The sequence below is a fragment of the Castor canadensis genome, chromosome 3 (assembly GCF_047511655.1).
Source record: "Castor canadensis chromosome 3, mCasCan1.hap1v2, whole genome shotgun sequence".
Lineage (NCBI taxonomy): Eukaryota > Metazoa > Chordata > Mammalia > Rodentia > Castoridae > Castor > Castor canadensis.
In genome coordinates, this window is record NC_133388.1 from 117,085,005 (window position 1) to 117,157,093 (window position 72,089).

Genomic DNA, 72,089 nt, shown 5'->3' on the forward strand with positions numbered 1-72,089 from the left:
GTCAGGGGTCTGCAGTGTAGGAGGGTCCAAGGCAGTGACCAGAGAGTGCTCTTAGGTCCCCCAGGTAACTAGAACTCTGTGAAGGAGCCCATGAACCATTGCCTTGAAAGCTGCACATAAGCGCCCAGGGAGAGCTGCCCCACCCCCACCCTCAGTGGGTGGATGGGGTTGGGGCAGGGGCTGCACCTGCTCTCATTGTGACCCTGCCCACCCCTCACAAGACTTTCTCCTTCATCTTACTCACCCACCATGGCATGGGATGATTTAGGCCCCACCCACCTTCCACATTTCCTGCTGCCATCATCCCCCTTCATCTGCTTCTTCTGGCTCACACCGCTGTGAGCAGTTGGAGTAGGAGGTCAAGGAGATGGTGTGGTGAGTGGTGTGGTGAGTGTTGGATATTGTAGTGATTGTGGTGTGTGTTAGAGGAAGACTGTGGTGTGTGTTGGAAGAAAAAGATCATCGTGATTGTTGGAGAAAGATTGTGGTAAGAGTTGGAGAAAGATTGTACTGAGTGTTGGTGGAGGAAGATTGTAGCATGTGTTGGACAAACATCTTGACGAGTGTTGGAGGTGAAAGAGTCAGTTGATTGCTGGGTCATGTGGATTCCCCACCTTCCTCGTCCCAGCCCTGAGATGGGGAAAGAAATCAGACTTTAAAAATCGGCAGCAGCCAAGAAAATGCTGAGAACATTCCAGCATAGGAACAGCCCTGGTATTTCTGCAGGGGCAAAAACACCAGAAAATGATTAAACATGGTGGTAATCCTGAGTCAGCCACCATTACTGATGCTGGACCCAACACCGCAATGCTCCTGCACCAACTGGTTGTGAAGCTGTGTTACCTGCCAGTGTCTCTTCAGCAGACACTGGCATCCATAGTATCAAAAGCCTTAAATATGAGGATTTTCCCTTTATGAACTGGGAATTGATAACATCCACAGCTCAGCATGGAGGAGCTGCAGAGGAAGCTGGAGATAACCGAGGCCCAGATGCTGCAGTCCTCCAGCCAGATGCGGCAGACCTTGGCACAATGCGCGTCCTCAGAAAGGATAAGGAGCGCAGCGCCCAAGAAGTTCGCCAGCCGAAGACCACCCTGGAGGAGCTGAGAGCCAGCTGGAAGAGCTGTCAGTGCCACATCCACATGCTGGGTCAACGGAGGCAGAACAGCGGCTGGAGGAGGCCCAGCAACTGAGGTTGCAGCTGCAGAGCCTGGCGGGACAGCTACAGGCCCAGGTGCTGGAGAAAGAGAGGGTGAGTCGCCTCAAAGGGGAGCTGGAGGAGCTGCTGCTGGCGCTGGGACAGGCAGCCAGAATCCCGGGGAGCAGGCGAAGAATGACAAAGAGGTGAAGAGCACAAAGGACCATACAGTAAGCCAGGAGACCCTGAGGGACCTGACCCAGTGCTCAAGGGGCAGCTGACCCAGCTGCAGGATGACAACATGAAACTGCAGGCAGAGCAGAATGTTAAGCAGGAGCTGGCCAACAAGCTGGGCCAGCTGCAGGAAAACCTGGCTGAGCTCAAGACTTTCATGCTGCTGAATAGCCAGGAGGCTCCCGGCCTGCAGGAGGAGGGAGACCAGGCCTGTCCTACCAACAGGAGGCCCCAGGCTCCCAGAGCCAGACAGCAGTGTGTCTGCTGAGAGCTGCTCCCTGGAGCTCATGGCAGAAGATCGGGAGCCCGAAGGAGGCCTACACCTCTACACACAGCTCTCCAGAAGGATGGGCGCCACTGAAGAGTGCATTGCTCTCCATGAATCCCAGAGGGCAGTGCTGAAGGAGACTGAAGAGGAGAAGGTGGAGACCATCAGCAGGCTGGCCAGAGACAAGATGGAGGTAATGTGGGATCTTCAGGATCTGAAGCTCCATCTTGAGGATCAGTGCAGAAAGTGGCAAGGCAAGTTCCCGGTAGCCACCAACAACTGTGCTGCTGAGCCCACTTCAGCCCCAGGGCCCCCAGGAGGAACGGTTTCTTGTTTTGAAATTGTATATTATATATATATCTATATATCTATATATATAGATATATATATATATAAAATTGGTGTGTCCTGGGCACTCATTGTGACATTTACAAAAGTTCTTAGAAAAGTTAAATTCACCCCCTCCATCATTATCCTTACCCCCTCCCCCATTGTGAAATGGTTTCAACAGGTCTCATTTTTCCATTTTCGTACATGACTGCAATATTTCCACCACATTCCCTCTCCTTCACCCTTTCCTAATAACCTCCCCTTCCCACTGGTGCCAACCCACCAGACAGGACCTGCTTTACCTTCCTGTTCTCTGTGTTTGAAAAAAAGACATTTTTGTTTGCTTAAGTTATCTATACAGGGAATTTCATTGTTGCATTTCTGTGTATATGTATATTATAACACAAATTGGTTCATCCCCTCTATTTTTCTCTTTCTACCTTAGTCCCTTTCTTATGGGGATTTCGACAGGTTTCAAAATTCTATATTCACTCTTGTATAGAAGGTATACCATTCCCCTTAACTTCCTTCTTGTAGCCTCCCTCTCCTGCTAGTGACCTCGCCCCTAGGTGTGACCTGTTTTTCATAATATTGCTTGTATTTGTCTTGGATCTATTTTCCACATATGAGAGAAAACATGAGGCCTTTGGCTTTCCAAACCTGGCTAATTTCACTTACGATGTTCTCCAGTTCCCCATGATGAACGTAAAGATGCGTGTGATGAATGGAAGTTTGAAGATGTCAGCCTCACTGGTCAAGTGCAGCGTGGAGAGGGTGGAGTGGCTTCACTGCTCCAAATGCAGCAGAACCTGCATCTGAGTTGTAACATCCAAAACCAGCAAGATGGTGCAGAATTTGACAGCCTCTGCCTCCCCTTTTCTTACCAAGGTGATGAAAATGGTGAAGTGACCATCATCCTTGCTTAAAGTGGGGTCAGGGCTCTGCCCCACCCCAGTCCCTACTAGCACTGTCCCTGCCACTCCTTCCCAGTCACCTTTTTATCTTTAGTAAGATTTGACCCATCTTTTAATGGGGTCGCAAAAATGTGCAGAGACTTTGCAGTCTTGGCAAGGGCAGATCAGAAGGTAGAAGAGAGAACCAAATGTAAGAAATAGGAATATTTTATTAAAGCTGAAAACTTGATAAATTCAATGTACTCTTCTTTCCACCAATGTTCCAAAATGCTAGAGCTGACCACCATGGTGATAAAGAGGATATAAGGAGATGTATATGTGATGTGAATCTACAAGAAAGAACATTTCTGTCTGCAAGACACAAATTAGCCTACATGTAGGATGCCTACACGACTGATCATTTACCAAGCTTATATTTTTACATAAACTGCAAGTATTATTTGAGTAGCCAATATAAATTGAACTTTTCTTCCTAGCAATATTTAAGAGGGCAGCTTAATGTGTAGAAGAGATATTAATAGATTAGAGTTTTAGATTCATCTAACTTTTTTTTAATTATAGTTGTATCGGGGTACATTGACATTTACACAACTTCTTACAATATATCATAGTTTGATTCACCCCCTCTATCAATCTCCTCTATCCCTCTTCCTCCATTCCTGGAACAGTTTCAGCACGTCTCATTTTTCCACTTTCTTACATGAGTACACAATATTTCACCATGTTGACTCTCACACACCCTTTCCTTATATTCTTCCTCTCCCACAGATACCAACCCCCCAGACACAACCTGTTTTGCCTTCCTGTTCTTCATTTTTGTAAAAACGAACAGACATTTTTGTTTGTTTAAGATGGCTGTACAGGGTGTTTCATTATGACATTTTCATGTATGTACATATTGTAATCTGAATTGGTTCATCTCTTTCTACCTTTGTCCCCTTTTTATGGCAATTTCAACAGGTTTAAAAATTCTATATTCATTCTTGTTATATCTGGTTTTTTCTAAGCATAAAAGATACCTTTGATGTGGAAGACCCTGTGTTCAACCCCAAGCATCCTAAAATCAAACCAAAGGGAGATAGGCCAGGACTGAGCCCTGTAGCTGGATACTTTCTAGTGTCCCAGGCTGTCTTTGAAAACCCCATGAGGTGCATCTGTCAGTGAATTCTTCCCAGTGCTGCCACACTCAACTCTGTCATCCAACTTGCTGGAAGGCTGAGGGGGCTGCTTCTGAGTTGAAATTCCTAAGCCTGAGTTTATGGAAAGGGCAATTTAAAAGCTAAGAAATAGCTTTCGGGCTGATTGGGAATCAAGTCAGGCTGTTCCAATCATTTTTTCTAGTCTATTGAATCAAAGTGATCTTCTAGACAAATTAAGACTCTGGAAATTGAAAGACTTTTTGAAGATGAAAGGTCACATTCTATTTGAAAGACACATTTAAATGTCCTAAGTTTTTCATGTCATACTTTAATGGGCAAATATGAAAAGATCTTGTCCTCAGCAATCAGTAACTAGATATTTAAACATGGCTGAAAATATCAAAGGATTAGATAGACAATCTATTAAACTATTTTATATTTAGGTTGAAGCACTGTCCCCCAGAAGATGGTACATATCCATCTAGACACCCATTATTTTATTCCAAAAGCATTTATTAAGCCTCTTTGCTGTGCCAGATTCCAGGAGTTCTCTGGAGGGGAATTGATGATCCAAAGACTGAAAATGGCTCAGGGAGAGCCCAAGGAGAAATGTGGAATGTCAGGGGACAGGAGGTAGATGTATGAGTGACAAGACGAAGTGAAGGAACGTTCTTAGTGGAACTGACTAGGCAGATTCCAGTAAGTTCTTGAAACTAGAAGGCATTTTAGAACTAGGGCTGTGGTGTGAAGGCATTGGATTTTGAACAGGCTAGCATTAAGACTGGTTGGTACCTGGATGAATTTAAGATTTTTCTTTATGCATATGCTGAAGATTGAACCCTCTGCCTCCCATATGCTGTGTGTTCACTCTGCCTCTGAACTACACCCTAGCTCCTTGGAAGAATTTAAGGGGAAGCAGTCAGGAGGCAGAAAGTCCGTTAGAAACTATTATAATTATTCGGAAAATAGTTACTGAGGTTTGAATTATGGTAGTGAAAAAGGAATTGAGAAGAGAGGATAGAATTGAGAAGGAGTGCAGTGGTAAAGTCAGCAGCATAGGTAATTGAGAAGTTGCTAGAATAAATGGAGGGAAGGGTACATGTGACCTTGATTCATTTTACTGTTCACAGAATGACAGTCATGCCACTGAATGAGAAAGAGACACTAGTAAGTGTACCTTGAACATGTGTTTGAAAGCACAGACTTTTTGTTTAGCAGGCTGTCACAGAGCCCCGAAGTTCTTAGATTGGGAACAACTTATAAAGAATGTTTTCTTCTCCCTATTTGTTAGGGAGCACATTTGCTGAAGCATGTGCAGCGTGAGCATATGCATGTGTGTACCAGTGATGATGCTGTGTTTCATAGCAGAGGACACAGGATTTACTTCTTAATTGGGTAAAAAGAATAGAGATGGAAATATTTTAAGGTCAGATCTGTGGGTCTGCCATTTTGTAGATCACCAAAACATCTGATGAAAATGAGATGTTTTTACTGAATCCTTCTGAGTCCAAGTCAGTGATGAGGAGAAGATGAGGGAGTAAGAGTATGAGGAAGGGGTGTCTGTCCCTAAGAGAGGATGGTGGGACCCGGAATTGCACAGCTTCTTTGCTGTGTAGCCATTCATTTGATGGTCAGGGGACAGGCAGGTTCTCTGACACTTTTGTCCCAGAGCTGATGACATGCAGTGGTGTCCTTTCCATCCTCACCTCCCTTCTTCATGGCATAACTTTTCCTGGGAGCCACTACTTTCAAACATTGGGAGTTCTGCATGCTTCCAAGAATGTTACAGAAGGTTTCACAAAGTTAAGTTATGTGTGTGTGGTGGGGTCACAGACATTCCTTCACAGCACAAATGCAGCTTGCACATTTGAATGAGCCCCTTAACTGGGACAGAACCTGGCTGCAGTGAAAATATTCATAGATAGAGGGAGAGGCTTTGCATCAAGTGTAATATGTATCCCCGGTTTGCACATGGTGGAGAGTTCTGTGGTGTAGCAGAAATACACGGGAAGAGGGGCTGGGGTGTGGCTCACTGGTAGAGTTCATGCTTAGCATCGTGACACGCAGGGTTCAATCCCCTAAAAAATGGAAAGTACGTGATGGAATATTCTTTCTCCATTTTGAGGAGCAGTGACCTGGAGTCAGGCATTTAGCCTTCCTGAATCTGGTTTAGCCCCTAAAGAAATGGAAATACAAACAATACTGCCAGAGGGTTACCAGGAGACTCAAATTAGTCTTTGCACAGTGTACTTGCTACAAATGGTGTTATTGACACTCAAAGCTCAACTTCCTCAATTTTTTGACAGTTTTGGGATTTGAACTCTGGCCTCACACTTGCTAAGTAGGTACTCTTATCACTTCAGCCATTCTGGCAGCCCTGTCTTGTGTTTGGTATTTTCAGAGTAGGGTCTGTGAATTATTTGTCTGGGCTGGCTTCACAACATAATGTTCCTGATCTGTGCCTCCAGAGTAGCTAGGATTACAGGTGAGCCACTGGCACCGGAATAAAATCCATTCTTGATTCCAACCTCGATGAGTTCATGGTTCCATGAGGGAGAGATTTAAGTGATTGTTCTTATTGGCTTAAACAGACCATTTCTGCTTTTTTTTAAATTACTGTAAAAATACCACTATCTACAATAGGCTCTTGAAAATACAGGAATTAGACACCTGTTTTTTTTTTAATCTTCTGTTTTCAGTAACTTTCCATAATGTTTGTAAATAATAGCCACATCACTTAGAAATCCTCATTGCCCATTTGTCTCTCTAGGCCATGGCACCCTAGCAGTCACTCTCTATTGACAATGGTCCACAAATAGCTTGCAGAGCTGTCAAGAGATCCACCTCCTGTGCCTCAGAGAGCTAGGCAGGGCTAGGATGCCAGAGTTCCTGCTCATCCCAGTGTGCGTTGTATCATCACTGTTCTTCATTTCTCTGTGTGCCATGACACCCAACATTAGAGAACCATGGGCTGGACTGATCAGCTACCAAATAATGTCCATTCATGGTGGCTACACATCAGTCACATTGAATAAAGTATTTGGCTTGTGGATTTAGATGTTTTCCTTCGAAACTGCTCTAGTTTATCAGTGATCACTGGATTTTAGTAATTGCTGCAGAATTAGGTTCACAAGTTAATAATAGTATGTTGGTTGCATAAACATTTGAGTGCAAAAATGCCAATTTGAGGTATGACAGAAATATGCAAACAAATTGTTTTTTAAAATTCTTTTTTGGGGGTGTGTGTACTGGGGTTTAAACTTAGGCATCCATGCTTGCTAGGTAGGCACTCCACCACTTGAAACACCTGATCAGCCCTAAAATTCTTAAAAAGTAGAAAAACCTTGAATTTTAGGAGTTTTAATAAAAGCAATCCAATTCAAATAAAGGCAGAATTCCTATTTTTACCTGAAATTAATTCTTATTTGGAAGACTGAGAAATGAAAAGAGAATGTCTACAGGAGAAAAAGATAGGGTTTACTGAATTTACTTGTTTTTTTCTTTTTTGGTAGTGGGGATGGAACCCACAATTTCACACATGCTAGGCAAGCCCTCTACCACTGACTACATCCCAGCCTGGGGTTTTTGTTTTTTTTTTTCTGTTGTTGTTGTTGTTTTTTGAGACAGGATCTTCCTGTGTAGCCCAGGCTGGCTTCAAACTCACACTCCTCCTGTCTCAGCCTGTCAAGTGCTGACAAGTTTTTCTTATAAATAAACATTCCTGAGCAAGAGTTGTTTTTGTTATGTCTTTGAATTCAACATTAAAGCGTTTCATTTAGATAAGAAAATAGACTAGCCTGTCAATATCAATATTTTCTGAAAATATCAAATATTTCAGAACCTTCAGATTGACGGAATTTTCATATCTTTGGATGTGAAACATGAAATGTTACCATTTAACCAAGGACACTGGCCCTATCTCCACCTCCATCCAGATGTTTTGGATTTTTTTGGTAGAGTTTTCCAGGTCTTTTAGGGAACCTAGCTTATTTTTTAACTTTAAAAGAGAATATATTAAAAGTTGAAGTAAATATTTTGTTGCTTGTTGGTTTACATCACAGACCACTGAAAGATTACTTCAACAACTTAATTTCTCTCGGGGGATGAACCTCAAGATTTTGTTTGTTTCTGTTTCTGTATTTGGTTTTCTTAGACAGGGTCTTGTATCCCAAGCTGACCTTAACCTTGAGATCCTCCTGCCTCACCCTTCTTAATGCTGGGATTACAGGTGTGAACCACTATGCTCAGAGGACTTAAATTTTCAGGTAGCATTGAAATTGTTATGTCACAGTGTTTAATTATATTTCTCTTGTGATTTTGAAATCTTTGATAATAAATACTTCCTACATAGAGGTTCAGACTTACCTTTCACCAATTATTATTCTATTTCTTATTTTTCTTTTTGATCTCTGTGTGTCTGCTTTGTACTTACAGAGTTTTTGAACTACCTGGCTTCGGACAGTACAGTTACGTGCCTGGGAAATCTCGGAGCTCCAAACCTTCATTTGGAAAGCAAAAAATAGAATTAGAAGTTGTAATAAATTCAGTAATATTTCTGCCATCTCATGGAACTTGGATTAGTCTGTGCCATACAAATTGTTAAGTCATCGTGGTTGAAGAGTTTGGGGAACTGTGTTAACAAGCACCAAATTCTTCCAAGCTTCCAAGGACTTGCCTTTTCCATCTTTCCATCTACTCCAGTGATTTGCATTCCTGCCTCAGGCTGAGCTCAAGAGCCCCAGTGACACTCTCCAGGCTGCCTCCTTTGCTTTCTATCTTTGGAAATTTCCTCCTCCACCCCTCCTTCCAGCTTGTCTCATTGAATTCACATTCTAAACTCACTGCCACTTTCAAGAAGGAAAGATCTGGAACTCAGAAGTGGTCTGCTGTCCATAACTGCCAAGACCAAGGAAAGCATCTCAGGATTTGGCTCCTGAGAGGCCCGTGCTCGTTCCTCCTGTGTGGCTGAAGAGGGTTGCATGGGAAGTTGCCAATAGTGAATGTATCCAACGAATGTTCGTTTCATACGTGTCCTATGTAGTTCATGAACAATTATAAAATTTACATATTGAAGACAAAACATTTTAAATTGCTTTAAATTAAGAAATCACTCTGTAAAGAAATGTTACCTCGTAATCCTCTCGAGGTTGTAGGTACACACCTAATGGAAGCTACTCGCTACGCCATCCAGTGTCCAGCGTGGTTACGGATGCCAACCTGCCTGGTGACTACGTGGCTTAGAGTAGAAGGGGCTGGAAGTGCCCGCTGGCCCAGGGGAGCAGACACAATGACCAAGGGACGTCCTGCTGCAGGAGTGCTGTCGCACAGTGCTGCTTCTTAGATGATCACTGGCCGTTTGCAACGTCCTCTGCAGGGTCAGGGTGGCCGCGGTGTTCTATCGCAACGTTCTATATATCATCACTGTTTGTGATTTCTCTGTGTGCCGTGACATGCACACTAAGAACCATGGTCTAGCCTAATCAGAGTTACCAAATGATTTCCGTTCATGGTGGCTACACATCAGTCACATTGAATAAAGTATTTGGCTTGTGGATTCAGATGTTTTTCCTTCTAAACTTCACTAGTTTATCAGTGATTACTTTATGATAGTAATTGCTATAGAGTCAGGTTCGAACATCTAAGAATTGAATATTGGTTGCATATTCAAGTTTAGAAGTCCTAATTTGCTCTATGACAGATACATGCAAAACAAATCATTTTTTTAAATTCCTTTTTTTGGTGGTACTGGGGTTTGAACTCAGGGCTTTATGCTTGCTAGGTGGGCATGCTAAAACTTGAGCCACCCCACCAGCCCTAAAATTCTTAAAAGGTAGAAAAACCTTGAATTTTTGGAGTTTTAATTTAAAAAAAAATCCTTCCAATTCAAATAAAGGCAGAATTTCCTTTTTCAACTGAAATCGATTCAAATTTGCAAGAGCAAGAAAGGAAAAAGAGAATGTTTATAGGAGAAAACAATAAGGTGGGTTTTTTGCACTTAATTGTTTCTTTTGGCTTTTCTTTTTTGGAACCCAAGTCTTCACACATGCTAGGCAAGCCCTCACCACTGAGTTACTTCCCAGCCTGGGTTTTTTTTTGTTTTGTTTTTGTTGTTGTTGTTTTTTGAGACAGGATCTTCCTATGTAGCCCAGGCTGTCTTCAAACTCACACTCCTCCTGTCTCAGCCTTTCAAGTGCTGATAAGTTTTTCTTGCAAATAAATATGTGCTAACATTCCCATGCAAGAGTTGTTTTTGTTTTTGTTTTTAATGTGTGCATTCTTTTTTTTTTCTCTTTTATTAATATGTGCATGCAATGTTTGGGTCATTACTCCCCCGTCTCCCCTGCTCCCTCCTTTTTCCCCCACCCCCTCCTTTCCATCCCCACCCCCTCTCTTCCAAGCAGAAGAGTATAAGCATTAATAAGGAGAACGAAGGGTTTTTGCTAGTTGAGGTAAGGATAGCTACACAGGGAGATTCCTAGCATTGCTTCCATGTACATATGTTTTACATTCTAAGTTGATTTTTCTCAAACTGACCTTTTCTCTAGTTCCTAGTCCCCTTCTCCTATTAGCCTCTGTCGCTTTAAAGTTTCTGCATTAGTTCCTTTGCATTGAGGGCAACAAATGCTATCTAGTTTTTTCAGTGTCTTACCTATCCTCATACCTCCCTTGTGTGCTCTCTCTTTATCATGTGATCAAAGTCCAATCCCCTTATTGTGTTTGCTCTTGATCTAAAGTTTGCATATGAGGGAGAACATACAATTTTTGGTCTTCTGGGCCTGGCTAACCTTGCTCAGAATGATGTTCTCCAGTTCCATCCATTTACTTGCAAATGATAAGATTTTATTCTTCTTCATGGCTGCATAAAATTCCATTGTGTATAGATACCACATTTTCTTAATCAATTCATTGTAGTGGGGCATCTTGGCTGTTACCATAACTTGGCTATTGTGAATAGTGCTGCAGTAAACATGGGTGTGCAGGTGCCTCTGGAGTAACCTGTGTCACATTCCTTTGGGTATATCCCAAAAGTGGTATTTCTGGATTATATGGCAGGTCTATGTTTAGATTTTTAAGAATCATGCAAATTTTTTCCAGAGTGGTTGCACTAGTTTGCATTCCCACCAGCAGTATATAGGGTAACTTTTTACCCACATCCTTGCCAACACCTCTTGTTGGTGGTGTTTCTAATGATGGCTATTCTAACAGGGGTGAGGTGGAATCTTAGTGTAGTTTTGATTTGCATTTCTTTTATTGCTAGAGATGGTGAGCATCTTTTCATGTGTTTTCTTAGCCATTTGAATTTCTTCTTTTGAGAAAGTTCTGCTTAGTTCACTTGCCCATTTCTTTATTGGTTCATTAATTTTAGGGGAGTTTAGTTTTTTGAGTTCTCTGTATATTCTGGTTACCAGTCCTTTGTCTGATGTGTAGCTGGCAAATATTTCCTCTCTCTCTGTGGGTGGTCTCTTCAATTTAGAGACCATTTCTTTTGTTGAGCACAAGCTTTTCAATTTTATGAAGTCCCATTTGTCTATACTTTCTCTTAGTTGCTGAGCTGCTGGGGTTCCATTGAGGAAGTCCTTGCCTATACCTATTACTTCCAAAGTATTTCCTACTCTTTCCTGTACCAACTTTAGAGTTTGGGGTCTGATATTAAGGTCCTTGATCCACTTTGAGTTAATAATAGTACAAGGTGATAAACATATATCTAGTTTCAGTTTTTTGCAGGCTGATAAACAGTTTTCCCAGCAGTTTTTGTTAAAGAGGCTGTCTTTTCTCCATCATGTATTGTTAGTGACTTTGTCAAATATAAGTTGGGTATAGTTGTGTGGAATCATATCCGGGTCCTCTATTCTGTTCCACTGGTCTTCATGTTTGTTTTTGTGCCTGTACCATGCTGTTTTTATTGCTATTGCTTTGTAATATAGTTTGAAGTCGGGTATTGTGATACCTCCAGCATTGTTCTTTTTGCTAAGTATTGCCTTGGCTATTCGTGGTCTCTTGTGTTTCCAAATGAATTTTAGGGTAGATTTTTCAATCTCTTTGATGAATGTCATTGGGCTTTTCATGAGAATTGCATTAAACATGTAGATTGCTTTTGGGAGTATAGACATTTTTACTATGTTGATTCTGTCTATCCATGAACATGGAAGATCTCTCCACCTTCTGTAGTCTTTGCCAATCTCTTTCTTCAGGGGTTTATAGTTTTCCTTGTAGATGTCATTCACATCCTTTGTTAAGTTTACTCCTAGATATTTGATTTTTTTGAGGCTATTCTAAATGGAATTGTTTTCATATATTCTTTCTCATTTTGTTCTTTATTAGTGTATAGAAAAGCTAATGATTTTTCTATGTTGATTTTATATACTGTTACCTTGCTATAGCTATTGATGGTGTCTAGGAGTTTTTGGGTAGAGTTTTTTGGGTCTTTAAGGTTTAGGATCATATCGTCTGCATATAGGGATATTTTACAGTTTCTTTACCTATTTGCATTCTTTTTATTCCTTCTTCTTGCCTTTTTGCTCTGGCTAGGAATTCCAGTACTATGTTGAATAGGAGTGGAGATAGTGGGCATCCTTGTCTTGTTCCTGATTTTAGAGGGAATGCTTTCAGTTTTTCACCATTAAGTATAATGTTGGCTGTAGGTTTGTCATATATAGCTTTTATAATGTTGAGGTACTTTCCTTCTATTCCTAGTTTTCTTAGAGCTTTTATCATGAAATGGTGTTGGATCTTATCAAAGGCTTTTTCTGCATCTATTGAGATGATCAAGTGGTTTTTGTCTTTGCTTCTGTTAATGTGCTGTATTACATTTATTGATTTGCATATGTTGAACCACCCCTGCATTCCTGGGATGAAGTCGACTTGGTTGTGGTGAATGATCTTTTTGATGTGTTGTTGAATTTGGCTTGCCATTATTTTATTGAGTATTTTTGCATCACTGTTCATTAAGGAGATTGGCCTATAGTTCTCCTTTTTGGAGGTGTCTTTGCCTGGTTTGGGGATGAGTGTAATACTGGCCTCATAAAATGTGTTAGGCAGTTTTCCTTCCCTTTCTATTTTGTGGAACAGTTTAAGGAATATTAATTCTTCTTTAAAGGTCTGATAGAATTCAGCAGAGAATCCATCAGGTCCTGGACTTTTCTTTTTGGGGAGGCTCTTGATTGCTGCTTCAATTTCATTTTGTGTTATAGATCTATTCAGGTGATTAATTTCCTCTTGGTTCAGTTTTGGATGATCATATGTATCTAGAAATCTGTCCATTTCTTTAAGATTTTCAAATTTATTTGAATATAAGTTCTCAAAGTAGTCTCTGATGATTTCCTGGACTTTCATGGTGTTTGTTGTTATCTCCCCTTTTGCATTTCTGATTTTACTGATTTGAGTTTTTTCTCTTGTTATTTTAGTCAGATTTGCTAGGGATCTGTCAATCTTGTTTATCTTTTCAAAGAACCAACCTTTTGTTTCATTAATATTTTGTATGGTTTTTTTGTTTGTATTTCATTGATTTCAGCTCTTATTTTTATTATTTCTCTCCTTCTATTTGTTTTGGGATTTCCTTGTTCTTGTTTTTCTAGGAGTTTGAGATGTAACATTAGATCATTGGTTTGAGATCTTTCTGTCTTTTTAATATATGCATTCATGGCTATAAACTTTCCTCTAAGAACTGCCTTTGCTGTGTCCCATAGGTTCTGGTAGGTTGTGTTTTCATTTTCATCAACTTCCAGGATGCTTTTAATTTCCTCTTTTATTTCATTGATGACCCATTGGTCATTGAGCAATGTGTTGTTCAGTTTCCAGCTGCTTGCCTGTTTTTTGTTATTATTTTTGTTGTTGAGTCTAGTTTTAATGCATTATGATCAGATAGAATGCATGGTATTATTTCTATTTTCTTATATTTGTTGAGGCTTGCTTTGTGCCCTTGGATATGATCAATTTTGGAGATGGTTCCATGGGCTGCTGAGAAAATGTATATTGTGTAGAAGTTGGATGAAATGTTCTGTAGACATCAACTAGGTCCATTTGCTCTATATTATGTTTAAGATCTAGGATTTCTTTATTGATGTATTGTTTGGATGACCTATCTATTGGTGATAAGGGGGTATTAAAGTCTCCCACTACCCCTGTGTTGGAGTTTATATATGGTTTTAGGTCCTTCAGGGTATGTTTGATGAAATTGGGTGCATTGACATTGGGTGCATATAGATTGATAATGATTATTTCCTTTTGGTGTATTTCCCCTTTTATTAGTATGGAATGTCCTTCTTTATGTCGTTTGATCAATGTAGGTTTGAAGTCTACTTTGTCAGAGATAACTATTGCTATTCCTGCCTGTTTTTGGGGGCCATTGGCTTGGTAAATCTTCTTCCAGCCTTTCACCCTAAGCCTATGCTTATTTCTATCATTGAGATGGGTCTCGTGTAAGCAACAAATTGTTGGATCTTCCTTTTTAATCCAGTTTGTCAAATGGTGTCTTTTGATGGTGTAATTGAGTCCATTAACATTGGGTGTTAGTATTGATAGGTATGTGGTGATTCCTGTCATTTTGTTGTCTCAGTTGTTTAACAGTTTGATTGTGTGTAGCTAAATCAATGTTACTCTCTACTCTCTTGCCTTTTCTTCTCCCGTGGTTTGGTACTGCCTGCCCTTTCATGGTTATGTTGGGTTTCACTTTCTGTGGGCCAAATCCCTTGAAGAATCTTTTGTAGAGGTGGCTTTGTGGTCATATATTGTTTTAGTTTCTGCTTATCATGGAAGACTTTTATTGCTCCATCTATTTTGAATGATAGTTTTGCTGGGAAGAGTATCCTGGGGTTGAAGTTATTTTCATCCAGTGCCTGGAAGTCCTCACCCCATGCTCTTCTTGCTTTTAATGTTTCTGTTGAGAAATCTGTGATTTTGATGAGTTTACCCTTATAAGTTACTTGTTTTTTCTCTCTTACAGCATTCAATATTCTTTCTCTATACTCTGTGCTTGTTGTTTTAATGATAATATGTTGTGGGGTAGTTCTATTTTGGTGATGTCTATTTGGTGTCCTGGAGGCTTCCTGTGCCTGAATGGGCATAGTTTTCTCTAGATTTGGGAAATTCTCTGTTATTATTTTGTTAAATATATTACAAATTCCTTTTGTTTGTACCTCTACTCTTTCTTCAATGCCCATGATTCTCAGATTTGGTCTTTTGATAGAATCTTTGAATTCTTGCATGTTCCTTTCACAGGTTTTGAGTTGTCTTACTAGTAGTTCTTCAGTTTTTCCTTTAATTGCCATTTCATCTTCAAGTTCCGAGATTCTGTCTTCTGCTTATTCTAGTCTGTTGGACCTCCCATTTTGTTTTGCATTTCTGTTTCATTTTTTTTCTAAAGTTTTCCATATCATGGGTCACTTTAATATTGTCTATTTTCTTCCTGAGTTCATTTATCTCTCTATTTATGGTGTTCTGTGTTTCACTTTGGTGTTTATACAGTGCTTCTATAGTTTCTTTTATTCATTCTTGTGCTTTCTCAAATTCTCTATTTTTGTTGTCTTGGAATTTCTTGAGTGTCTCCTGTACATTTTGATTGACCATATCCAGTATCATCTCTATAAAGTTCTCATTGATTATTTGCAAGATTTCTTATTTCAGGTCGTTCTTGTGGGCTTTGTCATAGTTTATCTTTGTTTTGTTGGCGTCTGGATCTGGGCTTCTGTTTTCTTCATTTCCCTCTGGTTCCTGTACTAATTTATTATTGGAGGGAAAATGGTTTCTATCTTTTTTCTGTCTTCCCATCATTCCACTTGTTGCTGTTATGGTCCTTGTACTGTGTGTAATTTAGTATTGTCTAGCTGATAATAGTAAAAATGATGGTGTCTAGAATGGAAGGGGAAGAGGAGACAGAAAGCAAAAAGGTAAAGAAAAAAGAAAGGAAAAGGAAAAAAAAAATACAGATCCAAAGAAATAAATAGGGAGAGATAGTGTACTAATCAACAGGGAGCTAAACAGGCATTAGAGAGACAGAGAAAGAAGAAAAAATCCAGGTTCAAATGCAGTAAAGTTTCGATCTTAATAGTTCTGTTTCTGGTGTTACTTCTTTAGCCTCCAGTCCTGGTATTGGTGTTTGAGAAGTAGTTCTGTTGTTGTCACATCAAAGGAAAAACAAAAAGATCATAATAAAAAAGGGGAAAAAAGTAAAGAAAAAATAGTTTAAAAAATAGAAAAGGTATATAAAACTATAAAAGAATAAAAGTTTTAGGTCCAAAAACCATGCCGTTTCTGTCTTAGTAGTTGTGGTGTTGCTCCTTCAGCGTCCAGTCCCGGTGTTGGTATTTAATCAGTAGCCCTGTGGTTATCTTGCCAGATGGTTGGATCTGGAGACAGCTTAGTGAGACTTTATCTGCTCTGTTTGAGCCTGTGGCTCACCTGCCACCTACTGTCATCCAGCCACTGCTGCAGGCTTTATTTATTACATTCTCAGGGATGCGCCATCACACACACCTAGCCCAGCTGGCTTTGTTTATTTAGAGTTCTCCTGGACGCATGCCCCTTTTCTTTTCTCCAGTGTAGAGCCCTGCCAGCCTGTTGCAATTGCAGTCCTTATTTATTTACAGTTTGCCTCCCCCCCTCTGGCAGAGTGTGTCTCATGTCAGCCTCTGTTGGAAGCCTTCCCCTCTCCAAGCTCTCTGGGGGGCCTCCACCCTGGCCTTATTCTGCAAGCTTGTTTATTTATAGATCTTTGGGGAAGTGCCCCTCCCTCTTTCTCAGGAGCTCAGAGTGCCTTGCCCTCTTTGCTTCCTGTCTTTTTCTCAGTTGCTTGTTTATTTATTATTCAGTTTTGTTTGTTTGTTTTTTTTTTTTTGCAAGGCAGGGGTCAGTCTGTTCAAGGGGCTATGGGCTATGCTGATATATCCCAAGGGTGGCCGTGGGAGTATTGCATGCCACTTATTTGCTCACCTGTTGGTCTGCATCTCCCAAGCAGGTTAGGAGACAGTGCCTGGTGGTGCAGAAGCCCTCCTGGTTTCTCTGTGTAAGGTGGCATGGGGAAGCTATGTGTGAGCTGAGGGTGTGGAGGTTTCAGAGTTTTGCCTCTTCTTGGTGGTTTTTCCTGTGCAGTGTGTCTCCAGCATCTTCAGCAAGATTTTTACTTTAAGGAGCACACACTATCTGCTTCTTCACTTTAGTTGCCATCTTGGAAAACCTCTTGTTTTTGTAATGTCTTTGAATTCAACATTAAAATTTGCACTTAGAGAAGAAAATAAACTCTCCTATCAATAACAATATATTCTGAAAACATTGAATATTTTGGAAACTTCACATTGACAGAATTTTCACATCTTTGAATGTGAAACATGAAATGTTACCATTTAACCTCTTGAAAGGACACTGGCTGTATCTCCACCTCCATCCAGAAACTCCACTCATGACTGCTGCATGGCCATATCTTTGTATAAACTCACTTCACCTTCGAACTTCTACATTGACCTTAACTATCTTTTTTTAATTGTTATTTATTCATTTATTCAGATGTGCATACATTCTCTCCCCCCTACTCCCCGCCCCCTTCCTGCCCCCCTTTAACTATCTTTTAACATACGATGATCTGCCTTCCTTCATCTTTGACAATGCCATGAAAAGAAAGTGATGGTTTTTACCATAGAGTAAGTACCATGTTTGTTTACATTATGGACTTACATAAAGTGTGACTATAGTCCATAAACAAAGCCCAAAAAGGACAAAATACTACAGACCATGTTTCCTTATAGCAAAACATACAAAATAAAATAAAATTCAGCTAATATAAGATGGCATATTTAGTCTTTGTTAGTTTTAGGCATTAATATATACTATATAATTATATATAAAATCAGGTAACACACAGATAGACACAGATACAGAAAGAGTTATTAAATTTTATACCATCTTTCAGGTTACATCTTTTGGTTAGATCAGAACAAATTTACCCAAGCTGAGCACCAGTAGCTTTGGCCTGAAATCCAAGCTATTTGGGAGACTGAGATCAGGAGGACTGTGGTTTTAAGCCAGCCTAGGCAAATAGTTCACAGTTGCATCTCCAAAATAACCAGAGCAAAATGTACTGGTGGTGTTGCTCAAACAATTGAGAGTCTGCTTTGCAGGTGTGAAGCCCTGAGTTCAAGCCCTAGTCCAACTAAAAAAAAAATTTTACCTAAGTTCACACAGGTCACAAATGATAGCCCCAGGATATGAACCTGGGCAGTGTGGCTTAAGATCCCTTGTATATCATCACTATGATAGCTTCACTTTCTTAAAAATTTCCACTTTCCTTTTATATATCAAATTGTAATTTTTATCTTTTATTGTCATATTATTGTTGTACTGGGGCTACATTGTGACATTTACCAAAGTGCTTACAATATATGTTAGTTAAATTCATCCCCTCCATCATTCTCCTCTATACCCCCATCTCCATATTAGAATAGTTTCAACAGGTCTAATTTTTCCATTTTCATTCATTAGTACATAATATTTCCACCATATTCACCCTCCTTTACCTTTTCTTTACGTCCTTCCCCTCCCACTGTACCAACCCCAGACTAGACCTGTTTTATATTCTTGTCCTCTGTTTTTGGAAAAGGACATTTTCATTTGTTTAAGATAGCTATACAGGAAGTTTCATTATGACAATTCCATGTATATGTTTTCATATATTCTTTCTCAGTGTGTTCATTGTTGGTATATAGAAATGTACAGATTTTTGTAAATTGATTTTGCATTCTGCTACTTTGCTGAAGGTGCTTATGACATTTAGGAATTTTTTTTTTGGTAGTTTTCCAGGTCTTTTAAGTATAAGATTATGTCATCTGAAAATAGGAATAGTTTGACTTCTTTCTTTCCTATTTGAAATCCTTTTTTTTTTCCTGTTTTATTGTGCTGGATAAGATTTCCAAGACTATGTTGAATAACAGGGGAGAGAGTGGACATCCTTGTCTTGCTCCTGACCTTAGAGGAAATGGTTTCAGTTTTTCCCCATTTAGTGTGACTTTGGCTACAGGCTTGCCATATTTAGCTTTCATTATGTTGAGGTACATTCCTTCATTCCTATAGGTTAATCAGAACTTTTATCATGAGAGGATGTTGAATTTTGTGGATGGCTTTTTCTGGATCTGTAGAGATGATCATGTGATTTTTGTCTTTGTTTCCATTAATATGCTATTTTACATTTAAGTTATTTGCATATGTTGAACCACTCTTTCATCCCTAGGATGAAATAGACTTGATCATAGTGTGTGATGTTTTTGATATGCTGTTGAATTCAGTTTGCCAGCATTTTTTTTGAGAATTTTTGCATGCCAGTTCATTATAAAGATTGGCCTGTGGTTCTCTTTTTTTGTTGTGTCCTTGTCAAGTGTTGGGATGAGTGTAATGCTGACTCCATAGATGATTTTAGCAGTGTTCCTTCCCTTTCTGTGTCATGGAAAAGTCTGAGGAGTGTTGGTGTTAGTTCTTCTTTAAAGATCTGTAGAATTCAGCAGTGAATCTATCAGGCCCTGGACTTTTCTTTTTTGGGACACTCTTTATTACTGTTTCAATTTCATTACTTGTTTTATATCTATTTAGATGATTGATATCCTCTTGCCTTAATTTTGTTTGGTCATATGTGTCCAGAAATTTATCCATTTCTTCTAGATTTTCCAATTTATTTGAATATAGGTTTTCAAAGTAATCCTTAGTGAGTCCCTGATTTCATTGTTGTTTGTTTTGATGTTCCCTTTTTCATTTCTAATTTTATTAACTTGAGTCTTTTCCTGCCTCATTTTAGTCAGGATTTAGTCTACTATCATTTGTCTTTTCAAAGAACCAACTCTTTGTTTTGCTGATTCTTTGTATGGTTTTTTGGCCTCTATTGATGATTTTTGACTCCTATTTTTATTATCTCTTTTCTTCTCCTGGTTTTGTATTTAGCTTGTTCTTGTTTTCCTAGGAGTTTGAGATGCAGCATTAGGTCATTTATTTGAGATTTTTCTGTGTTTTTAATATATGCGCTCTTGGCTATAAACTTTTCCCTTAGCCTTGTGTTTACCAGGTCCTATGGCTTCTGATAGGTTGTGCTTTCATTTTCACTAAGTTCCAGGAACTGTTTGATTTCCTCTCTTATTTCTTTGATGACCCATGGGTCATGGAGCACTGTGCTGTTCTGTCTCCAGGTGTTTGAGTATTTTATGCTGTTTCTTTTGTTGTTTAATTCTGGTTTTAATTCTGTTGTGCCCAGATAGTATGCAGCGGGTTATTTCAATTTTCTTATATTTATTAGGACTTGCTTGGTAACCTAAAATATGACCTATTTTGATGAAAGTTCCTTTTGTGCCTGAGAAGCATTTATATTGTGCTGTTGTTGGATGAAATAGTCTGTAGATATCTGTCAGGTCTATGTGATCAATAGTGCCATTCAATTCTAAAGTTTTTTTGTTGACTTTTTGTTTGACTTAAGGAATTTTGTTTCCAGGGTTTCTGTTTGATTCTTCTTTTGAGACTTTCCATGTCTTTATTAAGCTTCTCTTTCATTTCTTTTATTGCTTTCTTTGTCATTTATCTCTTTTTAAAAATAATTTTCTTGCTTTCCTTCCTATGCTTGAGTTCATTCATTTGTTTCTGTATCTTCTTGAATTTTTTAAATCTGTATTCTCTTGGTATTCATTGAGTCTTTTTGTTTTGGTATTCAAAAACAGGAAAAACTTAACTATATTTCTTACCAATTCACAATTCGAGATACACTTTATAAGTTTTTTTCTTTTTTGCTGCACTGAGGTTTGAACTCAGGACCTCACTCTTGCTAGGCAAGTGCTCTACCACTTAAGTCATTCTGTCAGCTGAAAGGCAAGGAAATAAAAAAATCATGTCATGATAACAGTTGCATCTTGGAGGAAAGGAGTTGCTATCAGCAAGAGGTATGCAGGAGTTTGGGGATGCTGCAAGAGTTCTAGGCTTGGTAATCTGGGTGATATTGCTCAGGCATTCATTTTATGCTTATGCTTTATACTGTACATGCACATTTAATTCACATGTCTGCTTCTTGGTATCCATGGTAGGGTTGATGCCAGAACCTCCTGCAGACACTGAACTTGCTGACACCATTGAGTTGTTGTTGTATGTCCTCTTTAAAGTCCTTAAACATTCTTTTCATCATTCTTCTGACCTCAGCAACTGGGAATTTATCTACTTCATGCTCACCAAATCCTCTGTTGTGTGATTGTTAACTTTTTGAAGTTAACAATATTCCCCATGCCTTCTTCTATTCCCTATGTTTCTATTTTGAGATTTGCTCGTGGGTTGTTTAGTTGGTTGGGGGTTTTAATCACCTTTTATCTTTCCCCTGACTTAGTTTCTATATTCTGGCTAGCTTAGTTGTTAGCTAGGTTGTTGTATTATTTTTTGTTCACTGACCTGGACATATAGCTTAGCAATAACAAATTCACAGATTCAATGCCAAAACAGTTATTTACATAGTATTTAAAAGACATGGTAGTATTAGCTATAAATGGGGGTATTGGGGAAATAAAAGTTGTTTGCATAGAGATTAAAACTTATGTAATAAAAATCATAGGACTAGAAGAGAAGATGAGGAGGAGTGGGGGTGTGGAGAGAGAGAGAATAGGTATGAGTTGTGGGTGCTGTGGGGTAATAAAGACATAATGTGTGTAAAGGTGTAGTTCAGTTGTTGTGGAAAAAGTTGCTATTGTCAGGGATTGAGAGAGATATGAATGATGGAAGTAATGTATAATAGACTACTTCCTGAGTGTTAGTGTGGAGGAGATAGGAGCAGTGGAGAGAAAGGAAGAGTGTAGAGAGAAAGAAAAGGAGAGGGAAGGAAGATAAGAGAAAGGAAAAAAAGCAGAGGGGAGAGAAAAGATAAAGGAACAAAAGAGAAAATTAAAATTTCAACATATTGGAAAAAAGAGATAAGCAAAAAAGAAAAAAATATATTCATCCTTGTGGAGAGTATGGGCCTCCTCTGAATTCATTGCATGCATTGGGCCCTCCACTCTGATTTCTAATCTTCAGATTTTAGACTGCTGCTCTCATTCTGGATGCTGTCCCCTTAGACAGGGGCTTTCTGTGGGTGCCTGCCCCTCCTTAGGTTTGATATGCTGGGCTGGGTGGCAATCAGTGAGTTGGTAATGAGCCTCTCTACTAGAAAAGGTCAGTATGTTTAAGCCCAGATTCCTCTTGGGAGTGGGGACAGTCAGATGCAACTTGCTTGGGTAGATGGATTCTCTGAATTGGTCCCTTGAGTTGCTATGTGTGAGCAGTGGCCAGCCCCTCCTGCCTGTGGGGCAAGCCCAGAAGCTGGAGTTGTGCTGTTTGATTCAAAAGCTCTTCTCTGGGAAGGCAGTTAGTTGCATATAGCTACTAGCTTCTCCTAGGGATTGGAGATTGTTGTTACTTTCCCAAAGCTTGGTGGGCTGAGCCGTACCTCCCCCTTCCTCAGCTGGACTGGCTCGATCAGTACAGCATTTTGTATAGCTGCCTGCCCCTTCCCCATCAGTCTGGCAGGAGGTTTTGTTATATTTATTAGGCCAACACCTTTGTCCAGGAGGAGTGCAATCAGTGTCTGAAAGCTGAGCAGGACTATGTGGTTTCCTCCAGGATGGAATATGTGGCTCTTGGGTTATATTTGTCTCTTGGTGGTATCAATTGTTGTTGGTGGGTTGACTCTCAGCATTGGAAGCCAGCAACTCCTGGGTGTCTGGGGCTGTTTTACACTATAAAAAGCTAATTTAAAAGTTGATCATTGTACATTTGATTTGCCTATATATTGGTGCTATCTTACTTGGTGGACTAGCCAGGTTCCCATACCCTTGCTATCATAAATCTGAATTTTTCTTTCAGACTTGTGAATGCTCAGAGTTTTAGGTCTATCACAATCCACCATCTTGGTCTTATATGTCTTATTTTATTATTGTTGTGTTTTGAAACAGGGTTTTGCTATGTCACCCAGGTTGGCCTAGAACTTGCTATGTATCCCAGGCTGGTCTAGAACTTGCTATGTATCCCAGGCTGGGCTAGAACTTGTTATCCTCCTGCCTTAGCCTCCTAAGTCCTGTGTGTGCCATCACATTCTGCTTTTGTTTTTGTTTCTAAGATACAATCTCATTATGTAGCCCAGGCTTCATTTTAACTGCTGATCTTCCTGCCTCAATCTCCTGAGGGCTGGAATAGGTGTGTAATGCCACATCCAGTTTTTGTTTTCATTTTCTTAGACATGTTTCATTGTGTAGTCCAGGCTTTGTTCTAACTGGTGATCATCTTGCCTCAGCCTTCTGCAAGTTGGAGACTGCAAAGAAGTGCTCCAAAAGAATTAATTTGTATTCAAAAGAGTATGATAGGTAGTTTAATAGAAAACCAGGCCTAAATTTTTAGGTTGCCTTATTTCACTACCACTTGTTGGAATTCAGAGATTTAGGCTCTTTCTGGGGACTACATTTTTAATTTTTTTCTGGGCTACTCTGGAGTAATTTTGTTTTAGCACACCACCAATGGAGCCTTCACAAACCTTTAACCCAACCTTGATCCTGGAGTCTTCAGATGGCTTATAAAAAAAATTCCCCAAGAGAGTCAGTGGACTCTCATCAGAAACCTTGATAAAGGACCTTGGTAACTTGACCCTTGACCCTCCTCCCAGGTTCCCTTCCCCACTACCAGAAGGTTCAGCCCAAGGGCTGTAGAGAAGCAAAATGGTCATACAGGAGACCAGGTGACTCTTTCTACAGGCAGAGAGGGGTCTGGGACTCTGTCATCTGCACAGAGAGAATGCCTGGCCAAGTTGAGAGCTTGCAACAGCTTCAAAGAGAGAAGCTAAGGATGTGATTCAAGCAGTTCAGAGTGAACCATTCAGTGTGTCTGTCATTCAGGTGTACCTGCAGTTACTGCGTACCATGCTGAGATCCTTCTGAGAATGCTAGAATAGGGAGTGACTGCACACAGAGTAGAGTCAGTTTAGCCTTAAATCTTTTCTTTTTTCTCTTTTGGTGGACTTGAGAGTTTGAATTTAGGCATAAATCTTACAGTGTTTTCCTGCTGGTAATCTAATACAGCATGTTGAAAGCTATAAATCATTAATTTTGGATAACTGATGTATATGATATGACTTTGATTCTCTTGTATCTCTTTTACTGTTTTTTTGTTTTTTTTTTTGCATGTGTGCTGGGATCTTCCTACCTATATCATTAACTTATAAGGGAACTACATAATTTGTATATGAATGACTTTAAAATACTGTAGTTCCACATTTTGATTCGACCCAAAGAACCACTGATAGGTCTCAAGTCTTTGTTTTAAAAGCCTAAAGTGTGAAATGAAAATAACCTGAAGGGGTACGAGGAGAAAACAGGTTGGTCTGGTTAGAGTGTGATAATTTGGATAGGTAACTATTTTTTCATTTTCAAATATTTGGGTTGCCATAAAAGGAATGTCTGATGTTATTTTAATTTTCAGTACCAAGTAGATGTGTATATGAAGGAAAAAAAGAGTATGATAGTGTTAACCTCTTCTCATCAACTTCTAATTTTTTTTATATTTTAGCATGCAATGCTGTCACTTTTGTGTATCTAATGGGCAAAACTTACTGAATTAATGCACATTTTTCTTATAACTAAGGAGGTTGAGATTATCTTTATATGTTCCACATGCAATTTTGAGATTGTGTGTGTGTGTGTGTGTGAATTATCTGTTTATAACATATGCCCATTTTTGTATTGGGTTGTTGGTCTTTTTGTTTGTTTAGTGGTACTGGAGTCTGAAATCAGGGCTTCACATTTGCTAGGAAATTGCTCTACCTCTTGAATCATGCCTCCAACCCCAATATATTTCTTTTTAAAATGCAAGTTACAGATTTAGACTGTACAGAAACCCATGGAGTGAAACATGAAAGTATCCTTTCCTCTTCCAACCTCTGTCTTAGCGCCCTCCTCTACATCCCAACCTGGGTCCCCAGAGTTCACTCTTTGTGCTTAGTATCCTGTCCCATTCTCTGTGCATTTACACACATCACATATCTCATTATAAAACCACAAATGAGATCTGGATATAGGTCATCTTATTTTACTTGCTTTTTCATGCAACAGTATGTATCTCAGAAACTTTAAATGTCTGTACACATAAGTCTACTTTACTCTTTTTCAGCAGCTAAATGGTATTGCATAGTGAGTATACTATCTATAGTTTATGCAAACACTACCATGAAAAAAATTATTTTACTATTATCACAATTTCAGAAAGCAGAATTGTTAGTTTTATTTTCTGATGTTTAATCTTATTCCAATTTATGTAATATTTATTTACTTATCATTATATTTTTACAGTGCTGGTGATCAAATCTAAGGCCTTGCCCATGCTAGGTGAGTGCTCTTCCACTGAGCTATATCCCCAGCTCCTGGGTTTTTGAGATAGGGTCTCACTGTGTGGCCCAGGCTGGCCTTGAACTTGCTATCTTCCTGTGTCAGCCTCCTGGGCACTGGGATTACAGATATGAGCCACTATGGCCTGGCTAAATTCACATTGTTTTAATTATTGGATAATTATAAAATTCTTGATTATCTGCTATGATAGATTAATTGATATTGTATATTTCTTCCTAAGAATATGTAGGCCATTCTAGCCACCTTATTTTTTTTTTTTTCATTCTTTTCTTTTTGGTTGCACTGGGGTTTGAACTCAGGGCCTCACACTTACTAGGCAGGCACTCTACCTCTTGAACCACTCCACTAACCTTTGCAATTTTATTTTTAAATGAACTAGAAACAACTTGTCAAAATAAGGAATTTTTTTGGGATTGTTTAATATTAACAGATTAATTTGGAAAGCATCAACTTTTTAGAGTATTGAATCTTTTGTATTAACAATGGTATAGTCTTTCCTTTGCTTATTGTTTTCTTTGTTACAGACTTATTTTTAGTTATATTCCTACCTATACCATCACCTTGATATTATAAATAGAAACTTTTCTGATTACATTTTACAATTTGTTATTGCTGTTATTTAGGAAAATTATTTTCTTTTTCATGTTTATCTTGCATAATTAAGATACAGGCTCATCTCCAAAACCTTACAAACTTAATGAAAAGAAAAGCTAATGTTAAAATTAGAATATAAGAATGCTTGGGAAGACAATTTTGTGTGATCTAATCTATAAATGACTTTCAGGGCTTTAAAAGTTTCAAGTTGCTTATAACAATCAGACGGCAGGAGGCTTTCTAAGAGAATGATATAGTGAGTAATAGCAGTGATGAGACTGAGTGTGGTGCACACTTAAAGGGATGATTAGCCTTTTCTTGAAAGATCAAAGAATGCAAGCTAAGAACCAGTGAGAACATCAGGGAGGGCCACTGTTTAGTCTCTTCAAAGTCAAGTGGTACACTTTGGAACTGATTCAGTAACTAAAGGGAATCTTTTTAGGGTCAGAAAATGACATTTAGATGGGAGTTTTATAGAATTATATTTAACATACTAGATGCAATCTGGAATCAGGGTAGAAATCCATTCTAATAACATAATCTCATAGAGAAAGAGACTTAAAACAAAGAAAATGGTAAATAAAGGAGGAATTTCCAAAGGCAAAAATTCAGAAAATTGAATAGGAAGGAATAATGAAATACTTAAAATATTTTTAGTTTAGTAGAAGAGAATAACGGTAGCATGCTTATCAGCAGTAGGTGTAAAGCTGATTTAATGAGGGATAAGAATAGGTTTGGGTCAGAACAGGGTTAGGTGGGCACTGAAATGGGTATATTTAGAATGGAGCTCTATCTGGATGATTGGTGAGTAAAATAGCACAGCAGCTCCTCCTTCTCCTTTTTCTTTTCTTTTCTTTTTTTTTTTTTGTGAGACAGGGTTATTATGTAGCCTAGGCTGTCCTGGAATTCGTGATCCTCCTGCCTCAACCTCTCAAGTGCTAGATTACAGGCGTGTGCCATCACACTTGGCGCTGATACTTTTGCTGGTGGAGTAGTAAGACTTACTACATGGTTTTTACTGATGAAGTTAAAGGTGCTTTGTTGTTGCTTTTGTTTTGGGAGGAAATGATCAAACCAGTGAAAAATGATTAACTGGATTGGTTCAGATAACATGATTTTCTAAAAAGTACAATTATGTTCAATTAAGCCTTTTATAGAGGGTATTTTGATGTTCTATAAAGGGCAAAGACATTAGACTTTTAAACTTAAAGGTCAAACTTATCAGGGGAAAGGAGCAAAAAGGAACAGTGCTTTCAGGAAACAGGGCAAAGGAATGATTTCTTTTGATGATGATGAACACTGCAAATTTATACTTTATAAAAAGTTATAAAATATGCATGCTATTTGTGTTTATTATAAGTCTGCTTCTAAACCAGGCATGGTGGTTCATGACTATACTCCCAGCATTTGGGAGGGCAAGGCAGGAGGATTGTGAGTTCCAGGCCAGACTGGGCTGCATAGCAATACCTTGTCTCAAAAAAGTTGCTTTTATATTTGAATCAAGAAAAATTCTTGCCTATAAATATTAAGAACAGTAAGAACATTTCAATTTCATTAAACTATCTCTCCATCCCCATCCCAAAATCTAAACCTTTGGGGAAAATATTTGACAAAAAAACAAATTGTAGTAAAATTTCTGGAATTCTGGAATGTATCTCCTTCAAATGATAAATCTTGTGAATAAACTCAATTAGCTGTCTTAGATGTAGACAGCAGTAATGTAGATGCACGTTTGGTGTCTTCATTAAGCTTCTGGTTCTCCAGTAAATACTCCCTTGAATACTATAAAAACCATTCAAAAAACAGTATTTCAAGGATAGAGAAATTCCCAGTAAGACCTTATCTTTATTTGATGGTAGATTTGAATTGGTAACTGCCAAAAAGAGTAGAAAGAATACTGAAGAGCTTGATTAAAAGTCCAAGTTTTTGGACTTTTTTGATGTAGAATTCCATATGTTTAACACACATAGATTCATGTATCTACCACAGTAATCAGGACATACAAAAGTGCTGCATAGCCAGATTTCTGTCACTATAATGAAATGCCTGACACAGGCTACTTAGGAAATAAAGAGAGGTTTAGTGTGACTAATGGTTCTGGAGGGTCAAATCCAAGACTGGCAGGCCCATCTCGAGAGGGCACATGATACTGGGAGTATGTCAAAAAAAGTGCTCGCTTCTAGGGCTAGGAAGCAAAGAAAGAAAGAGAGAGAGAGAGAGAGAGAGAGAAACCAAGGTCCTCCAAAGACATGGCCCCAAGGGCCAAAGGACCTCCACCAGAATACTCCTCCTATAGGTCCATAGCATTTTTTTTGGCAGTGCTGGGATTTGAACTCAGAGCCTCACACTTGCTAGACAGGAGCTCTCTCACTTGAACCACTCCACCTCCCCTTTTTTGTTTTGGATATTCCTGAGATAGGGTCTTGCAAACTATTTGCCTGGTCTAGCTTTGAACCGTGATCCTATGATCTCTGTCTCCTGAGTAGCACAGAAGCCAAGGGCGCCTGGCTCCATAGCACCTTCTAATACCACACCCCAGGGAACAGTCTATTCATAGTGGACCTTAGAATGATGTTCAAGTTACATCACAAAGCAAGCAAGCAAATAAACAAAAACCTCCCTCCCTGGTGCTGCTGTCTTCACTCCCCAGACCCACCCCCCCCACCGCCATGAGCAACCCTGATCTGTTCTCTTTCACTGTGGCTCTGTTTTTCTGAGAATGTCACAAAAATAGAATCATGTAGTAGGTAACTTTTAAGACTGGTGTCTTTCACTCTAAGCACAGTACCCTTGAGATTAATTCAAGTTGTTGTATGTTTAGTATGTTTTATGTCATAGCTATACCATCATTTGTTTATCCTTTCAACCTTTGAAGAACATGCGGATTGTTTCCAGTTTGGGGCAGTTGTGAATAGAGCAGCTATAAATATTTCTGGACAGGTATTTATGTAAACATAAATGTTAATTTCCATATGATGAATACCTGAAAGTGTGATTCTTGAGTACTATGGTAAAGTGTAGGTTGCACTTGTTAGGAATCACTGTGGCTTTAACTTTCATTTTCCTAATGGCAAATAACCTTGAATACCTTAATGGTTACTAAGTGGTAACACATTATAGTTTAGATTTTTACTTCTCTAGTTACTAAGAAGTTGAACATCTTTTTATTGTTATCGGCCTGTTTTTACAAACCAGGCTTTTTTGGAATTACAAGAGCTCTTTATAAATTCTGGACATTACTTAGTAGATATATGATTTCAAATACTTTTCTCTCATAGTGCCCTTGAGGCACAGTTTTTAATTCTAATGTAGCCCAATTTATCTATTTTCCTTCCTTCCAGTTTTCAGCTGGGTGCCAGTGGCTCATGCCTATAATCCTGGCTACTCAGAAGGCATAGATCAGGAAGATCACAGTTCGAAGCCAGCCTGGCAAATAGTTCTTGAGACTCCCATCTCAAAAATACCCAGCACACAAAGGGTTGGTGGAGTGGTTCAAGTGGTAGAGTGCCTGTCTAGAAAGCATGAGACTCTGAGTTCAAAAACCTCAAAACTGAAAAAAAAAAAAAAAAAGTTTTTCTTTTCTTCTTTGTTGTTTCAGATCAGGGTCTCATTGTGTATCCCAGGCTGGTCTTAAACTCACTGTGTAGCTCAGGATGGCCTTGAACTCAAAAGCTTCCTTCCTTATATACCTTATTATAGGTGTGCATCACTATACTCAGCAAAGAAAGTTTTCAAGAAAACACTTATAAATCAGAAATTTTAAAAAATATTTTTAATGTATAGATAATATATTAGTACTTTCCCTTGTGATAGTTAATGACTATAAATAGGCCTGAAAGTTTCCTTTAATCACACTCATTTCTGTCTCCTCTTCCATTTTGTTATGGATTGAATGACTATACCTTCTGTTCTCCCTGAATTCACATTAGAATTCTAAGCTCCAATGTGAATTAGGAGGTGGGCCTCTGGGAGCTCTTTCAGTCTCGAGAGTGGAGTCCCCATGTGTGGCATTAGTGTCCTTCTGAAAGGTTCTCCAGAAGGCTCTCTTGCTTTTTCTCTGTTACGTGAGGATACAATGAGAAGTGAGGAGCCTGCATCCTAGAACGAGGCTCTCAGCACAACCTGCCCATGCTGGAACCCTGATCTAGAAACCCACAAAAAAAACCTTCTATTATTTATATACCACCCAGTCATAGTTAGAGAAGCACAGAGAGCAGAGATACCTTCCCAGATTCCCACTAGAAACAGCTGTTCTTCTCCCAATGAGTCTTACTTCTAGCCATATTAAACCATATGGATTTACTGCACCTTTACCTGAGTCACTGTACTTTATAGCTTTTGACTTACCTCTGCTTATTAGCATTCCCCTGTTTAGATATCTAGATTTAGGAAATGAAAAGCATGTTTCCTTAAAAAGAATATTAGCGTTTGTGTTATAAATGGTCCCTGAGCCAACAGCTTCATATAGTCTGGTCCTGTGAGTTTTTAAAAAAATTGTTGCTATGTATATGTATTTCTATTTTCAAAAGTTATAGGTTATAGTAATTTAAATAAGAGGATGGAACATTTCAGAAAGGATATGAAACCTTTTCTTTAGAGAATTAAATATAAATTGTTAATTGTTAATTCACTTTTAAGAAATAGAAAAAAGATCACAACAACCTATTTAAAAAAGTTACCATAATATATCTTTTCTAAATACGGCCTCAAAAAATCATTTTTTTCTTTACTTAGTAGAGATTTCTCTACTAAGTTTTCTATAAACAGATGTGAATTTTCATTTTCTTGAGGCTGACTTGCTGATAAGTACATAGTATCCTTTAATTCCCCAAAATGGTGAATTAAAATGACTCAACTTTAATTCACTGGCAGCGTGGCTCAAGTGGTAGAGTGCCTGCCTAACAAGCATGAGGCCCTGAGTTCAAACCCCAGTGCCACCAGAAAAGAGGAAATGACTCAGCTGATGGGACAGATTAGTTGATTGTGAAAAACTTCAAGGTTGCTATTTGAAACTTAGTTTGCTGAATTGCTGCCCTTGCCTTCAGAGCATGCCATCTCCTTTACAAGCAATTTGGTGAGACTTATCTTTTTAAAAAAAACCTTTTTTGCCCATCAAGAGATGATCGCAGGGCTAGGAGTATGGCTCAAATGGTAGAGCTCCTGCCTAGCCAGCACTGGGCTCTGAGTTCAAGCCCCAGAGCCACCATATTCACTTTGAATATTCTGTTTTTGATCTGTTTCACTTGAACCAGCTTTGGTCTCTTTTGCCAATATTTCTAAATGAAAATTGCTGAATACTTCTGTATGTGAAATTTCCTCCCTTGGATCCAGACACAAATCCCTGTCACCCTTTTCATCTCTTTCTAAAAAGAGCTACATATAAAGAGCAAAACGTCCTTTTGTCTTGAAATTCACAATTTATTTATGTTTTAAAATTATCCACTGCTCACACGATGTAATGCACCAGGGTCTGCAAGTCCACGGTCCCTTAATGCTTGGCCTTCTGCCACAACTCCACTTAGTCAGAATGCTCATGCGAGGTGCGAATCTCCAGAATATTCAATGCTAAAAGCATCTGCAAATGTTTACATTTAATGTTGGGAAAACCTAGCTCCAACATCCAAAGGGGTTGATGACACAACAGCATCTAAAGGTATATGGTAATTCAGTATTTCATGAGGCAAATAAAGAATAATTTTTCTTTTTTTGCGGGGAGTGATACTAGGTTTTGAACTCAGAGCTTGCTAGGCAGGCACTCTTCCACTTGAGCCACACTTTCAGCCTAATAAAATAAAATTTTGACATGTAGCTTCACTAAATTGGTTAGCTCTATCTCTGCTTTTCAGGAAAAACAGTAAGAACAGCTTTCATTTTACATAAATTCTGCAACCAAAGCAGAGGCCATTCCATGGTCCTGTGAAATTTGATGGTGTTTGTTGAAATTCTTAACTTGGTTTCTATAGCCTTACAAGTTATGTTTCTGAGGGTCAAACCACAGTCAAAATTCTGTGAAGCCAGCTGTCAAGTGTTCTTGCTCAAAAGCAATGTGTTAAATTGAATGCTGCTGGAATACACTTTTAATTGAAAAAAATAGCTTCCCCAAGAGTATAATTAAATTAATTGGCTCAGACTACACATAAACACACACACACACACACACACGCACAGTGTCTAGAATAATGTAGCTCTTCTTAAGGCATTGTTTTCTACACAAAATGTGTCTTTGTCATACTAAAAATCTTCACTTTTTTCCATATAATGTTTCTGCATCTTGGATTACTGAGAATGCATTTTATTGGGCTACAATCTTGATGTTCTCATATGTATTCAGAAATAAATCAGAAAATTGATGTCACATAGTGTATCAAGTTATGAGCTTCTCTCGAGCCCGTCTCCAAAGTCTAGTGAAGAGACAGGAAAGGAATAAAAGTATATAACCCATTAGAGCAAAAAGATAAGAGAAGGGACAAAGTCACAGACACGAGGGGCCACAGGTATTTGAAAGAGCAAAGGAAAAAACAGCAGCAACTTGGCAGGCAAAAGCCACAAAAGAAGAGTGTGTGGGTATAAAAAGCAACATGGCGCTATGCCACAGAACCCCAGAAAAATTTGGGAGGCAAAAGCATAGTGGAGGCTGGCAGAGTGGCTCAAGTGTAAGTGGTAGAGCGCCTGCCTAGCGTCATACCCTGAGTTCAAACCTCAGTACCACCACTAAAAAAAAAAAAAAGAAAGAAAAAATGTAAAACGTGGAGAGCAGACAGGGTTGAAAATCCTTTTTTTTTTTTTTGGCGGTAGTAGGGGTTGAACTCAGGGTTTTGTGCTTGTTAGGCAGACACTATCACTTGAGCCATGCCACTCTGATGCTTCTTTTTAAATTAAAAAAAAAATGTTTTGTTTTGTTTTTTGAGACAGAGTCTCAATAAGTAGCCCAGGTTGTCCTTGAACCCAAAGTACTTCTTCACCTTTTTTTTTTGGGATTGGGGTTTGAACTTAGAACATTGCACTTGCTACACAGGCACTTTACTACTTGAGTCATGCCATCAGTCCCTGAAGTACTTCCTAACCAGTGGGGCCCTCCACGGCACTGCTGTTGATGTCCTCTAAGATGTCATGAGAGTGGTGGCCACCAATATGGTCAGCCCACAGACTGGGGAGTCCCCAGGGTGTCTTTAATGGTTCCAGAGAGTTCTCTGGCTTATACATGGTGTCACATCTCTTAGGCAATGTTGACTGTCTCATCAAAAGTAGTATTTCCACTGTTTGATGTTTCCCATTTCTTTCTGTCTGTTAGTGGCTCCTTGAGGGAGCTGATGAGCAGGACAGAAGCAGAAGCAGCACCTCAGTTTCCCTGTGATCGCTAGACCCTTCCTGCCACCAGTTACCTGGTGATGCCATCATCAGCCTCTTTTGGAGACAAACTCAGGGATCTAGTCATAGAGACCAGAAAAGATGTGGCACCAACTACACTACCAGGGCACTTCAGGTATATGACTTTGATATTGTTCAGGTCCAACTTAGATGGCTTAGTGGAGGCAGTGGGTATTGATGAACCCATATTTGGAATGAGTGGAGAAAGTTACAACTTGACCTCCTCTGAGTCAGAAATAAAAAGCCTAAATCTTTCTAATCTCCCTAGCAGATCCTCTAATTTGTTTATATTCTCTGTTTAAAAAATCTCTTTAAATATCCTGTGAGAATTCCTCAACCCTGCTCCACATCTCCTGTTGACTTTTCATCTGTAACATTGGATTGAATTATTCTGAGAACTCCTTCTTCCTTTCATAACCCTGTTCTCGATTCCCTGTCTCATCTCCCTAAGGCCACTGTGACTTTCTAAAGGTTTTCTTCTGTTCCCCACATTGCTGGCATCACTGTTCCTTGGTGTTTGCTTGGGGAGTTCTCAGCTGTAAGTTGGAGATTTTCCTCAGATGTGTTGTGATTCTTTGCTCCCTGGTACATACTCAAGAACAAGGCACTAGCCGGGCGCTGGTGGCTCACACATGTAATCCTAGCTACTCAGGAGGCAGAAATCAGGAGGACCACAGTTCAAAGCCAGCCTGATACCCTATCTCAAAAGTAGCCAACACAAAAAAGGGCTGGCGGAGTGGCTGAAGATGAAGGCCCTGAGTTCAAGCCCCAGTACTGCAGAAAAACAAAACAAAACAAAAAAACCAAGGCACTAAAAAGATGATTTGAATTTCTAAGTGCTGTACACACATATTGATTTTGAGCTTTATTTAGAATGACTGAGAGAAGACTTTCTCATCCCCTTCGAAGATCCCTGTGAAACTTTTTAAGGGGCCAGTCACTCTCTCCATAGTGGTTGGGCAGTTTCCTGCTCAGAGAGCATAAACCCAGGAAGAGGCAGGAGGAGGGGCTGGAGGATTTCTCTGCAGCATGTCAACTTTGGGCTTTTTCACTCTTTAGGGGAATACCTCAAATTCCCCTTCTTCCCTCCCCACACTGTGCCACAGTGTCCTGAGCCTCCTGTCCTTTCCAGGAAGTGATTCTACAGTGTTTCTGTGAAAGAAAGAGGAGGGACCTCTGTCCATGTAAATATAGGGAGAAAATTTAAGAAAGGAGGGAGCCTGGCCTAGGTGGCGCACACATGTAATCCCAGTACTATGGAGGCAGAAACTGTGCCAACTTATCTCATTTTTAAAAACATAATTTGTTTTTTTGAGACAGGGTCTCACTATGTAGCTCGGGCTGGCCTTGAACTTGGGGTCCCTCTGCTAACAGCCTTCTGAGCGCTGGGATTACAGGAGTGAACCACCATACCCAGCTTTTCTTATATGTCTTTTTCTCCAGGTTTTCCATAATTTCCTACTCCACAGAAGCACATATATCTAAAGAAGTAGCAAATCACTTCCCTGCAGTCCCTGCACAGCTCTTTGTGCTGAACTAGAGTGATAGATGCCTATTGGTCCAGTCTTCTTCCCAGGAGGACTGGGGATCAAAGAGTGAAGGAGAAGGAAACCCATTTTTTTCTAGGTTCAGGGTTCCATACTCACCTGGGTCCCCAGTGTGATTGACAGTTTGATTTTTCTTTTTCATTTTTAATATAATAATCATTATTTCCATTTTTTTCTGTTCTTCCTTTCCGGAAACCTCTCTCTCTCTCTGTCTCTCTCCCTCCCTCCCTCTCTTTTTCTCTCTCTCTGCTGGGATTTAACTCGAACCCAGAACCTTGTGCATGTTGTACTATAGATGTATAGTTGGAGCTATATTCCAGCCCCTCCTTTGTACTTATTCTTCTCCATTCCTGCCCCCAGGTGGTGAGTGCTGCAGGGGATCCCACACTGGAGCCACCACAGTCTAGTTCTTTAGTGCAGTTAGCTTTGGAGTCCCTGGGAGACTGGTTCCAGGGTTTTAGCATGTACCAAATCCTGCAGATGCACAAGTGCCTGCTGCACAACTCTATAGTATTTGCATAGATCGTGTGCACACCCTCTCTACCTGACTTGTGATCCCTAACACAATGTAATGCCATGTGAATAGTTTAGGGAATAATGACAATAAAGCAAGTCTGTACATGTTCAGTACAGACATAATTTCCCCCCAAAACATATTCATTCTGCAGTTGGTTGAACCTTTGGGTATGGAACTCATGGATATAGAAGGCCGAATGTGTTGACTGAGCCTTAAATGCTTTCTCTGTTTCCCTATTCAGAGTTCTTTCAAGTAGCTATTTAATATTTCTTGCAGGGTTCTCTAACTAGTGGAAAATAAGGTCACTTCCTACCTTATGAAGTACAATCATACCAGAAACTTCTATTCTCTCATGGCTTCTCTTACCATCTGTGTTCTGATGATTTTTTTCAGTCTGTAACTCCATCCCATACATGACTTCTGAGCATGAATTCACAGGCACTTCAAAGTCAATGTACCTACAAATTCAACTCACCTCTTCTCATTGCCCTGTGATCATCATTCATCCAGGTCTCGAGTCAGAACCTGGGGAGGGATCATTCCTGAAGTTTCCCTGTGCTTAAAAACATCCTGCCTATATCCCTTCACCACTGTTTCATTGAATCAGTCCCCACTTCCAGTCAGTTCTGTTTTCTTGTCATTTCTCTTCAGTTCTTCATCTCCAAGCTGTCACACCTGAATGACCCAAGTCTTGCCCAGCTCCAATTCATTCTCCTACTTTACTGCTAGCATGGTTTTCCCAAAGTAGAGTCTGTCTATGCTCTTTTGCAAATCCTGACTGTTATAGAACCCTCTACAATACTGATTTAAAATGCAAAGTCCTGGGTCAAGATTTTAATTCAGTAGATGAGCTTCTGGGTTCAGCAGCTGGGTGATTTTCCCAGGTTGTGACAAAATTCTTGACAGAACAACTTAAAGGGAGGAATTATTTATTTTGCACATGGTTTCATACCATAGTCCTTGACTCTGTTGCTTCTGGGCCGTGATGAGGCAGAACATAATGGAAGGAAGGTGTGGCAGAGGAGGCTGCTCACCATATGACAGACAGGAAGCAGAGAGGAGTGACAGAGAGGAGACCAGGTCAAGGCACAGCTTCCCAAGAACCTGACAGCACTCTCCTATTTCCTTATCTAGGGTCCTTTCCTAAAGTTTCCAGAACCTCCCCAAATTGTGCCACCAGTTAGGAATGAAGCCTTCAATACATGAGCCTTTTTGGGAGGTACACTTCCTATCCAAGCCCTCACGCTGTGTACACACGAAGAAACTTGTTACACTCTTGTTCCTCTTCACCTATTTCCTCTTTAGGAACTGGTGAGTCTTTACAGGCCTGCCTTTGGTGAACACCCCAACAATGGCATTTCCAAAGGAAGAGCAGCAATATGCCAGCACTGTTGAGGAAAGTGCCTATTGCCTGACACCACAAATGCCACAGAAGTGGCATGGTGACCTCTTCATCCTTCCCTTCAACATAGGGCTAAGGTGAATTGCCTTGACCTCAGTTACACATCTCTTGGCCTCACTCAGGACAAGCATGGGAACATCCCAAGGAAAGTCCAGCATTGAGCCTAGAATTAACCAACTTTCAAAAAGTCATCTCAGGCAAAGAAAACTAACCTTACTTATTAAATAGATGATGAGTTTCTTTGTTAACATATTTCAAAACTTGAAGTCTTAGTTTCCCATAACACTTAAATAAAGATGATGTAGCGATCTGGAGTCATTTCGTCCGTGTGTTCCTTTGTAGGTTTCCACTGGAAAAGGAGAGTGCTTCTGAGAACAGTTAAAGCCGTTGGTAATCACATTAAAAATGTGACAGTTTTGCTCTTTCAGGGCAGAACGTTGCCCTGTTAAAGCCAATGCATCATGGTTGGCAAGGCCAGATTGAGCTGAATAATTACAGAATGGGCTGGGCTGCCACCTGTGCTCTAAATGTCACAGCAGAAATAATTTTCCTATCAGCCTACTTGTTGAGCTATTTTATTCCTACTCCCTATCTCTAATAAAATAGGGGAGAATTGTGTGCACCTCAGCTCCAACTTTTCTGTGTAATTATCAGGACATTTTGCTCACTCCTCCATGGCAGTGGGTCAGGTTTGTGTCAGTGGCTGTCTTGGTTTTGACCATTGAGCTGTTGTACAGAGGTTGGAAACCAGAGAGCCCAGACTATGGGATTTCTCCATGTCACTGTTGGCTGGAGAGAACGTTAGTGTGTCATAGACTGGATTTTACTGAGAAAAACAAAATTAGAGGAAAGGAAGCAACTGAATGTACCATCAGGATTTTATGGAAAACAGTTTCATTCTGATCTGGTTTGGTCTACTGCATCTTAGGCATATTTTGTTCAAATAGGTTTAGGAAGTACATTTTAATGGATGGATCCATGCTAATAACTTCTTCCAGAGCATTGTGTGTGTGTGTGTGTGTGTGTGTGTGTGTGTATGTGTGTGGTGCTGGGGTTCGAACTCAGGGCCTCTCACTTGCAAGCAGTCACTTTACCACTTGGGTCACGTCCCCAGCCTTGGAGCATTGTTACTTGACGTGTCCAGTGTAATTACTGTCACTCAACACTTGTCTTGAAGTAGTTAAAGATATACTGTATATTTGTAGTCATTATTATTTTGTCCATAAAACACACAAAAACAGTTTAGCATTATATTAAGTTACTGAGTTCTGTCATTATAAAAGAGTATGCACAGTCCACAAGTTTATTCACAGGATGCTGAACACTGATCAATATCCATGTCTTTCATTTTCATTTCATTATTTTTGACATAGGTTCTTCTATCAGTGCAGCCTGGTCTCAAGCTCACCATCTCCTGCCTCAGCCTCCCCATGCTAGCACCCATGTCTTTTGTGCCTTCTTTAGGTTCTTCAGGGTTCCTTGCTTCTTCTTTCCTTCCTTTTTTTTTTTTTTTTGGTGATACCGGGATTTGCGCTCACAGCCTCATGCTTGCTAGACAGGTGCTCAATCACTGGAGCCATTCTGCCAGCTCTTTTTACATTGTCTACTTTTGAGAAAGAAGGCCACTTCATGCCCAGGCTGGCCTGGACTGCAATCCTCCTATTTGTGCTTCCCTGGGCAGCTGGGATGACAGGTGTAAAACACTGTGCTCAGCCATTGATTGAGATGGAGTCTTGTGAATTTTTTGCCCATTCTGGCCTTGAACCATGATCCTCTTGATCTCTACCTCTTATATAGCTAGGATTACAGGCTTGAGTCACCAAGATCAACTTGATCTCCCATTTCTACAAGAAGGGGCAAGAAAAGAAATTGTATTCTCTGCTTACAAGCTGTTTCACATCTCTGTAACTTTGCCTCGTAAAACCAAAGAGAGAGAGCTGTTGGTAACTCAGTGAGAAGGACCTAGTAGACCATTCCATCATGTGTTTTGGTTGCAGTGGTGCACACTTGTAATCCCACTTACATGAGAGGCTGAGGCAAGAGGATTGTAAATTTGAGGCCAGCCCAGGCTACTCAAAGTAAAAAAAAAAAATTTGGTGGTACTGGGGTTTGAACTCAGGGCCTTGTGTGTGTTAGGCAGGTGTTCTGCCATTTGACTGCCAGCCCCAATAAGATAATCTTTTTTTTTTTTTGGTAGTTTTGGGGGTTGAACTCAGGGCCTCAGGCTTACTAAGCAGGTGTTCTATCACATGAACCACTCTGATAACCTCAAATTAGAATTTTAAAGGGCTGGGGAGGAGTGTTTTTGTCGTATTTGAGAGGCCCCGGGGTTCCATCCCCAGTACCCCACAAATAAATAAATAAAATCCCTAGGTGGATCAAGCAAGTGAACATTTAGCTTCTGTTGCAAAATGCCTGACTTTGTTCATGCAGAGATAGTTCCATAAATAAAAGATGATTAGAATTCTTATGAGTGCTCAACAACCTCTTCACCCTTCAAAGTAGCTTACCTACTTTTGGGCATGCATATCTTGAACTAGGGATCAGAAAGAACCTTGGAATATAGTTACCTAGCAACATGCTTTCAATTATAATGAGATTAAGTAAATTTGCCCAGAATTCAAAGTGTATCAAGAACAAACACCTGGCCAGGATTACCCAAAATCCATTCACTTGAAAAGCACCATAAATCAAAGTTGCAAATATCATGCTTCAAAGAAGATAAACACTGCTGATGTTCTGAGCCCTAACTACATTTGAAACCCTCTCTGCGGCTGATGGTGTGAGCTTTTCTCTTAACGTATCTGATCTGTGGGTGGTTGGTGCCCATCCTTCTTCATCACACACATCTGCTCAATTGCTAAGTCTTGCCCTAAACATCTCTGATTTGACCCCCTAGTCCATGTTTGCTTTCACCTTTCTTTAGTTCATGCTACCTTGCCTGTCAATGACCAGGTTGTTCTCTTTATGTTGAATATAACCAGGATGTTTATGTAAAAATATCTGTGTACAGGCTGCAGATGTATCTCAGTGATAGAGTACATTGAGGACCTGGGTTCCATCCCCAGCACTGGGAAAAAAAAAATCAGTTCACAAAGATGAAATGCAAATTATCCTTATTTGGTTTAGACTTTTCTATCCCTGTCCTTTTCTGTCCCTTTTCTCTGTGACATTGGACACTCCTGTGAAACATACTTCTTGGATTCCTAAAGCCCCAAATTAAAACATTTGTGTGGACAGGAGGTCAAATGTGGTAAAGTGGAAAGGTCCATTAAGACAGTCATTATCTCATTCGTCCCCTCTGTGTCCCGGAACACTTACTTCCCGCCAATGGTCCAGGGAGGATATTCCTTCTCCTGTCCACCTACCAGCCTCAAGTGAGTGTTCAGGTGTGGCCAGAAGTGACCTACTGTTTGCCTTTTTTTCCTGTCATTCCCACACAGTACCAGTGGGGACAATAACTGCATGTGTGAGGGTAGAGAGAGGACATGACCCATACACCATCTGAAGGTGAAAATTGGGGTTATTATTTGACAATTTTCAATGACCTAATGTTTTCACTAATGGAGTGATCTAGTATTTTATTTTATTTTTTGCTTGTTTTGACTTTTTGAGACATAGTCTCACTATGTAGCCCAGGATGACTTCAAATTTACTGTCCTCCTGCCTCAGCCTCCCATGGGCTGGGGTGCAGCACTATAACTGGATTATAGTGTTCTTGTTATGAATTAATATTGACTTGTTTTTTCCTGTGCTGGGCATGAAACCAAGAGCCTCATGAATGCAAGGCAAGTGCTCTACCACTGAGCCACATCCGCAGTCCTAATGTTGACCTTAATTATAGGAAGTTTGGGAAGACTGAAATAATATACAACCAAAAGGTGAGCATAGTTTATTTTGGTGAGTGGAATTAAATATTATACACAATTTACACAAATATGCATATATATGTGATATATTTTTCTTTATTGTGAAAAGGCCATGTATTATTTTTGGACAAAAACAGTGCTAGGAAACAATTTTTTTTTTAACTTTTCACTTTGAAATAATTTTAAGCTCTCAGAAAAGTTGAGAAAATAGTACAAAGGATTTCTGTGTTCCCTTCACAGAGTCAAAGTGCAAGACAGCATACCTTATCTCAATATTCTTACTACACGTTTTTCTGTAAGACATGATGCCTGTCACCTGGAACACTTCAGAGTGTGTTACCAGGGAACATCCTCCAATGTCAGGAAATTAACACTGATGCAGCAGTAACTTCAGTTCGCAGAGCCCATCCACCTGTCCCCAGCTGCCCCAGGCTGTTCTTGGTGAGCATTTCTCCTCAGGTGCCAGATTCAGCCCAGGATCCGATGGTTCTTCTTGGCCTTCCTCTGGCTTTATTTCCCGCAGCCTCGGGCAGTTCTTCACATTCTCCTTGTCTTTCATGACCTTGAAATTTCTGGAGAAACCAGTTGCTGATGCTTCCTCATGGCTGGATGAAGGTGGCTACCACAGAGGGGATGATTTGGGCTCAGGCAGTACCGGTCTACTGGCTTTGATCCTATATGTGAACAGTGATGTGGCAGGAAGGGAGGTCCATAACTGTTTGTCTCTCCTTCTCCTCATTGTCACCCTAGGGCAAAAGTGGAGGGTGAAGGGGGAGGAGGGTGTGGGGCAGAGAAGGTGTGTTTGGGCCAAGGTTAGTGTCAAGCCAAAATAATTGATTTTAGCCAGTGAAGCAGAAATGATTCAAGGGTAATGGAAGTGGCCCCTCTCGAAGGTCCTGGGTTTGGATTAAGCTTATCACCCTCACACCTGCCTTTGTTGCACAATACTGCATTAGTTCTTAGTAATTTTTGATAAGGCAAAAATTTACCCACCTGGTTGTCTGACATCCACTTCTTCAGCAGTTCCTGTTCAATGCTATGAATGGGGTCCTTAACAACTTTGGTAGTCAGAGGCTCCTAAAGGACCAGCAGCCTTGCATCCCTGGTTTAAATGCAGAAACTCCAGCCAAACTTGAGACCAGCTAACTCAGAGTTTGCATTTTAACAAGATTCCTAGGTGACTCATATACACATTCAACCTTGAGAAGCACTGCTATGAGGAGATATACCTGCATTATTTTTATTAATTCACTCATTCCAAAATATCTGAGTGCCTACCATACAGGAGCCTGGGGGAGAAGGAGTTTGTTTTGTTATTTTCATTCTCTAGTCTTGGCTAGAATATATCTGAATTTGGAATGCAATTTATACTTTTTTCAGTACTGGGGCACTCTACCACTTGAACCACACCACTAGCCTTTTTGTTCTTGTTTTGTTTGCCAAGAGCAGCCTTGGACTGCCATTTTCCTGCCTCCACCTTCTACTGGAGCCATGCCCTGAGCCCTATTGTCTCTTCTAAACTCTAAAATGGAAATCCTCAAGCCCAAACTAGCCAGGTTGCATGGCTGTAATCTCATAATCTTGGCATTTGGGAGGCTGAGGAAGAGAATCATGAGTTTTAGACCAGTCTGGACTACATAATGAGACTCTGACTCAAAAATTTTAAAAAGGACCACCAAACAAAAATAACAAAACAGAAATCCTCAACTCAAAGATTCGAATTCAGCTGGTCTATTGTGGGTACCAATGTCAGTATTTTCTAAAAGCTCCCCAGGAGGCCCTAATGGCACCGAGGGCTGGGCACCAGTACTGCTTTACCACACATGGAAATCATAGGACCACCTGTGCAAAAATACAGCAGTCTTAGAAAATAAGTATTTCCAATACCCTGGCCACTTGTAGTAGGGAGGAGGATCAGAAGAAAACAGTGTAGGCCTGAGTCTTGAGAAAGTAGCAGGGAGGTAGGGATGGCATAGCAGAGAGATAAAACCTGAGAAATCTGAACATGAGGAAAGTCACGTGCACCAGGGAAGGGAAAGTCATGTAGCACTAGGGTAAAGTAGCCAATAAAATTAAATATAACCATATATGGATTAGATCTTGCTTTTTGCTTCTGTAACCTCTTGCAAAGGTATATAAGGTGAGACCACCTTGTTCTCGGGGCTCAGCCTTTGGACATGAGTCTGCTGAGGCTGTGCTGGCACAATAAAATGTTGCTTCCTGCTAATTGCCTCAAGAGTCCCGTATCTCAGCTAGCAAACTCCCACAACATTTCTTTTGGGGCTCGTTCAGGATTGTGGAAATGGTGAGTTATCACCTCCCTTGTCACCTGGGTGCATCCCTCGGACCTCCAGGAGGAAATCCCACCAGGCACCAATGGACAGCTTGATCCGGAGGGGGATTCATCCCCTCAGCAAGTCAGGGTGAGGGCCTTGGATGCACAACTGAACCCAGTGAGGTGCAGGAACTAGCAAGGGGAGGAGAGCACCACTCATCAGACTGGTAAGAACCCTGGTTCAAATTCAGGCCTGCCCCAGGAGACAGAAGGGGACCTGATCAACTCCCAAAGGGACATCCTAGGAACTGCCATTTTTGGGGTGAAACCATGTCTCTCAGGTTCAGGGAGTGGTATGGAAGTACAGTGGTATATGAGAGTGTGTGAAAGTGCAAGCTGAGATGCAGCTCAGCTGCAAAGCGAATGAGGAGTTCCTTCCCACTCTGTCTGGCAGTCTGATAACAGAAGGAGAAATGTGGTAATCATAGTAAAAACACTCCCTTGGAGCATATGATTAATAACTTTTAAAAGGGATTTAATGTAGACTACAGAGTTAAGTTAACTCCTAACAAGCTAAAAGTCCTTTGTGAAGTAGATTGGCCTGCTTTTGGTGTAGGATGGCTCCCCAGAAGGGTCACTAGATGAAACTGTGATTAAAGAAGTTTACAAAGTAATTGTAAAAAAAACCCCAAAAACCTAACACCAAGGAGAATGGGAAAAGTAAGAGGCTAAAACTGGTCTTCAAAAACCAGACTCACTGTTATTTATTTAAATTCAGGCAGCAATTTATTGGGCAGACTGAGGAGAAATCAGAGTCTTTCAGTCTTTATGGGTAGCTTTGGTGCCCCAGTTTGCTCATTTTCACCCAAAATGGGCATCCTAAAGGAGAACTGAGGCTCAGCACTAACTGAGCTCTTACAAAAATTAACACATGAAGGATGGACTTGAACTGATACATAAGATCTGGTCTGACTTGAAAGAAAAGGAATGTTGCAGAAGGGTTGTGAATGTAAAGAGAGGGAAATGGAGAAATGGAAACAAAATTAGGATTAGTTCTTCACAGATGAAGTGGGGGGTGGGGAGAAAGAGACAGAGAGAGATTAGAGAAAAAGAGGGGAGAGAGAGAGAAAATAAAATGTCATAAAATGTTTAGAGACAGAAAAGGATAAAAGGTTTAATACACTCCTTCAGTGAGTTTTTATGTCTTAAAAATAAAAAGTAAATTAAAAAAATTTAAGATTATTTAAATATACCAGAAATACTAAACTTGCTGGCACATTTACTTCTAGGGAGCATAAACAGGGAGAACCTACCCAAAAGGGTAAAAAGAAAAGGAGCAACTTTGACTGTGGCTGGTTTAAAAAAAAAAAAAAAGAACTGTTCCAAAAGGTTGGTGCAGTAAGCTTGGTCTGTTATTGAGGCAGTCGTGACATGTTTATATTTCCTTTGCTAATGACTGGTCAGACTATGCACCCATCTAATGGTGTACTCACAGTGTGTGTGTATGCAAACATCTTCAAAATGGTTCGTAAAATGCTGCTACAAGGTTAATATGGTACTCAAGATAACAAAAACCAGGTATTTGTTTTAAAGATCTCTGTTAGAAACTACTTAGGCTTTTTATACATAAATATGTAAACATCTTGAGAACGGTTCTTATTATAGAGTCAATGTAAAAATTATTACTCTGTTCTGCTGCTACTTTTAAGAAAAAGGCTTTCAAATTAATTTCAATCAGGTCTCACTAAGATACAGGCATTCAGGGGTTAACACTCTAGCTTAGACCAGAGGAGGGTAAAAAAAAAGAAGAGGAAAAGAGGGGCCACAGCCTGCAGCAAAAAAATCTTGGAATTTGGATAAAGAAATGAACTTCTTTATGTTCATTCTGCAAGAAATACAATCTAGAATATAATTCTCTCTTATAATGTAGGGGGTCTATTAACAAATGGGCTTTCTATAAATTGTTTTTATACAAAAAATAATTTAAAGGTTGCTTTCTTTCTGGTTTTTTTTCCCATACAAATATAAGGTTCTAAGTTAAAAGGTTTTATAGGTTAATTTCAACAAGTAACATAATATTGAAAATATGATTTTTAAAAATAAAAAAATAAAAAATACTTTTAGATAAAAAAAAAAAGGGATAAAGACAAGCTCTGCCAGAGGACACAAAATAAGTTGTCATAAAGATACACAGTAAGTTGTCATAAAAGATGGAGCTTATAGATGCTTATGTAAGTGATTAAGTTGACTAAAATATAAGAGTTACATTAAAGATTTTATAAGGTCAAAATTCAACGTACTGATGTTAAGCTAAAAACTTAAGTCTCTAAGCAAATAACAACAAGTCTATCTTTAAAATATTGTATTGTTCTTGATAACGTTTACAAAAAATTGTCTTGAAAATGTTTTTTGTTTTGTCAAGATAACTGTCAGGGAATTTTTGGTACAACAGGTTAATCCACGAATTTGGCAAGACAACAAGAGTTTACTAAAACACAGAAAAACAAGAGGCAGCTGAGCACAGGGGATACTGCTGCACTTGTGTTAGAGTTAAAACAAATTTACTTATATAAAGCCAAAGTACACCCTCAGAAAGGATTTAAAAAAACCCCAAAACTCAAAAAGGAACACTACACTGGAATTCAAGACCTCCCGTTCTTACTGGACTCAACAGAGTGGAGATGTTAGTCCTACTCCTTCCATATGTTAGATGGAGGGAATTTTTTGGCCTGAGATGGCCAGATTGGGCCTGTTATTTTAGGGGGGCTCCATTGAGTACAGGTTAGTGGGATCCTGTTGTATGTCATGAGCCATATGTTAAGGTCAACAATCTGGGATGTGATCCCTTATCAACATCTGAGCCATGATTCTTGGCCACTGTGTTTCCTAACTCCACACTTGGTCCCCATAAACATTTACCTGTGTTCTCTGGTGATTTTTGTCAGGGTTTTGGCTACTAAGGTAACTGAGTTATAATTAAACAAAAGTTCATTTAAGAGTTGGTTTATGTTGGGGTTAACAATGAAGACAGCCATGTTAGGACTAGACCTCCTCCCCTTGCAGAGGGCTTACCTTTATCTCCCTGGATAGATGCCAAGGACAGCTGGGCAGACAGTGACCTAACTTCAACCTATCTTTCTTGGTTGCCCAGCAACAATATCCCTTAGAGACCTTCCTGGTACTTTTCCACTAGCCCCCTATATCTAGCCCAAGCCTGTGTATGGCAATGGGCTCTAGTTCTCTTGCTGGGGTCTCCATCTACATGGCTCCTGCCTAAACAATAAACCCTGTACTGGTGTTTGAACCATCTCTGCCACTTCCATGCCTCTTATTTTCTAACAGTTTATATAGAACTTTCTAGATGACCTCATGGTTAAACAACTGTTGCCTTGGGTGATTCTAATACAGTTGGTATCCTATATGTGTCTGTGACTGGCCTGTTTAGAGTCACTGACACTGTTCCCCCCCATATGATGAAAAAATCTAAGGTTTTACTTCAAGAGCAACAACTAAACTAATATGTATATGTAACTTCTATAGAGCTGTAATGCTCTTGCTGATTCCTGTATACTTTATAAATGTATTTATCTTTTTTAAGTATTTCAAGCCTTCTAAAATACAAAATCTAGATAAGCATGGTAACAAAAAGTTAGTGGTACTGATACACTATTCTGTTAGTTGCTAAATTGTCCATCAGAATTTTAACCATGACTCTTAAGTTTTTGTCATTACAGTTCTGATCCTTCTGGGACATTTATAATCAAGTCCATTAAAAAATGACTCTAATAACTACTTATGTGTCAATGAGGTTAGGTTTTTAGACATCTGCTTTTTTTAGATTTTGTTCTGTATTGTCCTTGTCTAGAAGCCCACTGCCTAAGAGCCACTCCTTTGAAGCCTCTTTGTTGCTTAAATTTGGTCAAAAGGGTCTAGTTGGCACTGACTCCGACTTGATCTGTTCGTTATTCCCTCTTGACGTGGGACCAAAACCAACCAACCAAACAAAATCCAGGAAAAAGCAAATCCTGATTGATGACCAATGAAGAAAGATATTCAGTCTAAGGCCATACCACCTGGAATGTGCCCAATCTTGTCTGGTCTTGAAAGCTATCTTCAGAAGAGACTGCTCAGAGACAAGCAGTTTGGAGATTAGGGGGGACTGCCATCAAAGTTCAAATGGAGTCACTGGTGCCAGATTTCTCAAAGATAACCAAGGCCATGAGGATTAAAGAAATGGTTCTTATGCATGTGTGGCTATCTGGCATTAAAGCCCTTCCAGACACAAACACACTTTTAGATAGGGTCTTCTACTTAAATAAAGGCAAAATAACTATTTTTAGTGCCTCTAAACATGTCCTTTGATACTTAAAGATGGTGGTTTTAACTTTTTTTAAACAATGAGTTCTCTTGGACATATATACTAACAGTATATTGTTGCCAAGGTAATTCTACTCAATTAAAAAAAACTATCTGGATAAATAAAAGTGCACCCATTAAAACCCCATTGGAGGGGCCCTTTTGTTGTTACCTCGTCTACTCCCACCGCCATTAAAGTAGCAATGCTCCTTGGATCCACCACAGTCAAGTCAAGCCAGCTTCTCTCCAGTGGGAGTGCATCCCTAATCCAGCTTCACTGTGTAGGATCAGCCTCTGGAACCTGAGCGCCCTCCCTTGGCAGGACTGTGCTCCCAGCAAACAACAGGGGACCAAGAACAATGGAAGGACACCTCTGCACTAGTCACTACTGGAAGCTGACTAGTTTAAGCACAGCAGAAGTTTGAGGAGTCAACTCTCCAATGAGACAAATGGGTTGTTTTTCACCCCAGTTATCTCACTGTAATGCATTGTCACCCCTTGTCTGTATCTGCTGCTGTAGTTCTCACCCTAGTCTTTGCCATAGGCTTGGCAGAAACTGTCCCCACTGATTGACCTCACTGTGAAAAGTTTTTATTTGCTCTTTTCTATCTCTTTTGAGCAGGATGCATAATTGCTATTTATTACTGCTGATCTGGTTTAACAGAGGGCTAAATATGCAGCCCTCCTTCACAAGGGGAAAGCTGCCCCAACTACACCTGTGGCACCTGTAACGCTGTAAATTTCACTGTATCTAAGCCATCTGATTTGATACAGGAAAAGCAATTTGTATAAAAATAGATAAAAAGGGTCTTGACCCTGAGAGTCTGACACACCTCAAATTAGTAACCATTACCCTTGAGAGTTCCTCATACCAAGTTTTTCACTCCTTTTATAAGGAGATGGAAAATAAATTTATTATGGAAAATAAATTTTCCATCTCTGCCAAAACTAAAAACTTGTTCCTCTCACTGGATGAGTCTATAGCCCAGATGCTGAATGTCATTTCATGCTATGTTTGTTGGGGGGACCAACATGGGAGACCACTGGGTGTGAGAAAAAGATGACATATGGCCTCACATGTAATGATGTTATAAAAATAGAAACTCCTGAATTAAGATGATGCTCTTTGACCCTAAGTGGGTCTGAGCATCAAAGGGGGAATAATGTAGCAGGGAGGAGGATCAGAACAAAACAGTCTAGACCTGAGTCCTGAGAATGCAGGGAGGTAGGGATGGCATAGCAAAGAGATAAAACCTGAGAAATCTGAACGTGAGGAAGGTCATGTAGCACCAGGGAGGGGAGAGTCACATAGCACTAGGGTAAAGTAGCCAATAAAATTAAATATAACCATATATGGATTAGACCTTGCTTTTTGCTTCTGTCACCTGCTTGCAAGGATATATACGGTGAGACCCCTTTGTTCTCAGGGCTCTGCCTTGGGCATGAGTCTGCTGGGTCTGTGCTGGCACAATAAAATGTTGCTTCCTGCTAATTGCCTCAAGAGTTCCATATCTCAGCTAGCAAACTCTGCAACGCTCTTAATTCTAGAAATCTTCCCCAGAATTATTTTATTTTAATGACTTGATGTTAGCCCAGGTTGATCTCAAACTTGTAATTCTCCTTCCTCAGCCACCTGAGTGCTGAGATTATAGGTCTGAGCCACAATGCCCAGTAAAAGGGAGATTTTTAAAGACAAATACGAGTCCATATAAGCTGTTTTGTTATAAATGTCATTGGTTTCGTGGGCTGCAGGAATTGGCTTTATTTTATTGGTAGAGACAGCTAGTGCGAGGCAAGTGTCCTTGTACAAGCAGCTTATCTGGGATGGTATTTAATCCTGTTACAGGTGCACATGTAGGATGTGCAGGAGTTTCTTGTTATAATAAGGCTCCTTCTACATGGCCTCCCAACTCCATTTTGTTAGGATTTAGCATAAGCGATTCCATTTTGGTACCAGCAACGTTCACATCTCTATTCTGTTCTTATTCCCATACCTTTGACATGACTAAGAAGTACAACTCCTCCCAATCCCAGGGTTCAGTATTTCACGTTCTGCTCATCACCTCTTTCTTCAGCTCACACTTTGGAGTATGTGACTCCAACAGTCCTGCAACCTCTCACTACCTCACTCAGCCACAGTCCTTCCCTTCCTATACTCCTGATTTCCTCCCCACTCGCTTACTTCACACTACTGCTTGGCAAACCCCAAAGCTGATTAAAAGCAGCTCTCTCCCTGAGCCCATGTAGTAGAATATGGATGCAAAACAACAAAGAAAGAGAAAATCTCGGATTACATTGACCCACTGACTAGTCTCACTGGGCTCTGTCCAGCTGTCCCACCCCATTTTCCTAGTCGATAACTTGCCTCCTGTGCTGAGGGATTACTTCATACTTGAGTTGCTTTCCCCAAATTTACATTTCCTTCTTCCTGCCCCCACACTCAGGGATGGCTCTTTCCTGTTTCTTTGGGGAAAAAGTTCCATAAATTCTACTGAGGCAGACCAGCATAGGAGTGGGTGGCAAGAGAATCAAAGCAAGCAAAAATCAGGAGTTAGAAATTCAACTCTACACTAGATAATATTTTAAGAAAAGCACACATATTTTCCTCCAGCATATCCCTTCCCTTTGAATTGCAATGTATAGTCAAAATAACTTCACTGACCTGGGGGTATGGCTCAAGTAGTAAAGTGCCTGCCTAATAAGCACAAGGCCCTGAGTTCAAACCCCATTGCCACCAGATAATAAAATAAACATAAATATTGGGGAAAACACATGATATAAAAAATTGCCCCAGATGAGTAATGTGCCCAAGAAGTAAGGCTACCAGGTACAGTAATTCTTCTGATTAGAAAAATCCTGTGACACTACAATCACTACCCCCTGCCTCTTGCATCTGAGTATGTTCACTTGACCTTTCTAATGATTCTTGTAGATGAAGGGAGTGTGTACCTATTCAAGACCATCCCTTGGCTTGGGACTAGATCTTTTCATCTGGGAGGGATTACAGTTGTATAATACCATGCCAGATTTTGATCAGCTTTCATTCATTTATATTCAATTTAAAATAAACTCTCGAACTGAGCATGCTAGCACACCTTTATAATCCTAGCACTGAGGAGGCTGAAGCAGAAGAATTAAGAATTCCAAGCCAGCATGGGCTACATAGCAAGGCCCTGTATCAAAAAAGAAATAAAGTAAAAAAATAAACTCAACTGATACAACTTTTCAGGTTAGCTATTACTTTCTCTGCTTCAAGTTTCTTTCTTAATAAGGGCTGTGTAGCTATCTATTTTATTGTCCCATTATTTTTGCAGTGCTGGAGTTTGAACTCAGGGCCTCAGGGCCTCATGCTTGCTAGGCAGGTACTCTACCACGTGAGCCACTCCACTGGTCCAAATACCAACTTTTTCCATCACATCATTATTTTTTGACCTGAATTTTAAAGTACTGTGTGTATGTGTGTGTTTGTGTGTGTGCGTGCGTATGTGTGTTGTGTTTTGTATTAAACTCAAGGGCTTGGGTATGCTAGGCAAATGTTCTACCACTGGGCTACATTCCCTAGCCCTTGCTGTTTTGAGGGAGGGGGTTATACTGGTTATATGGGCACAAGGCATGGCCAGTCAAGCGTGGGAGACAGAATCTTGCTGGGGAACCAAGTAGATGCAGCACCAGACCAAGGCCCTCATGGAGATTTGGCTATCAGTAGGTATTTCTTCTTTTTTTTTGGCAGTGGTGAGGTTTGAACTCAAGGCCTCACACTTGCTAGGCAGGTGTTCACCACTTGAGTCACTTGGCCAGAGATTTCTATTCACTAATGGCCATAGTATTCTTTTAGTCTCATCCAAACTATGTACAGGTTGTACTCTAACAATGTGCGTGATTTATGCAGATTAAGCCTCATTATTTTGAAACATTTGGTATATATATGCACATATATATGTATATAAACACATGTATATATATACACAGATGTGTATACAGACCAGTGCCCAGCTGGTCTGTATTATTTTAGTGACTTTATTTTTATTTTTATTTTTTTATTCATTTATTCACATGTGCATACATTGTTTGGGTCATTTATCTACCCTGTCCCCCTCCCCTACCCTCTTCCCCCCTTTCAGTGACTTTAAAACCCATCAGTTTACCATAAGACATGTCTAATTAGCCAGGTGCTGGTGATCATGCCTGTCATTCTAGCTACTCAGGAGGCAGAGATCAGGAAGATCATGGTTCAAAGCCAGGCCTGGGGAAATAGTTTGAGAGACCCTATCTTGAAAAAAGGCCATGGCAAAGTAAGAGCCAGTGGAGTGGCTCAAGTGGTTAAGAGAGCCTGCCTAGCAAGTGTGAGCCCCTGAGTTCAAACCCCAGTGCTGCCCCCTCCACAAGAAAAAAAGAAAGAAATCTCTACATAATATTTATTGATTAAAAAAAGGAGCTATTAGATCCTTGGGATAATTTCAACTGCTACAGATCACCATGCGCTCATATCAACAACTTCAGATTTTTTTATCAGTAGCCTGTAAACATTGCCCATTTCTGATGACCATCAGGTCTTTGATGAGCTTGGTGGTAGAAACTTTTGGTTAGCAGTTGTATGTGGTTATTTGAAGTAAAAAAAACTGTTGGTAAATCCAATTCAAATTTTTTATTAGGAAACAGAACAGATTTTATTAGGAAGTTTATTTTCCTTACTATTATTATATAAAGAAATAATTCAGGTGTTTTGCAGAGTTTTGTGTGATTGCCCCTGAATTGCTTGGAGGGCTGAGCAAAGGTCATAATTTTCTACATGTGGCATGATGTGAATAATATTAAACAGCACAGTACTGCACCCCTCTCAGGCTTGAGGTACAGGAATCAGTGGTGTTGAGGTAAAAAGAGGAGCTGTGAGTGAGGTGCCTGGTAGAGTTTTAGATAATGTTGATTAGAAATTGAGCTGGACATGGTGGTGCATGCCTGTAATTCCAGCTACATGGAAGACTAGGTAGGGATATTGTGGTCTGAAACAAGCTTGGGCAAAAATGTAACACCTTATCTGAAAAATAACTAATGCAAAAAAAGGGCTAAAGGCATTGCTCAAGTATTAGAGTACTTGTCTAGCAAGTATGAGGTCCTCAGTTTCAAATCCCAGTACTACAAAAAAAAAAAAAAAAAACCCAACCAAACAAAAAAACCTAACAACAACAAAAAACCCAACCCTAGAAATTGAGAACTGCAGGGCTGTGGATATAGCTCATTGGTAGAATGCTTGAAGGCTCTGGATTCAATCCCTAGCACCTCAAACAAACAAACAAACAAAATGCTGAGCACCTTCTTAGGTGGGCACTCAGGAGTACTGAAATACACAACAAAAACATTTAAATGTTAGCTAAAGTCCTTCTGTTCTTAGACTGATTTATACTACTGGCTTTATTCTGCAAACCATGCAATCACTTGCACATACTCTCAATGTGTTACAGGACTGAGTGGTCTAAGAAGATCCAAAGTTCTTGTGTCACCTGAACAGAGAACTGGACAGAGACACAAATTGCACAATGGTAGCAAAATGTTATTGAAAGAAAAAGTAAGAAAGAGTAAGAGGAAGCACCACAAGAGAAAACTCAGTGGGCTCTGCTAGATGGTATGGAAACATTGATTTCTTTTTTTAAGCCCAAATTATAAGTTGTAAGGTGGGAAAAATCTGGGCAGCTCTTAGGGAGCGGTTAGGGTGGCTGACAGGTTTAATTAACACAGCCTCATCACATAACATGGAGTATACTGTGCATGTGCTTATGCTAATTTCCAGACCTTTAATTGTTTGTATGAGATATGACCAATATTCATAAGGTCTTAAGCAGAGGACTTGGCCTGAGAGGTCAAATTAGGGGCAGACCTCTTTAAAGAAAGTTTTAAAATTTTAACCAGGCAGGCCCAGCTCAGAGGCACTCCTTTGGACACTATCTTGCAAAGATATTATGACTGCTAGGGTTTTTACATCTCAGAGGGGATTTATTGCTCTAGAGATGACTCAGGCTGTGCTCGGGGAGTAATGAAAAGAGCCTAGCATGAGGATAACTGTTCACTTAAGAGAAAGGGGTCCCATTGGGTGTTATTTCCCCTTTGCTAGCCTTCCTCGAGTACATGGAGTGTTTTTTAACACAAGAACTGGTTCTTTAGACACAAATCAGGTATCCAACAGTGAAATTCAATTCTGACACTAATTACTCAGGAGTAGTGTTAGGGTCTACAGATTAAGGGCTCAGTTCCACAAACTGTGGCTAGTTCACATAAATTTTAAGTCCTGGACCTCCTGTAGTTTTGAACAACTGGCTGTAAGTCTGGGGAACCCATGTGTGAGGATTTGCTAGAATGTCTCACAAAGCTCAGGAAAGTACTTTACAGTCAGCCCCCGGTATTCACAGGTTCCCAACTGGTGGATATAACCAACCACAGGTGGAAAAAAATTGTGTACTGAAAAAGCACAGGTTTATTTATTATCTTCATTGCTCTCTAAACAACACAGAATAAAACTGTTTACATAGCATTTACATTTTCTAGGTATTATAAGTAATGAAGAAATGACTCAAAGACTATGGGAGGTCATATGCAAATACTGCTCCATTTTATATAAGGGATTTGAGTATCATGGGTTTTGGTATCTACAGGGGTCTTGGAACCAATTCCTTGTGGACTGTACTTACATTTACTGGCTTATGATAAAGGATACAATTCAGGAACAGTCAGAAGGAAGTATATGCAAGGTTGTGTGGCTTCTGTGCCCTCTCTGGAAAAATCCCCCTCATCAGTATGCTCACCAGTTCAGAAACTCTCCCAGACTTACTCAGGAGTCTTTATAGATTTCAGTCTCCAACCCCTATTTACCTTTCCTTGAGTTCAGTGGATGGGACCGAAAGCTCCAACCCCTTAATCACTTGGGGTTTCTGGTACAAGCCCTGTCCTGGGGGTATCTAGGGTCCCCATCTTAAGTCACCTCAATAGTATAAGCTTAAATGTGATTGAAAGGGGCTGGTTATGAATAGTAACCTGAGTAGTATGACTACTACTACCACTCAGGAAATTTCAAGGGTTTTAGGCTCTCTGTGCCAGGAACAGAGGATAAAGATAAAAATATCTTTGTGTTATACCATATTGGGTTTCTTTCCTTTTAGTTGCACAAAAGCATGTCCTTTGAACATTAGCACCTACTTGTCTTTAATCTAATTGGAGATTATTTATTTCTGTTCTGATATGAATAAGTTTATTCATCTTAATTAATTTACAGATAAATTTTTTTAAAAAAATTTAAAAAAAATTTTTTGAAACTGTAGTTTCCAATTGGTTAGTTTTCCTCTCCTTCCTTCTTTCACCAGAGTTCTAGTCCAGAGAACTCCAGGAGTTCCAACATGTCTAGCCACCTGCCTCAATTTGCCAAATACAAGATGACTAGGGGTGAAGTTCCCCATCATCACAAGATCGGTCAGGTGAGGCCTGTCATGATAAGAAAGTCATTGGTGGTGGTGATGGGGAGGAAGTAGCTTCAACTGCTTACAAGATGTTTACTCATCAGTCCTATCCTTCCTAGAATCCAAGGTGGTGTGAGGGGAGCAAATGGTAGTAGCAACTTTGTCTTAGATAAGAGAGATGGGAAAGCTTCTTTGGAGACAAGGAAGCATCTTTGAAAACAAGCATCCCAAGAGATAAGATGCTTTCTCCTCAAGGAAAGCAAACCTCCCACCAAGATAGCAAAAAGGAGTTATAAAAAGTAACATCCTGGAAGCCAGGATGAACTGACCAGATCCTCCTGGAATGTCCAGTTTGATAAGGGTGACCAGGTGTTCGGGTTCAGCAATAAGGTAACTAGACGGCATCCAATCACAAATGTAGTTTCAAGGTAGAACAGGAGGACCTTGGTCAGACAGAGCCCTATATCACTCCTTAGAGTTCAGCTACACAGTGGTTGTGGGAGACTTTAACACCCCATTATCATCAATAGATAGGTCATCCAAACAAAAAATCAATAAAGAAATCCAAGATCTAAAATATGCAATAGATCAAATGGACCTAGTAGATGTCTACAGAACATTTCATCCAACCTCTACACAATATACATTCTTCTCAGCAGCCCATGGAACCTTCTCCAAAATAGATCATATCCTAGGGCACAAAGCAAGCCTCAGCAAATATAAGAAAATAGAAATAATACCGTGCATACTATCTGACCACAATGCAGTAAAAGTAGAACTCAACAACAAAAGTAAAGACAAAAAACATGCAAACAGCTGGAAACTAAATAACTCATTACTTAATGAAGAATGGATCATCGATGCAATAAAAGAGGAAATTAAAAAGTTCCTGGAACTCAATGAAAATGAAAACACAACCTACCGGAACCTATGGAACACAGCTAAGGCAGTCCTGAGAGGAAAGTTTATAGCCATGAGTGCATATAATAAAAAGATTGAAAGATCCCAAATCAATGACCTAACGATACATCTCAAACTCCTAGAAAAACAAGAACAAGCAAATCCCAAAACAAATAGAAGGAGAGAAATAATAAAAATAAGAGCTGAAATCAACGAAATAGAAACCAAAAAGACCATACAAAGAATTAATGAAACAAAAAGTTGGTTCTTTGAAAAAATAAACAAGATCGACAGACCCCTGGCAAACCTGACTAAAATGAGGAGAGAAAAAGCCCAAATTAGTAGAATTAGGAATGCAAAAGGGGAGATAACAACAAACACCATGGAAGTCCAGGAAATCATCAGAGACTACTTTGAGAACCTATATTCAAATAAATTTGAAAATCTTAAAGAAATGGACAGATTACTAGATACATATGATCATCCAAAACTGAACCACGAGGAAATTAATCACCTGAATAGACCTATAACACAAAATGAAATTGAAGCAGCAATCAAGAGTCTCCCCAAAAAGAAAAGTCCAGGACCTGATGGATTCTCTGCTGAATTCTATCAGACCTTTAAAGAAGAACTGATACCAACCCTCCTTAAACTGTTCCATGAAATAGAAAGAGAAGGAAAACTGCCTAACACATTTTATGAAGCCAGTATTACACTTATCCCAAAACCAGGCAAAGACATCTCCAAAAAGGAGAACTATAGGCCAATCTCCTTAATGAACATTGATGCAAAAATACTCAACAAAATAATGGCAAACTGAATTCAGCAACACATCAAAAAGATTATTCACCACGACCAAGTAGGCTTCATCCCAGGGATGCAGGGGTGGTTCAACATACAAAAATCAATAAACGTAATAAACCACATTAACAGAAGCAAAGACAAAAACCACTTGATCATCTCAATAGATGCAGAAAAAGCCTTTGATAAGATCCAACATCATTTCATGATAAAAGCTCTAAGAAAACTAGGAATAGAAGGAAAGTTCCTCAACATATAAAAGCTATATATGACAAACCTACAGCCAGCATTATACTTAATGGAGAAAAACTGAAACCATTCCCTCTAAAATCAGGAACCAGACAAGGGTGTCCACTATCTCCACTCCTATTCAACATACTACTGGAATTCCTAGCCAGAGCAATTAGGCAAGAAGAAGGAATAAAAGGAACACGAATAGGTAAAGAAACTGTCAAAATATCCCTATTTGCAGAAGACATGATCCTATACTCTAAAGACCCAAAAACTCTACTCAGAAGCTTCTAGACATGATCAATAGCTATAGCAAGGTAGCAGGATATAAAATCAACATAGAAAAATCATTAGCATTTCTATACACTAACAATGAGCAAAAGGAAAAAGAATGTATGAAAACAATTCCATTTACAATAGCCTCAAAAAAAATCAAATACCTAGGTGTAAACCTAACAAAAGATGTGAAAGACCTCACAAGGAAAACTATACACTTCTGAAGAAAGAGATTGAGGAAGACTATAGAAAGTGGAGAGATCTCCCATGCTCATGGACTGGTAGAATCAACATAGTAAAAATGTCGATACTCCCAAAAGTAATCTACATGTTTAATGAAATTCCCATCAAAATTCCAATGACATTCATTAAAGATTGAAAAATCTACTGTTAAATTTATATGGAAACACAAGAGGCCACGAATAGCCAAGGCAATACTCAGTCAAAAGAACAATGCAGGAGGTATCACAATACCTGACTTCAAACTATATTACAAAGCAAAAACAATAAAAACAGCATGGTATTGGCACAAAAACAGACATGAAGACCAGTGGAACAGAATAGAGGACGCAGATATGAAGCCACACAACTATAACCAACTTATCTTTGACAAAGGTGCTAAAAATATACGATGGAGAAATAGCAGCCTCTTCAACAAAAACTGCTGGGAAAACTGGTTAGCAGTCTGCAAAAAACTGAAACTAGATCCATGTATATCACCCTATACCAAGATTAACTCAAAATGGATCAAGGATCTTAATATCAGACCCCAAACTCTAAAGTTGATACAGGAAAGAGTAGGAAACACTCTGGAGTTAGTAGGTATAGGGAAGAACTTTCTCAATGAAACCCCAGCAGCACAGCAACTAAGAGATAGCATAGATAAATGGGACTTCATAAAACTAAAAAGCTTCTGTTCATCAAAAGAAATGGTCTCTAAACTGAAGAGAACACCCACAGAGTGGGAGAAAATATTTGCCAACTACACATCAGACAAAGGACTGATAACAAGAATATATAGGGAACTTAAAAAACTAAATTCTCCCAAAACTAATGAACCAATAAAGAAATGGGCAAGTGAACTAAACAGAACTTTCTCAAAAGAAGAAATTCAAATGGCCAAAAAACACGTGAAAAAATGCTCACCATCTCCAGCAATAAAGGAAATGCAAATTAAAACCACACTAAGATTCCACCTCACCCCTGTTAGAATAGCCATCATCAGCAACACCACCAACAACAGGTGTTGGCGAGGATACGGGAAAAGGAACACTCTTACACTGTTGGTGGGAATGTAGGCTAGTACAACCACTCTGGAAAAAAATTTGGAGGCTACTTAAAAAGCTAGACATTGATCTACCATTTGATCCAGCAATACCACTCTTGGGGATATACCCAAAAGACTGTGACACAGGTTACTCCAGAGGCACCTGCACACCCATGTTTATTGTGGCACTATTCACAATAGCCAAGTTATGGAAACAGCCAAGATACCCCACCACTGACGAATGGATTAAGAAAATGTGGTATCTATACACAATGGAATTTTATGCAGCCATGAAGAAGAACGAAATGTTATCATTTGCTGGTAAATGGATGGAATTGGAGAACATCATTCTAAGTGAGGTTAGCTTGGCCCAAAAGACCAAAAATCGTATGTTCTCCCTCATATGCGGACATTAGATCAAGGGCAAACACAACAAGGGGATTGGACTATAAGCACATGATAAAAGTGAGAGCACACAGGAAGGGGTGAGGATAGGTAAGACACCTAAAAACTAGCTAGCATTTGTTGCCCTTAATGCAGAGAAACTAAAGCAGATACCTTAAAAGCAACTGAGGCCAATAGGAAAAGGGGAACAGGAACTAGAGTAAAGGTTAGATCAAAAAGAATTAACCTAGAAGGTATCACCCACACACAGGAAATCAATGTGAGTCAGTGCCCTATATAGCTATCCTTATCTCAACCAGCAAAAATACTTGTCCCTTCCTGTTATTGCTTATACTCTCTCTACAACAAAATTAGAAATAAGGGCAAAATAGTTTCTGTTGGGTATTGAGGAGGGGGAGAGGGAAGGGGCGGAGTGGGTGGTAAGGGAGGGGGTGGGGGCAGGGGGGAGAAATGAACCAAGCCTTGTATGCACATACGAAAAATAAAATAAACAAAAAAAGTTCTAAAACAATCAAAAAAAAAATACAGCTTTAGCTTTCCTAAACCACTCCCATTCTGGGATCTTTTGCTGTCCTTTCAATAAACTTTGTGCTTGCTTTACTACTTTACTCCTGGTCCAGTGTCTTCAGTCATCGACTTTGGCAGGACACAAACTCAGAATCAATAATCCAGTATCAGTGGCATGGCTCAGAGCAACGACAGACATAAAATGGAGACAGAGATGTCAAATTTCTCCTGCTATGAGTTACCCCTTGAACATTTGCAGGCTCAGGAGAGGAGGCAGTGTTTTCAGCTGATTGGAAGTGCGTGTTACACTTCCCAAGCATTTCCTGTTAGTTCTCTCAGTCTCGGTTAGAAAACAGAATACTTGGTATCCCCAGGGTTTATGGTTCCAAGGAGACCACCATTGAGGAAAAACAATGCATACTCAGGATGGATAGCGTTCAGTGCTTACTATGGATGCTTGATTTATTATCCCCAACCCCACCCAACTTCTATGCCTTTCAACACATCTCACATATTCACTTGATCACTTCAATAAAGCATGTTCTCTTTTGTCTTGCTTTTGGGGAAGCAGATTTTTCACAAAATAAAGGAGAAGAACACTCAGCAAATCACACAACAGTTTCAATGTAACTGACAACACGGGACTGACTGAGAGCTACTCAGCATCAACTGAGTAATGTCTAATGAGTTCAGGAATTAAACCTTTTTGGTTTTGAAATTTCTTTTGACTGTTTTTCAATTAATTAATTTTTTTGACTACACTTGGTGAAGATGTCAGAGGAGATTTTAGGCTCCAGTCCCAAACTCCTGGGTTTCACAGATCAGGTCGTGCCACTCACCCCAACACTCCACGTAAATAGATGAGCAGTAGTGAAGGAAAGAGAAAGAAGGTTATTACAGGGCACAGCATGGCTCTGCAGAGGAGAAGATGTAGCATTTCAACCCATCTTCCTCAACAAACATTTGCTATTGTTTCAATAGGAGGCAGAATTAGAGCAGGGGTGAGAGTTAAACAGTCCCAGTCATGAGGTGGCCTGTTGACCCTTATCTCAGTCTTGATTTCGGGAAGGACTCTGGAGATGTTGCTTATGGTTGTCATCACTTGGGAGGAGGAATCAGCCAGGATGAGCAACTCATTGTTCCTGTCAGGGAGTGGTTTGCTTCATCTCTTGTTGTAAAGGTGTTATGGATAGAACAATAAAGTTGCCATTTTGTGAATCAGTGGCCATTTCACCCTCAGGTTTTCCATTCTTGAGAAATAGAGCCTTCCCCAGGCAGCTCCACCCCAATTGAAACTCCTGTGTTCTAACTTCCCTCTTCTATAAAAGCCACACCTAGTCCAGAGTCAGCACTGTGCCATATTTCCCTGGCCAGCCTGGCAGTCTGAGTCTGTCATTAAACTTTGCTCTTGGACGTGAGACTTTCTCATGAGCTTTCTTTGCCAGCAGCTTTTTTCCCTAACAGTTATCAATCAGTCTTGTGCTTGGATCAAGTGGCTGCAGGAGAGAGCAAAGGACATAGGTACCAAATGGAGACTTTCTTTCCTGCTTTCAGTTAATTTGTGGGCCCAAGTAAGGAGTCACTGCTTTTCAACAAAAGCAGCTTCTAAGTACCTGTTACAAAAACTGCCTGTAATAAACCTGTGAGTCAGACAGGCTTACTGTAGTTTTATGGAGGTTTCCTGCTTTCTTAGATGATCACTTTTAATAAAACACAGAAATTTCTTTTTCATGTGTGTGTGGTGCTGGGGATGGAACCCAAAGCCTTGTGTATGCTGAGCTTATACTCAGTTGCTGAACTACACCCCTAGCTGCATTTCACATCTTTCTAACTGCATGCTTTTATTAGGCAGAGATTCTTTCCACCTTCATGTATTCTGTTTCTAATTGTTCTTAGGTCAGACAGTTTAAATCTGGCTCTGAAATATTAACTGTGAGCAACACGATTAACTCAGTTTTGCCTCTATTAAGGTTGCTTTGTTAGAAGTCTGGATTAAAAAAGAAAAGCTCTACTATAGTTGCTGGTACACAGAAATTTCAGATTCTTACATCTACATGGATGCATCTACGCAGGATGTGTAGACATAGTGAGGGTGATAATGGAGTTCATTAAAGGTTAGAGAAAGGAGTTACACTAGGTCATGATGGGCCAGATGGCAGACAGAGGCAGCGAGAGCTCTGTTTCAAGGTGTTTCAAAAAGATCACGATAACCTGTGGGAGGGGAAAAACCTCAACAGTTTTTGGGGAAGGGCTTGGGAAGGGTGGTGGTTTGGGCTAGGTGTGAACAATCTGTGCATATTTGCAATTAAAGAGGAAGTTCAGGGAGAGAGAGAGAGAGAGAGAGAGAGAAAGAGAGAGAGAGAATGTTCAATCTGAAATCCGGTATGTCAAATCATACATGTCCAAGAGTCCCGATCTTTTTTATGTTCTGGCCTGTCTATAACTGAACACAATGTTGAATGCAAATCCAAAACAAGCACAGCCCGAGGCGTAAAAGAGAGGAGAAAGATTTATCATCTGCAGCAGGTAAGGAGCGCACGGAGTTATTTCACGGCAATGCCCTCCTCAAATAAAGGAAGCATGGATTTTATTCCAGGAGCCTATGCACATTTATGTAGGAAGGCACTTTAAGGGCAGGCACTTTCCTGAGCAAGCTCAGTGTCAGTCATAATTTAAGAAGATTGCACATACATTTCTGGGCATACTTAGCTCAAGGTCACAGAGCACCTTTTTGAAAGGTTAGAATGGTGAACAGGAATGCCTCTGGACACACTCAGCGTGCATCATAAAGTTTGAGCTGAAAGTGAAGGAAAGGACACCTTGAAGGTGCGTTCATAGAGGACTTTTGCCTCTGCAGGTGCCTGCGTAGCTTAGCCAGTAACAGCCCTTTTACATTACAAACTTAGAAAGAAAGACCATATTAAATAATACCCAGTGCTGCCAGGATGAAGCTCGTCCTTCCCTGGTGACTTTGTAAACTCACACAGATGTTTGGAAATTAATTTGGCAGTGTAATTAAGTAGCTCAACCATTATTAACTACATTATTTCAAGAATTCTATTAAGGAAATTAACATGTAAAAAAGCTGTATGAAGTGTTTGAAGTGGTAGTGTTATTATAAAAGAATTTAAAACATAGAAACAAAATAAATGTCCAAAGTGAAACCATAAGCAAATCATGACAGTTTCACTCTAACGAACATTCTGTAGCAATACAATATTGGCAACATGGAACACGGAACAAATTTACTTTCTGTAAATGTAAGTCAAACCCCTGTAACCATCTACACCATGGTTACAGCTACACGCTGGAACACATATATTTCTTGCAAAGAGATGAACCAGAATAATGATAATTAAATTGCGAGAGTGGCAGGATGTTAATTTTTGTTTATTCATCTTCAAATTTTATCTAATGTGAACATATGTCTTAAATTTTAAAACAATGTTCTAGAATAGAGTTACGCAAATTGAGTTTGGAAAACTCTGATAATATTGTTAAAATGCTTCAAGGGATGGTTGGATGTATCCTAGAATGTACAAGAGAGCACTGATTTCACTACACGCTCCCCATCAGTGACACTTGTCTTTCAAAACACCTTGAGAAATTTAAGAAGCAAACATATAGCCAGGTGTGGTGATGTATACCTGTAATCTCAGCTACTTGGAAGGTGGAGGTAGGAGGATCACGACTTCAAGACCAGCTGAGGCAGTTATGGAGACCCTCAGTCATGTCTGAAAACTAAAAAAAAAGAGATAGCAAAAGGTCTGGGTGCATGGTATAGCCTCAAGTGAAGTGGTAGAGCACTTACCTACCTGTTACCATGTTAGATGTCCTGGGCTCAACCCCAGTACCTCAATGCTATGGTACCAAGTACCAAAATGCTGTCATTTTTATCTTTTGATAGCAAGGGTGAACATTTTTATATTCTTATTGTTAATTTTAATCTCTACTGAGAATTACTCCTATCAGTACCTATTTTTCTCCTACTATTTTAGTGATGTTTTCTAATTGATTTTATTTTTTATTATTAAAAAAAATTTTTTTTTATTATTCATATGTGCATACAATGCTTGGGTCAATTCTCCCCCCTGCCCCCACCCCCTCCCTTACCACCCACTCCTCCCCCTCCCTCTCCCCCCACCCCCTCAATACCTGGCAGAAACTATTTTTTCCTAATCTCTAATTTTGTTGAAGAGAGATTATAAGCAATAATAGGAAGGAACAAGGGTTTTTGCTGGTTGAGATAAGGATAGCTATACAGGGCATTGACTCACATTAATTTCCTGTGCATGTGTGTTAACTTCTAGGTTAATTCTTTTTGATCTAATCTTTTCTCTAGTTCCTGATCCCCTTCTCCTATTGGCCTCAGTTGCTTTTAAGGTATCTGCTTTAGTTTCTTTGCATTGAGGGCAACAAATTCTAGCTAATTTATTAGGTGTCTTACCTATCCTCACCCCTCCCTTGTGTGCTCTCGCTTTTATCATGTGCTCAATCCAATCCCCTTGTTGTGTTTGCCCTTGATCTAATGTCCGCATATGAGGGAGAACATACAACTTTTGGTCTTTTGGGCCAGGCTAACCTCACTCAGAATGATGTTCTCCAATTCCATCCATTTACCAGCGAATGATAACATTTCGTTCTTCATGGCTGCATAGAATTCCATTGTGTATAGATACCACATTTTCTTAATCCATTCGTCTGTGCTGGGGCATCTTGGCTGTTTCCATAACTTGGCTATTGTGAATAGTGCCGCTATAAACATGGATGTGCAGGTGCCTCTGGAGTAACAGTTTTTTGGGTATATCCCCAAGAGTGGTATTGCTGGATCAAATGGTAGATCGATGTCTAGCTTTTTAAGTAGCCTCCAAATATTTTTCCAGAGTGGTTGTACTAGTTTACATTCCCACCAGCAGTGTAAGAGGGTTCCTTTTTCCCTGCATCCTCGCCAACACCTGTTGGTGGTGGTGTTGCTGATGATTGCTATTCTAACAGGGGTGAGGTGGAATCTTAGTGTGGTTTTAATTTGCATTTCCTTTATTGCTAGAGATGGTGAACATTTTTTCATGTGTTTTTTGGCCATTTGAATTTCTTCTTTTGAGAAAGTTCTGTTTAGTTCACTTGCCCATTTCTTTATTGGTTCATTAGTTTTGGGAGAATTTAGTTTTTTAAGTTCCCTATATATTCTGGTTATCAGTCCTTTGTCTGATGTGTAACTGGCAAATATTTTCTCCCACTCTGTGGGTGTTCTCTTCAGTTTAGAGACCATTTCTTTTGATGAACAGAAGCTTTTTAGTTTTATGAGGTCCCATTTATCTATACTATCTCTTAGTTGCTGTGCTACTGGGTTCCATGGAGAAAGTTCTTCCCTATAACTACTAACTCCAGAGTGTTTCCTACTCTTTCTTGTATCAACTTTAGAGTTTGTGGTCTGATATTAAGATCTTGATCCATTTTGAGTTAATCTTGGTATAGGGTGGTATACATGGATCTAGTTTCAGTTTTTTGCAGGCTGCTAACCAGTTTTCCCAGCAGTTTTTATTGAAGGGGCTGCTTTTTCTCCATCGTATATTTTTAGCACCTTTGTCAAAGATAAGTTGGTTATAGTTGTGTGGCTTCATATCTGGATCTTCTATTCTGTTCCACTGGTCTTCATGTCTGTTTTTGTGCCAGTACCATGCTGTTTTTATTGTTATTGCTTTGTAATATAGTTTGAAGTCAGGTATTGTGACACCTCCAACATTGTTCTTTTGACTGAGTATTGCCTTGGCTATTCGTGGCCTCTTGTGTTTCCATATAAATTTAACAGTAGATTTTTCAATCTCTTTAATGAATGTCATTGGAATTTTGATGGGTATTGCATTAAACATGTAGATTACTTTTGGGAGCATAGACATTTTTACTATGTTGATTCTACCAATGCATGAGCATGGGAGATCTCTCCACTTTCTATAGTCTTCCTCAATCTCTTTCTTCAGAAGTGTATAGTTTTCCTTGTAGAGGTCTTTCACATCTTTTGTTAGGTTTACACCTAGGTATTTGATTTTTTTTGAGGCTATTGTAAATGGAATTGTTTTCATACATTCTTTTTCAGTTTGTTCATTATTAGTGTATAGATATGCTAATGATTTTTCTATGTTGATTTTATATCCTGCTACCTTGCTGTAGCTATTGATCATGTCTAGAAGCTTCTGAGTTGAGTTTTTTGGGTCTTTAAGGTATAGGATCATGTCTTCTGCAAATAGGGATATTTTGACAATTTCTTTACCTATTTGTATTCCTTTTATTCCTTCTTCTTGCCTAATTGCTCTGGCTAGGAATTCCAGTAGTATGTTGAATAGGAGTGGAGATTGTGGGCACCCTTGTCTGGTTCCTGATTTTAGAGGGAATGGTTTCAGTTTTTCTCCGTTAAGTATAATGCTGGCTGTAGGTTTGTCATATATAGCTTTTATAATGTTGAGGAACTTTCCTTCTATTCCTAGTTTTCTTAGAGCTTTTATCATGAAATGGTGTTGGATCTTATCAAAGGCTTTTTTTGCCTCTATTGAGATGATCAAGTGGTTTTTGTCTTTGCTTCTGTTAATGTGGTTTATTATGTTTATTGATTTTCCTATGTTGAACCACCCCTGCATTCCTGGGATGAAGCCTACTTGGTCATGGTGAATGATCTTTTTGGTGTGTTATTGAATTCGGTTTGCCATTATTTTGTTGAGTATTTTTGCATCAATGTTCATTAAGGAGATTGGCCTATAGTTCTCCTTTTTGGAGGTGTCTTTGCCTGGTTTTGGGATAAGTGTAATACTGGCTTCATAAAATGTGTTATGCAGTTTTCCTTCCCTTTCTATTTCATGGAACAGTTTAAGAAGGGTTGGTATCAGTTCTTCTTTAAAGGTCTGATAGAATTCAGCAGAGAATCCATCAGGTCCTGGACTTTTCTTTTTGGGGAGACTCTTGATTGCTGCTTCAATTTCATTTTGTGTTATAGATCTATTCAGGTGATTAATTTCCTTTTGGTTCAGTTTTGGAAGATCATATGTATCTAGAAATCTGTCCATTTCTTTTTTTTTAATTGTTTTATTATTCATATGTGCATACCAGGCTTGGGTCATTCCTCCCCCCTGCCCCCACCCCCTCCCTTACCACCCACTCTGCCCCCTCCCTCTCTACCCCACCCCTCAATACCCAGCAGAAACTATTTTGCCCTTATCTCTAATTTTGTTGAAGAGAGTATAAGCAATAATAGGAAGGAACAAGGGTTTTTGCTGGTTGAGATAAGGATAGCTATACAAGGAGTTGACTCATATTAATTTCCTGTGCATGTGTGTTACCTTCTAGGTTAATTCTTTTTGATCTACCTTTTCACGAGTTCCTGGTCCCCTTTTCTGTCCATTTCTTTATGATTTTCAAATTTATTTGAATATAGGTTCTCTAAGTAGTCTCTGATGATTTCCTGGACTTCCATGGTGTTTGTTGTTATCTCCCTTTTGCATTCCTGATTCTACTAATTTGGGTTTTTTCTCTCCTCATTTTAGTCAGGTTTGCCAGGGGTCTGTTGATCTTTTTTTTTCAAAGAACCAACTTTTTGTTTCATTAATTCTTTGCATTGTTTATTTGGTTTCTATTTTGTTGATTTCAGCTCTTATTTTTATTATTTCTCTCCTTCTATTTGTTTTGGGATTTGCTTGTTCTTGTTTTTCTAGGAGTTTGAGATGTGTCATTAGGTCATTGATTTGGGATCTTTCAATCTTTTTAATATATGCACTCATGGCTATAAACTTTCCTCTCAGGACTGCCTTAGCTGTGTTCCATAGGTTCCGGTAGGTTGTGTTTTCATTTTCATTGACTTCCAGGAACTTTTTAATTTATCTTTTATTTTATCAATAACCCATTGTTCATTAAGTAATGAGTTATTCAGTTTTCAGCTGTTTGCATGTTTTTTGTCTTTATATTTGTTGTTGAGTTCTAGTTTTATTGCATTGTGGTCAGATAGTATGCATGGTATAATTTCTATTTTGTTATATTTGCTGAGGCTTGCTTTGTGCCCTAAGATATGATCTATTTTGGAGAAGGTTCCATGGGCTGCTGAGAAGAATGTATATTGTGTAGAAGTTGGATGAAATGTTCTGTAGACATCTACTAGGTCCACTTGATCTATTGTATATTTTAGATCTTGAATTTTTTATTGATTTTTTGTTTGGATGACCTATCTATTGATGATAATGGGGTGTTGAAGTCTCCCACAACCACTGTTTTGGAGTTAATATATGCTTTTAGGTCTTTCAGGGTATGTTGGATGAAATTGGGTGTGTTGACATTGGTGCATGTAGGTTGATAATTATTATTACCTTTTGGTCTATTTCCCCTTTTATTAGTATGGAATGTCCTTCTTTATCTCATTTGATCAATGTAGGTTTGAAGTCTACTTTGTCAGAGATAAGTATTGCTACTCTTGCCTGTTTTCAGGGGCCATTGGCTTGATAAATCTTCTTCCAGCCTTTCATCCTAAGCCTATGCTTATTTCTGTCGGTGAGGTGGGTCTCCTGTAAGCAACAAATTGTTGGATCTTCCTTTTTAATCCATTTCATCAAGCAGTGCCTTTTGATGGGTGAATTAAGTCCGTTAACATTAAGCGATAGTACTGATAGGTATGTGGTGATTCCTGTCATTCTGTTGTCTTAGTTGTTTGAAGGTTTGATTGTGTGTACCTAAGTTGAGGTTACTCTCTACTTTCTTGCTTTTTCTTTTCCTGTAGTTTGGTGCTGCCTGTCCTTTCATGGTTATGTTGGGTTTCACTTTCTGTGTGCAGAATCCCTTGAAGAATCTTTTGTAGTCTTGGCTTTGTGGTCACATATTGTTTTAGTTTATGCTTAACATGGAAGACTTATTGCTTCATCTATTTTGAATGATAGTTTTGCTGGGTAGAGTATCCTGGGGTTGAAGATATTTTCATTCAGTGCCCAGAAGATCTTACCCCAAGCTCTTCTTGCTTTTAATGTTTCTGTTAAGAAGTCTGCTGTGATTTTGATGGGTTTACCTTAGTATGTTATTTGTTTTTTCTCTCTTATATCTTTCAATATTCTTTCCCTTGTTTCTGAACTTGTTTTTTTAATGGTCATATGTCGTGGGTAGTTCTATTTTGATCTGGTCTTTTTGGTGTTCTGGAGGCCTCTTGTATCTGTATGGGAATATCTTTCTCTAGATTTGGGAAATTTTCCATTATTATTTTGTTGAATATATTACCCATTCCCTTTGCTTGCATCTCTTCTCCTTCTTTGATGCCCATGAGTCTCAAGTTTGGTCTTCTGATGGAGTCGGTGAGTTCTTGCATTTTCTTTCCACACATCTTGAGTTGTTTAATTAATAGTTCTTCAGTTTTTCCTTTAATTACCATTTCATCTTCAAGTTCTGAGATTCTGCCTTCTGTTTGTCCTATTCTGCTGGATTGGCCTTCCGTTTTGTTTTGCAATTGTGTTTCGTTCTTTTTTCTGCAGTTTTCCATTTCCTGGTCATTTCCTCTTTAGTGTTGTCTATTTTTGCCCTGAGTTCATTCATCTGTTTATTATTTGTGTTCTCTGTTTCACTTTGGTGTTTATACAGTGCTTCTGTGGTTTCCTTTATTTCTTCTTTTGCTTTTTCAAATTCTCTATTTTTGTTGTCTTGGAATTTCTTGAGTGTCTCCTGTACATTTTGGTTGACCCTATCCAGTATCATCTCTATAAAATTCTCATTGAGTACCTGTAGTATGTCTTCTTTTAAATTATTCTTGTGGGCTTCATTGGGTTCTTTGGCATAGTTTATCTTCATTTTGTTGGAGTCTGAATCTGAGTATGTGTTTTCTTCATTTCCCTCTGGTTCCTGTACTAATTTTTTGCTGTGGGAAAACTGGTTTCCCTGTTTTTTCTGTCTTCCAGGCATTGCCCTTGGTGTTGTTATTGTCCCTGTACTGTGTGCAGTTAAGTATTTTCTGAATAGCACTAGTGATATTTAGAATGGAAGGGTGAGAGGAGATGGAAAGCAAAGAAGTTAAAGGAAAAGGGAAAAACAAATAATCAAGTAGAAGAAAAAACAAAACAAAGAAACAAACAAAATAAGTTTCAAAGATATAAACAAGGAGAGACAGTGTACTAATCAACCATAAGCTGAAAAGGCATTAGAGAGACAGAGAGAGGATTGAAAATAAAAAATAAAAAGAATAAAGATAAGAAGAAAAATAAAAAATAAGTAAATGAAAGAAAAAATATATAAAAAATAAAATAAAATAAAAAATAAAAAACAAACAAAAAAAACCCCAAAAAATCCTCCAAGTTCAAATGCAATGAAATTTCAATCTTAATAATTTTGGTGCTCGTCCTTCAGCCTCCAATCCTGGAGATGGTGCCTTAGATGTTGTTCTGTAGTTGTCTCATCAAAGGGGTAACATAAAATAGAATAAAATTGCACAAAACAAGAAAAAAAAACCCCACAAAGTGTCCCAAGTTCAAATGCAATACAGTTTCAGTAAGTTTTTCAGTGTGCAGGTGTAGTTTTGTTGTTTTCTCATCAAAGGCAGGGAGAGAAAAAAAAAAAAGAGTCTAGAGACAGGACTGTGAATGGCTATCTGTGGCTATGGCTTGCCTGCCTACTGCTGTCAGCCTGCTGTTGCTGGAGGCTTTATTTATGTAGATCTCTGGGGTGAGCTTAGCACTCACCTGGCCCAGCAGGCTTTGTTTACTTAGAGTTCTCCTGTGCGCAAGCCACTGCTACAAGCTTTCCCCTTTCCAAGCACACTGGGGGAGGTGACACTGCAACCACCTTCTCAGGCCTGCGTGTTTATTTACAGCTCATGTGGGAAGTGGGTCTTCCCCCCTCTCCTGTGGAGTTTTCCTCCCACCACCACTTTTACAAGCTTTCACACTCCTGGTTGTTGGGCGTGTGCCGCTGCTCCCGCCCTCTCCGGCCAGGTCCAACTTGTTTATTTACAGTTCTGGGAGGGATTTCCCTTCCCCCCCTTTGGCACCCCACCCTCTTTGCCACGTGTCTTTATTGTTCTTATTGTTTATTACTCAGTTTCTCTTTTTTCCCCAGGCAGAGGTTGGTCTGTCCAGGGGGCTATGCTGATCTGGCCCAGGATTGTCTGTGGAGTACCATGTACTGTTTAGCTCACCTTGTCCAAATTTTCCCAAGCCGTCTGGGCATGGGTGACTGGCAGCCAGGGGCCCTCCTGGTTTCTCCATTCAATGTGAAGTGGAGATGCTTTGCACAGGCTGGAGGTGTGGCGAGGTCAAAGTTTTGCTTCTTCTCGGTGGCCTTGCCTGCAAGTTGTGTCTCTAGCATCTCTCCAAGATTTCACTTTAAGAGGCATGCTTTCCTCTTGCCGCCATCTTGGAAATCCTCCCAATTATCTCTAATTGATTTTAAAAGGTCTGTATAGATAAGGAATTGGTGGTCCTATAATTGTGTTATTCCCCCTTTTAATCTGCTAAAAATTAACCATCTTTTAGATATAAAAATGTTTAAAATATTTTTCTATTTTAAAGTGTTATGATTTTTCTGTACATATGTAACTTTATACTTTCTCCATTTTTTGGTGAATTGTAACATATATACTGAATAGGCTTTAAAGAGTGTGTGTGTGTGTGTGTGTGTGTGTGTGTGTGTGTGTGCACAAGAGGAGGACTAAGGTAGAAAGAGAAGAATGGAGGGATGAACCAATTTGGGATATAATCCATATATACATGAAAATTTCATAATGGATCTCCTTGTATAGAAACCTTAAACAAACAAAAATGTCTTTTTTTTCCCCAAAAATAAGACAGGGAGGTAAAACTGGTCCTATTTAAGGGTTGGTACAAATGGTAGGGGGAGGATACAGGAGGAGGGTGAATATGGTAGAAATACTATGTACTCATGTGTGAAGATTGAAAAATGAGACCTGTTGAAACTATTCTAAGAATGGGGGAGTAGAAGAGAATGATGGAGGGAGTGAATTTAACTAAGACACATTGTAAGAACTTTTGTAAATGTCACAATGTATCCCCAGTGCAGCAATAATATAACAGTAAAAAAAAGTGTGTGTGTATGTGTGTGTGCAGTAAGGTAACATTGCCAACACTGGAGAAGCTGCCTCTGTCTCCTTTTCTCTTTTTGTTCACAACATCCCTCTTCCCTCCACTTGTAACTGCCTGTGGTAAGCATTGTCTATGATGTCACCCAAGGTCACCCAATGCTATGGCTGGTGTCAGTCCCCAGTCAGAAACTGCAGATGTGAAAAAGGACTTTATCTGGGAGTTTTAGGAATTGCAATTCAAAAGTCAGATCTGAGAGCTTTGAGTCAGTGTTTCAGGGAAAGGCAGGGAAAGTGGGAGTTTAAATGGGCCAGTGGTCCAAAGCAACAAAAATTCCCTTCTAGGGAATAGCTATTGGAACTGAGAAAGCATGGGTGATGTGTGGCTATGTGATGACAGAGATAAAGAACAGATAGCCAGGCATCAGTGGCTCACGCCTGTAATTCTAGCTACTCAGGAGGTAGAGATCAGAGGACTGCTGTTCAAATTTAGCCTGGGCACATAGTTCAAGAGACCCTATCTCAAAAAAAAAAAAGAAAACCCATTACAAAAAATGGCTGATGTACTGGCTCAAGGTGTAGTGCCTGAATTCAAATCCCCAGTACTGCAAAAAAAAAAAAAAAAAAAAAAAAGAAAAGGAACATATATATGTAGGTTACCAGAAAGTTGGTCCCCTGAATGGCAATGTACAAATAATGAGAGCAGGGTTTTTGAGGAAAAGGAAATAAGGTTTATTTTTCATCAAAGAGGACAGGAAGAGTCAACCTCTCAGAGCTCATTGTCTCTTTTTCTGAAAGAAAAGGGGGGTGTTGATGGCTCAGTTCCAGAAAGTGACAAAGCACATGTCCCAAACCTGGCTCTTGTCTCCGTTTATTGGCACCACATCTCTGTCTGTGT

General features: G+C 39.6%; 1 non-coding gene across 1 annotated transcript; it reads left to right on the plus strand.

Annotated features, from left to right (window-relative positions):
- The first annotated feature begins 30,852 nt into the window (after window positions 1-30,852).
- Trnav-aac (transfer RNA valine (anticodon AAC)) lies at window positions 30,853-30,925 on the plus strand. Its single transcript has one exon. It is a non-coding gene; the product is annotated as a tRNA-Val (tRNA).
- Window positions 30,926-72,089: the final 41,164 nt, after the last annotated feature.